General features: G+C 34.5%; 8 protein-coding genes and 1 long non-coding RNA gene across 10 annotated transcripts; 4 read left to right on the forward strand and 5 right to left on the reverse strand.

Annotated features, from left to right (window-relative positions):
* Positions 1-3151: 3151 nt before the first annotated feature.
* On the forward strand, positions 3152-6036 carry LOC117905016 (BTB/POZ and TAZ domain-containing protein 1-like). Of its 2 annotated transcripts, none has more exons than XM_034817871.1 (5): positions 3152-3443; positions 3597-3730; positions 4127-4430; positions 4530-4846; positions 5541-6036. In XM_034817871.1, exons 1-5 carry the CDS (start codon positions 3174-3176, stop codon positions 5719-5721), a joined length of 1206 nt encoding a protein of 401 aa, XP_034673762.1. In that variant the 5' UTR covers positions 3152-3173; the 3' UTR covers positions 5722-6036. The 2 variants fall into 2 exon arrangements, with proteins under 2 accessions (XP_034673762.1, XP_034673763.1); XM_034817872.1 differs by lacking the exon at positions 5541-6036 and adding an exon at positions 4983-5428.
* Positions 6037-10879: 4843 nt separating this feature from the next.
* On the forward strand, positions 10880-12512 carry LOC117904914 (peptide methionine sulfoxide reductase-like). The gene is made up of 2 exons (XM_034817736.1): positions 10880-11364; positions 11971-12512. Exons 1-2 carry the CDS (start codon positions 11047-11049, stop codon positions 12223-12225), a joined length of 573 nt encoding a protein of 190 aa, XP_034673627.1. The 5' UTR covers positions 10880-11046; the 3' UTR covers positions 12226-12512.
* A 526-nt stretch (positions 12513-13038) lies between these two features.
* On the reverse strand, positions 13039-15015 carry LOC117904913 (vignain-like). The gene is made up of 4 exons (XM_034817735.1): positions 14358-15015; positions 14009-14244; positions 13763-13903; positions 13039-13505 (listed from the first exon to the last, which is right to left on the reverse strand). Exons 1-4 carry the CDS (start codon positions 14944-14946, stop codon positions 13242-13244), a joined length of 1230 nt encoding a protein of 409 aa, XP_034673626.1. The 5' UTR covers positions 14947-15015; the 3' UTR covers positions 13039-13241.
* Positions 15016-16610: 1595 nt separating this feature from the next.
* Positions 16611-18280, reverse strand: LOC117904240. The gene is made up of 2 exons (XR_004649564.1): positions 18200-18280; positions 16611-16859 (listed from the first exon to the last, which is right to left on the reverse strand). It is a non-coding gene; the product is annotated as an uncharacterized LOC117904240 (long non-coding RNA).
* LOC117904239 (putative multidrug resistance protein) lies at positions 17562-25334 on the forward strand. Its single transcript, XM_034816757.1, has 7 exons — positions 17562-18405; positions 18700-18754; positions 19674-19858; positions 19967-20424; positions 22032-22572; positions 22733-24612; positions 24722-25334. The coding sequence occupies exons 1-7, from the start codon at positions 18100-18102 to the stop codon at positions 25143-25145; spliced, it is 3849 nt and encodes a 1282-aa protein (XP_034672648.1). The 5' UTR covers positions 17562-18099; the 3' UTR covers positions 25146-25334.
* Positions 25335-27572: 2238 nt separating this feature from the next.
* LOC117934380 (autophagy-related protein 16) lies at positions 27573-32783 on the reverse strand. The gene is made up of 5 exons (XM_034856031.1): positions 32707-32783; positions 32273-32399; positions 30179-30360; positions 29893-30088; positions 27573-28970 (listed from the first exon to the last, which is right to left on the reverse strand). Coding segments are annotated over exons 1-5 (1530 nt in total). The 5' UTR covers positions 32709-32783; the 3' UTR covers positions 27573-27947.
* A 4980-nt stretch (positions 32784-37763) lies between these two features.
* LOC117904656 (autophagy-related protein 16-like) lies at positions 37764-40518 on the reverse strand. The gene is made up of 2 exons (XM_034817373.1): positions 39854-40518; positions 37764-39753 (listed from the first exon to the last, which is right to left on the reverse strand). The coding sequence occupies exon 2, from the start codon at positions 39680-39682 to the stop codon at positions 38648-38650; it is 1035 nt and encodes a 344-aa protein (XP_034673264.1). The 5' UTR covers positions 39683-39753; positions 39854-40518; the 3' UTR covers positions 37764-38647.
* Positions 40519-40678: 160 nt separating this feature from the next.
* Positions 40679-46956, reverse strand: LOC117904655 (alpha/beta hydrolase domain-containing protein 17C). Its single transcript, XM_034817371.1, has 5 exons — positions 46499-46956; positions 43713-43749; positions 43360-43596; positions 43202-43249; positions 40679-41513 (listed from the first exon to the last, which is right to left on the reverse strand). Exons 1-5 carry the CDS (start codon positions 46798-46800, stop codon positions 40974-40976), a joined length of 1164 nt encoding a protein of 387 aa, XP_034673262.1. The 5' UTR covers positions 46801-46956; the 3' UTR covers positions 40679-40973.
* Positions 46957-53128: 6172 nt separating this feature from the next.
* On the forward strand, positions 53129-54537 carry LOC117904391 (protein JINGUBANG-like). The gene has a single exon (XM_034816977.1). It carries the CDS (start codon positions 53219-53221, stop codon positions 54419-54421), a length of 1203 nt encoding a protein of 400 aa, XP_034672868.1. The 5' UTR covers positions 53129-53218; the 3' UTR covers positions 54422-54537.
* The last annotated feature ends 16120 nt before the right edge of the window (positions 54538-70657 follow it).

The following is a 70657-nucleotide window of genomic DNA, read 5'->3' on the forward strand; positions in this document are numbered from 1 at the left end:
TTTGAAAAATCATCTTTTTAAAGAAAATTTGTAAGAGACCTTTTTTTTTTTTTCCAAAAATAAATTTGTAAATGGTCTTTTCTTAAATAAAATTGAATTGGCATCTTCCTTTTTTAACTTTGTTTATATATTTTTTTTCAAGTCCTAATGTTATAAACTTTTTTTTAAAAATCAAACAAAGATAAGATTTTTTTTTAATAAAATCAAATAATAAATATTTTTTGGTAAATAAAAGAGAGGATTGAAACTTTTTTTAAAATAATTTTTTAGAAAATCATTTTCTTATTAATATTTTTTTTTGTATTAATAAAATTGGATTGAATTTTAATGGTTTTGAAAATAAAGAAATATCTTTTGTAGATAAATTTGTAAAAAAATAATTCTTTTTTTCTAAATAATTTGTAAAAATCCCTTTTTCTTAAATAAAAGCTAAAATGAAATAATTAAATAAAATTACAAAAATTCATTCTTTTATGTAAATAAAAATTAGTTTCTTATAAACTCCTTTTTTTATTATTCTTGATAAACTCTTTTAAGAGAAAGAGGTATAAATAAATTTCTTGAGAATAATAATTGAATACAAATAAGACTGAATCAAATCAATTCTTAAAAATAAATTTAAACTTTTTTTCAAATAAACTTGTTTAAATAATTAATTCAAAATTCTTTTTAATGTGAACAAACCTTTTTTGAAATTTCTTGAAAATATGTTTGATCTTTGAAATCATTAAACCTCTCTTTCAATTTATTTAATAAATCAATATGCATAATTTTCATGTCATTTATCTTGTACATTCTTATAATTTGATTTCATGATTATTTTTGTGTATATTAATTTATGTATTTAATCTTGTTATTAATGATTAATTAATTAATTATCATAATTCCTTTTATTCGTTTGATAGAAACTGTAGGTATAGGACTTAGAGGTGCTACCATTATTGTACCGTAACTTGACCTTTGGACTTAAACTCGAGTTTTCGAGGATAAATTTTTCCAAAATAAGGAATTATTTTGTTTTCCCTTAAAAAAAATAAAAAAATAAGTGAGGACTCTAAATTTTTTACAAAAAAAAAATATTTTTTATAAATAGAATGCCCAGTCGAGTGGGGATGAATGTCAAGAATTCAGGTCTACAAATTTATATTCATAATTAGATGGAAGCATAAGGGATGTTATTAAAAAATCAACTAGGCCAAATTTGAATGGCATGAGGGTTAGGGAAAGACTATGCGGTGTTATATCCTAGTTTTATACTCACTTTTGATAACTCATGCTGCACACTTAGCTTTTGAATATAAGTGTGAGGAAACAACTAATATTAGAGCTTTTGAAATATTTTCAAGAGGAGTAGTAGAGATGTTTGGTTCAATGTAACTAAGTGGGTTTGGGTCATATCGAGATATTTTTAGATGAGTTATGTTGGTTCATGTGATTTTCTATTTTTTTTCTTGACGATCACACTATTCATTAATCATGACAAAGATATTAATTTATTAGAGAGAGTTGCGTATTTACCATCCTACATCCTACCTACTAGGCTACTATGGATGAATTAGAGATAATGGACTTCGAGAGTCGCCCAAAATGGATAAAACCATCAATTAGGTAGTCTCTTCCGTAAAAGGACCATGAGATGCTCATCCTATTTGAAGGGAGACTTGTACGTGTTGATTCTCTCGGTTTTGTATCTTATAGGATTCCTTTTAGCTATGGATACATGTAATTAGCTGACATTTTGTATTTGTTTTTTGTTAAATAAAAAAAGTTAAAATATTTAAATTTTTTTATTCAGTTAAAAGTAACATATTGATATCATTTAATATAACTAAAATAAACCTATTGATAACAAGTTCATTTTAGTTATATCGGATGATATCAACAAATTATTTTTAATTGAATAAAAAAAATTAAATATTTTAATTTTTTTTATTAAATTAAAAAATAAATACCATCTCAAAAGTGATGGGTAAAGAGTGCGACAAAATGACATTTGTTTTCATTTTTATCTTATTAAAATAATAAAAAATAAACACACTGAAAAAGCTACCTTTGGATAAGCTTCTTTGAAGAAAGGGGACCACTTCCAAGACTCCACTTGTCAGGAAAATACTATCAACTGCAAGTTGAATTAAAAATTAATCAGAAAAATCCACTAACCTTTTTCATATCCCAACCAACTTCACTTCTTTAATCAAACTCAGCACACTCACCCCTACTTTCTCGCGTTTTCTCGTAGTTTCTAGCGGCGCACCACCGGAGCCTTGATTACGCCAAAACGGTCGTAGGCCCATATTCTTTTTTTTTTTCTCATACGTGTCAACCAGTCATCGATCAATCCAGCTTCGTTTAGCGGTGATTCGCTTTATGCCACATGGGACACTGGATGTCGCCATGTCACTAAACAAAGGAACAAGTAGGGATGAAACGGATCAGAACGAGTGACCCGTCAGACCTGGTGAACCGGCGCTTCTTGGCCCCAAGAGCCGTTTATTTCAACTCGGCCTTGCCCCCAGCTGACGAGGTGGCTTATCCTTTCCACCTCACCTTTTAAACTCATCCACCTCCCCCTAAAATGGACACCCAATAAACATGGGTTAAATTTGGATTCCTAGTTGCTGCACAACTCATTTTTGTGTTACCCACGCGCCCGTAAGCTACCCTGAAAAGCTTTTTTCACTTGATGTGGACTGTAATTCTAAAGAAATTAAAAGTATTTTTGAATGCTTGAAAATACCTTTTTTCATTTGGTTGGTTACACTTTTTACTTTTAATTTATTTTTAAAAATTAATAATTGATGTGTTGATTAGATTTGAAATCATTTTTTAATAATTAAAAAATAAATAAATAAAATTTATAAAAAAAAATTGTAGATAATTGAGAAATCGATCTTATTTACTTTTTCTGATCTTTTTATATTATTATTTTTATTTTTAATATTTTTCTTTTATTTGAAAAATATTTTGAAATCACAATGTGAAACATGCTAGACATTAGTGTTGCTTTTCATTTCATCCATGTGCATAATTAAAATAAGGAAGATTGTGTAAGAGGTTTGAAAAAGGAAATGGTCAAACTAATGTAGTTAAATAAATAAGCTCCAACTTTAGATATCTAGCCGTGAAAATATCGGGCAGTGTGGTTCACGCACCTGGTAGAGCACTTGGGGGATATGAGAAGCGCTTCGCATTTCTGTCGTCGCGCCTATAAAATCGGGAGCAACCTCATTCCTCTCGCACGTTCTGGAACGACACGTTTCTCTGTGAGGAAAGAAATTAGCACCACCACCACAGCATCGCCGCCGTTTAACTTTTCCGGTAACATGTACGAACATATGGAACTCGCCTCTGACTGCGATCAAATCTCCGGTGAAATTCGTGAGCCGGACGTTTATATCGTCACGTCTGGCGGACTTCGCATTCCGGCTAACGCTTCCGTCTTGGTAACGTTCAATCGGATTTTGCCTTTTTTCTTCTTCTTTCTTGAACTTAGGGTGTTTTTTTTTTTTTTTTTTTCTGAATCTTTTCGATGAGTTTTGATTGTTTTTCTTATATTTGTTGTTTTGGTATTGGTTTTTTTTTCTTTGGAATTGAAGGCTTCGGTTTCACCGGTGCTGGAGAATATTCTGGATCGGCCACGGAAGTATCGGCGATCGGAGAAGATCATTCCGATCCTCGGCGTTCCCTGCGACGCCGTTTTGGCTTTCGTTCGGTTCCTCTATTCGTCGAGGTCAGTTGCCATCCGCACTCCATTTTTGATTTCTGACTTGCTGAAATCTTGGCCGCCAATTCGATGGCTTCCGTTTTCCGCCTCCACTGGTCCAACGGTTGTCTCTTTTGCCCGATCTGAGCGGTGGACCAGAATTAGATATTCTTCACTTGCGTTCTTCATACACTTTTGGGAAAAGAAAAAGGTTATTCAATATTAATTAAAAATAAAAAGCGTCCAAGGATGCTAGCCGTCCGCCTAGAATCTATCACACGTGGCGCATCGAGAGCCCCACGGTTCAGTGGTCGGTTTTCGGTTTTCATAAATTAGACTATTTGCCCTGTATTAGTGGAAAGATTTGGATCGGGATTAGCTTAATCAAGGTGTTAATTGATTAAAAAAACCCCTGGTCTGCAGGTGTACAGACGATGAAATGGAGACGTATGGAATTCATCTGCTGGCTCTGTCGCATGTGTTTTTGGTGCCACAGCTGAAGCAGAGATGCACCAAAGGATTGGCTAAGCGGCTGACAAACGACAATGTGGTGGACGTGCTTCAGCTCGCGAGGCTCTGCGATGCCCCAGATCTCTACATTAAGTGCATGAGGTTGATCTCAGATCATTTCAAGACAGTGGAGAAGACTGAGGGTTGGATGTTTTTGCAAGATCACGACCCCCATCTCGAGCTCGAGATTATGCAGTTCATGGAAGAATCTGAATCGGTAAGGCCACCGCAACAGAGTCCTTTTATCCCTCTATTTGGATTCCCTTAAAAATATGGGAAAATATTCACTTTTGCTTTAATAATCAACGTAAAACAGAGGAAGAAGCGAAGTAGGCGGCGTAGGGAGGAAAGGTGTTTGTATATGCAGCTGAGCGAGGCGATGGAATGTTTGGAGCATATATGCACAGAAGGGTGCACGAGCGTTGGGCCCTACCATCTGGAGCCTACAACTAAGAAGGTGCCATGTGGGAAGTTTTCAACGTGTCATGGTCTGCAGATGCTAATTAAACACTTCGGGACCTGCAAGAAGAGGGTCAATGGAGGTTGCTCTCGGTGCAAGCGTATGTGGCAGCTCCTCCGCCTTCACTCCTCCATCTGTGACCAAACCGATTTGTGCAGAGTTCCTCTTTGCAGGTAAAAACAGTGGTCCATAGCTTCATTTCATTTTATTTCATTTTCTTACTCCATAAAGGACACTGTTCCCTACATCTTTAAGTCATGCTTCATTGGTTCTCAATTCTCATCCATTCGATTGGACCCACGCTCGCAGCCCCCATAGACAAGACTGGCAGAAAGAGTCAATATCACAATTCATATATCAGCCAAAATCAGGTCATTCACATCAATAGGTGATTACAAATTTGAATCGACTAAGGCTTACGATGATATAATGAATCCAACCCATTGAATGACCCTCTTTAACTTGTGGCTCAAATGAGAGAATCCATCCTTTAATGCATCTCATATTGGTTTGAAAAAGATTTATGAGTTTGTTTTATAGTCCAAGTGTTTGGTAGTTTGTCATTTTAACCATCATCTCATATACTTCAGAACTATCATGAAAAAAAAATCTCATCGATATTATCTTGATAAGAAATATCCTCTGAGAGAGTCATGGTTGCTTGTGGCCTACCGTGAAAAAGATGATGTTACAAGTTCTCACCTCTAACTCGTGTATTTATAAATATCAAGAGAATGGGTCCCAAGTTCCATCAACCTATGGCCTTTTCTAAGATACCATTTTCCTCCATATTGCATCTTACCCACCCTTTTCTTATTTATGAATATGCCTTCGAATTGATCATTTTGGTTTTTGTGGGTTTGACAGGCAATTCAAATTGAAAGCACAACAAGTGAAAAAGGGTGAGGATGCAAGGTGGAAGCTACTTGTAAGGAAGGTGGTGTCAGCCAAAGCCATGTCTTCCTTGTCCTTGCCTAAGAGGAAAAGGGAAGAGGAGCCAAGACAGACCCTGGATCACCGCCATGGACATGGAAGCTTTAGACTGTGAGGAGTAATTGTTAGTAGACATGCGGTTCTTGCTTATTCATCAAAGAATTGCGTTGGGTTATTGGTTGTTTGTAAATGAAGTGAAGTGTCCTTTGGCTTTTTCTCTTCTGGTTGTCTAGTGTGGGACCCCTGTTTTAAAGGTTGGTGAGTGAAAGAGTAAGGAAGTAGGGTAAGTCAGTCGAGTCGTTGTCTGTCAACCTACAACTTTCCTTTTTGTGGGAATGCAAGTTACTTAGTTCATTTTGTAATTGCCTCTCTCATTCCTACAATTCGTCACTTCTTAATCAAAATACTAGTCAGACTATAAGCTTTGAAACTGAGTATTCGCAAGATTTTGAACACTGCATGTGTTTTTCATTATTAGCATTCTATAAACACATACAAAAATGGTCACGAAATAGATTGTAGCTTAAGCTTCTTTTGATAGTGACTTGTTTACTATTAATTTTTGACTAAGGAAATGAGGAGCAATGTTATACTTTTGTATTCAAGTTACTTTACTTTTCCTTTGATTGCAAGAAAGAAAAAAAATATTTAAATAAATAAATAAATATATAAAAATAATTTATGCAGGTTAAAATTTTTTTCATTTTTCTTCTAGTTTTTTCCCTCTATTTTCTTTAATGAATCAAGTATCGAGGGTCCCTTGATTATGATTTGATTTTGTTATAGCTTGACCATTCCCAAAGGACGTTGTCACATGTCCCATTCTCTTGGCTGGCTATGAATACTTGACACGCCTTCTATCAAGAAAATATGAGTTAACCTCCTTATTTGGTGAATGCCAAGTTGAATTTAAACAAAAAAAAAAAAAAAAATTGTTTTTCTTGGAGATCTTGCCACACGAACTCTTAATTATTCTTTAGAGGTTCACCCAGATCTTAATTAATTAATTAAACTGAGGTTAAGTATACGGCAAATGAATTATGTGAACAACCCCTGAATCAGCCTTTCCCCCAAGAAAACATCAATTAAAGTCATTGCAGTTGCTGCATGTTTCTGTTTTGGAGGAAAAAGGCAGTGCTCTGTTTCCAAAGTGGAGAGAGCAGTGATGGTGGTGGGGGACAATGGAGGCCTTCATTCTCCTACTTTGATCCAGAGGTGGTGGGATTTCAAAGAGTGCATTTGGCTTTCAAAATACCACATATTCTTTTAGTCCAAAGGGTCAGAAATGTTCCCGGAAAGAGGCATGCAACATCATGCCTTCAGCTTCTTCCTGGCGGAAAGGGCCCCTTTTTTAAAAGGCAACCTGCACCTGCATATCCCCCACTGGTAATTCAAAAGAGATCCTATGATTTTGTGCCCTTACCTTCCCACTAGAAGAGACTATGATGATTGCCTTAGCACTGGGGCTGTGTTTTTGTGTCTTGAAAAGGTTTATGGTAATGATACTATACCATGAAATTTAATTTAATTTTATACTAAATAAAAGGTTAGATGTTGAATTTGTAGATGTTATTTGTATTGATCCATTAACCCATTAAAACTTAGAATTCACTCTCATAACATATCAATTTTATGTAGATATTATCATATTTGCGATATATATAAATTGGGTTTCGGCTCTCATACTATCTTGATCCATTTTGAATCCATTGATTTTCACAAATTTAAAATTGGGTAACCGGTCACTGAATCGAATAAGTTACTGATTCATGATTTAATAGTCAAGCCGATGATTGAATCGCGGTTGAACCAAAGATGACATAAATATAATTTATATATTATATAAATTTAAAAATATATAATTAAATTTTTTAATAATATTTTATTTTTTATATTTGATATATCAAATTATATCATGAATATAAATATAAATGTATTAAATTTAATTAATAAAACATGTATAATATTTAAGTTTGAAGATATATTTGAGATGAAAAATAATTATAATATTTAATTTTATTTATATGTTTAGATATTTTATTATTTTAAAATTTTAAAAATTATTATATTAATTAATTTATACTATTTTCATATTGAATAGTTATTATAAAAATAAATGTCAATGTAAATAATTGCACAATATTTAATGGTTTGAGATGATAACAATTTGAAAAACACATTAGTATTTTTATATGTGTTTATTGTACAAAAAGTGATGCATAGCTCGGTTGAGCCTATCCCCCATGCAAAGCAAAAGTCTCTTTAATTTCTAATAAATTCTTGATCCTATATGGAAAGATGGTGAAATATTAGTGATATACAAATATCTAGTTAAACATACCAATTGAAAAGTTGGATTACAGTGTCTCACATCATCCGAAAAGTGAATGTAGAGAAGGGTTTACCTTTTCTTGATGACATAAACCTACAATATCCTTAAATAGGACAATATCTAGTAGAGAGTGAGTCTCACTTTCCTTAAGAAATAGATCAGTTTTGAATGTCAATTCATATGATTTCATACTAGTCCAAAGCAAAAGCCACCCAATTTAGTGCATCAAATTGGAATTATCACTGATCCAACCAGTCAATCCGATCCGTTTTTGAAAACATTGTTTTATGAGTGTGCATTGATGGTGTTCCATTGACGGGTGGGGTTGGGGATCTAATTGAGTCACCGCTCACTTCAATGTTGATGGTGGTAAAACTATGACCATGATTAAAAAAGATTGGGGGTGGGCATGCTGGGGATCTTTATGACAGGGAAATTGTTGAAGTTGTGAAAAGCATAGACGTGTCATGGGCAGGTAGCTCCACCATGGGTCCTTCTTTCAAGTGGCTTCTCCATTAGCTCCCCATTTTGAAAGAATTTAGTATAGCCGATGGATAATACCACTCCAATTCAATGGTTCGCGACTCGTGACTCGTACAAATAGACAACAGCTTTCGTAAGCCCAACCCAGACCATGGGCCTTAGGTCGGGCTTGGCAGCCTGGAGCCCATACGAAGTCCAAGCCTAGAGGGCCAGGGCCAGCTCATCCCCCTTGATTACATTACATGCCTAATAAGTAATATAACTTATAAATAACAACCCATCCTCGTCTTCAACACTTAAACAAACGACGCCGTTTTCATTTACTAGAAACACTATTTTCTCCAAAAAGTACGTTCATAGCGGGATTAATTGGTTAGCCTAAATTTAGAATTGATTAGTTATCTCAAATTGAACATATGTATAATTAAAATTGAATAATGAACTTATGTCAAAGTCAAGAAAATTTCTCTCTTTCTCTCTACAGAAAGAACTCTAAGTTTTACAAAGAGTAGAATTTTATTGTAAATATAACTTACGTCAAAATCAAGAAAATCTCTCTCTTTATAGAAAGAACTCTAAGTTTTACAAAGAGTAGAATTTTATGGTAAAAATACATTTTTACTTTTTATTTTGATGAGCAGTAGATGACATTTGGTTCGCGGAATTAAATTTTTTGCAATATCTTAATTCTAGATGATCGTTGTATTTTGGAAATGATGTATTTTCTCTTAGGAGAACGCATCTATATACCTCGATAAAGCTTTTCATAATCCTTACCATTTTCTTATTGATATACTTTTTGATTTATTATTATCATGTCGCAATTTTTAAGAATTTGAGTATATCCTAATAACTTTTCTTTTGTTGAATCCTAATTTGATATCATCATCTTCAACATTTTAAGAGAAAATACATGGTTTTCTTTAAACTTAAGTTCCTTATGAATATGACTTCTATAGAAATTGGATCTTGTAGTCTAAAGAAGTTCTCTTGGCCAAAATTTTAAGAGTTTGGCAACAACAAATGAAATTTTGGCGGTCAATTTTAGATCTTATTCCAAAGTTTGAAATTAATGCTAAGACAAAATGTGAAGTTTGTATACACAACCTAGAAAAACCATTTAAGTTGTTGAAAGAGAAATTAAATTATTAGAGTTAATTCACCGTGACACATGTGATTCGAACAATATTATTACCCATTATAAGATATTTTATTACATTTATTGATGATTATTCTAAATATTGTTATATTTATCTTATTAACTCTAATAATGAATTATATGATAAATTCAAAATATATAAACTTTGGTTGAAAATCAATTAAAAAATAAAATTAAAACTTAAAGGTTAGATGGAGGGGTCAATATATATCAAAAGAAATGTATGATTTTTGTGATCAACATGGGATTATTTATCAAATAACTACACCTTATTCACCTCAATGTAATGAAGTTACAGAGAAAAAAAAAAACAGAATCTTGTTAGATATGGTAAATGTTATATTGACTAGTTCAAGTTTACCAAATAATTTATGGGGTGAAGCCTTATACTTTGTTTGTCACATTCTTAATAGAATTCCTTATAAATGTTAAAAAAAATACCATATGAAATTTGGAAAAATTGGATACCTAATTTAAAATATTTAAATGTGTGGGAGGTAATAAAAGGAGAAAATTAGGTTCAAAAACTATAGATTGCGTATTTATTGGATATTCGTTAAATTATGAAGAATAAATTCTGACTCCGTTGTAAAAACTACTTCAATTTTAAACTTCGGGAATCAAGAAAATTTTGAACTTACAAGATGTAAAAGGGATAATTGAAAAGAATTTTCGATACTAACTTTTTGACATACTTAGTTGAAGATGATCCTAAGAGGTGTAATGAAGCAAAGCAATGAATTTCTTAGATACTTTAAAATACAATAAAACACCTACACTTATTACATAGTAATTTGGCTATTTTACTATACTAAATTTTAATTTATGTGGGGTTGTTATATTTATATTAAAATTTATAGTTATTATATTTATGTTATTTTAATTTTATACGTTATTATTTTAATTTTTATTATTAATTCTTAATTATTGTGAACGTTGTAGTGAGTGAGTTATTTTAAAAGAAAATGGAGTTTTGGTGTAACTGAACCACGTTATTCATTTTTCTTCTAGTTTTATTATATTAAATAAATTAAAGAGTTATAAAAAGAGATAACTTTGAATTTTATGTGATAATACATCTTTAATTTTTATTTTTATTTTGATGAGCAATGCATGGTTCATGAAATTAAAATTTTTATTATTATCTTGGAAGAAGAACGTTGATTAAGTTGGTGCTAAGAGGAGCATATTTTTAGGCTTTTCCTTTTTTCGCATGCCTCGATTTCTTTTGCGGAATCCTAATTTGATATTATTTCTGACGTGTGAGGAGGCATTTGAATCCACCAATCTCTATCTCCATGTTGGGAAAGAAAAACAAGATATTAGAACCCACCAATCTCCATCTCCGTGGAAAGAAACAAGATCTCTGTGTCTGGACTGGATTATAGCTAAGATTCATTCACTTTCAATGTTGTGGCTTCTCTATAAGAGCCCCCACAGCTTTTTCTAATATTTTCTCACTATCAATGGCGGCCAACAGCACTAACCCGGCTCTGGAACCGGATCCGGATCGCCCAGACCACCCGGGTCTGGAGTTGGCTCAATTCGGAGCAGGGTGCTTCTGGGGGGTGGAGCTTGCGTTTCAGCGCCTTGTTGGGGTGGTGAAGACGGAGGTGGGGTTCTCTCAGGGCCACGTCCCTGACCCAACCTATAAGCTCGTCTGCACCGGAACCACCAACCATGTGGAGGTGGTTCGGGTCCAGTTCGACCCCGATGTGTGCCCCTACTCCAACCTCCTCTCTCTCTTCTGGTCTCGGCACGATCCCACCAGCCTCAATCGCCAGGTACCCTCCTTTTCCTCCTTCAGCTTTTTGGTACATTCCTAATTTTCTCGTTTTCCACCCTCCTTTTTGCCTTTGTTTTTTTTCCCTGTGCAATATGCATAAAAGGGTGTTTGTATTTTCTTGATTAAAGAAAAGGGTTTGGTTTTAACTGTTTGGTTGTTGGAAAATGTGTTGAGAATTTAAGATTGATGAGCGAGAGATCTCTGTTGATTGCAGTTTTGCCAACATATTGGGTTCCAATGGATTTTGAGTTTTAGGATCATGCTTTCTTGAGTTAAAGACTCTTGCCATTATGCCTGGTACTAGATGACTCTGTTTAAAGAGTTGCTATGGTAAATATGCATTTTGATTGATTTTCTGTTGAAAGTTGCTTCCCAAATAACCTCAGAACACTTCCCTTTGGATCAAAAGGCTTCGGACTTAATTCACGCTGGCCAAAGTGTTCCTGAGATTTCAGGTTTTTAGTAGGGTATGGCTCTATAATTAAGAATGTTTTTGGTCTCATTTCTGGTCGTCCCCAGTCCCCAAGCAACCGGAACAAAATATATGTCATGATGGACAAGGGACTAAGGGACCTTTGAATTGTTTATGGTGCATTTGTGTCAGGGTGCTGATGTGGGCACACAGTACCGATCGGGGATATACTACTACAATGAGGCCCAGGCTCGTTTAGCTCGTGAATCATTGGAAGCTAAGCAGAAGGAGTTGAATGATAGGAACATTGTCACTGAAATTCTTCCAGCAAAGAGGTTTTACAGAGCAGAGGAGTACCATCAGCAATATCTGGAGAAGGGTGGAGGTAAAGGCTTACGCCAGTCTGCTGAAAAGGGCTGCACTGACCCCATCAGATGCTATGGTTGATGAATTATATAGAATTTTATGTTTGGAACTTCCACCTCTGTTTGGGGTTCTTGCTTCTTAGTTCCGAATCAATAATTACAAACTACTCTAGTCTAGTTGTTAAATCTTAAGGGAGCCTATGGTTGGAGCACGTTCTAGAAACAATCTGATTTGTCATATGGATGAAGCTTCCACTATGTTTGGGCTTCTTGCTTGGTACTTCAGAATTAATAATTAAGAACTACTCCATCCCAGATTGTCTTTGAAACATTTTAGTAATAAAATGCTTCTATGATATGTTGAGCTTTTGTCTGATCGATCATTACATTTGAGCAAGAATATAATAGCCAATGGGTAGTTGTTGAAATCATATACCCTTTATAGCATATATTCATGATACCGCACTGAAAATCCATTTCATGCTCTCTATTTCTGGGGTTGTGTTGACAACAACTGGAAAGGGGCAATTTAACATAGTGGGCAATGTTCTTTGTGTTTGTGATCATTTGATGTTTACTTTAGGACTTACTGGTATGATAACTTCCAAAACTTCTCATGGCTATGAATATTAGAACTGCAGGGAAGAATGGTGCGATTTTTGTTTGTGGTAATTAGATATCAGTATCTACCAACCTTGCAAATGATCAATGGTATGTTCTTACAAAATTCAAGCAGCACCTCATGCTTCCAGGAATCATATAACATCTTGCAAGCTGTTAAACTGAAGCATGAGCTAGAAACTCATATGGAAGACTAGTTAAAGTATAATTATGTAGTAGTTAGTCGATTCTTCCTTAGGCCAATACACAACCTTTCATGTTGCTAAAACATACGTAAAACAAAAGAGTAAAATCGGGTACTTTATTTCATTCTGATACGTGAAACACATCTTAGCAGATACATTAAAATAACGATGCTATTATAAATCTGTCAGACAAAGTTTATTTGGTCATGTTACCATGAGGACTGCTGCATGCAACTCTAACACAAAATATCTGCTAAGGCTGAAAAAAGCTATAGTTCACTGTGAATGTCGCTTAGAGCTCATCCTTGAGAGAGGATGGAGCTCCCACAGGGTTTGTTGAGGAGTTCTTGATGGGATATGAAGCTTCCACTGCTATACCGCAGAGTCCTTCCTTAGCAGAGATGCCTCGCTTCATCCTGATATAACCGTTCTCTCCCCAATCAGTTCCCCATGAGTTCTTCACAATCCAGTATTTGGTCCCATCAAGAGTTGTTCCATAGCCCACAATTGCCACCCCATGATCTAGGTCTGTACCACATCTTCCTGCAAACACCCCCTGTATATAAGAACACCAAATTCAGGGACAATCCCAGTTGTTATATTGAGTGTTAGGTTTTCAAACATGAGAAAATGATTCTGAGGAACAAGTCAAGCTAAACTGAGATTCTACTAAACATATGTAGATTTTTGTTTATGATTACAGTTTTATTTTGTTGTTTTCCACAATCATTGGAAGCCATGTAGATAGGTTTGGAATCAGCATGCTAGGTTTTTCATGCAGATTGTAGATGAGTCAGGATGACAGGAGTATACCTCAGAGTAGAACTGGAAGGCAGAACCCCCAGCATCTATGGCAACGGATATCGGTTGGTTTGCAGCTGCTTTTAGCAAAGCGTCCTCATTGTTAGGAGGTACGGTTTCATGGCCATCAATAGACACTACTGGCGAATTCACCTGGAAAACCATTGAATTTCATCCTCATAATCTTCACTTCATATTCACTGAACATTATTAGAAGACACCTAATTTAAATGAAACCAAACGTTGCTAACTATGTACCTTTGACACATCACAACTTCCATCTTCAGCTGTGTAAGGGTAGTTCTGCTCTGTTGTTATACCCCCTTTTTCTTTGATGAATTCAAAGGCATATTCCATTAGGCCTCCATTGCATCCCTGGTTTTCTGAAGTGTCACAGTCCACCAACTCTTGCTCAGACAAAGAAACTAGTTTGTTTGTTTTAATATGGTTGATTCCTTCAACTGCCACAACCGTTGAAAAGGCCCAGCAACTACCTGTAACACCATCAACAACAGTTAGACTCAGAACAGCCACACACAAGCACGAAAAAAACTTTGTATCTGCATAACACTTGATAATGATCAGTCAAATTGGCAAAATCTCTTACCACATTGGCCTTGATCCTTGATGGGTGTGACAGCGCCTTTCTTCCTCCAATCAACAGATGGTGGGACACTCTTTACCTTCTCATACATGAAGCTCCCAGCTGCATGTTGGCTCCCTCGGAACATCCTGTGGTGGTTCACCTTTGAGCCGGCATAAGTGCTTCTGAACTCATGGTTAGTCATGTCTGCGAACTTGTTGAGTTTCAACTTGTAAGGCTCATCATTCTTGTTGAACTCATGGACAAAATTCACATTCTCCTTGAACACATTAAAGCGCTTGTGCTTCTCATCCAGACTCCTAGACACAGTGTGATGGCTCCTCCACCTCTCATACAAATTCCACAAACTTTCTTCAGTCTCCAACTCCTTCTGATGGAAATCAAAACTCTCAACAATCCCAACAACCAAAACCAATGAGAGAGCAACCACGAAAAACCGCTTCATTTTCTGATACTTGGATGGCAACTGAGAGACTCTGAACCAGGTATATATAGAAGAATGAAAGAATAACCAAATGGAAGATAAGAGATGGGAGTGCAGGAACAAAACAAGTGATAATAAATGAAGAAGTTGAAGGTTCCTTATGGGCATCAACTATATCAACAATAATGAAGGATGTGAAGATGGGGTTGTGAGGAATATGGAGAACAAGGAAGCTAGCTGGTGATTGAATTGATTTAACCATACAAGCAATCCTTTATATAAGGTTGATTCAGTTAACTCTTTCAAACCTTTTACACCAAAAAAGAAGGGGGGAAGTTCTTTTAGCAGTTAACCTGGAAAGCTAGGAGTGTTTTGTGCAGTTTAGGAAGATTGCATGCCAAACACGTTATTAAGAATCTTAGAGAGAGAGAGAGTAGGGAAGAAGGTGACGAGCAATGCTACGTAGTAAGAGGCTTGGAGCCACGATTTCCTGCAAGTGGAATATGAAGTCATCGTAACTACTTTGTCTTTTACCTAAAGCCAAATATGCTTCGACGCCAAGCAAAAAAGCCCATAATAATGAAATGGGTGAAATTTGTGGGCAATCTTCTTTCCAACACATCTTAAGTTCCTACTTAGACATATGGGCAACTCCTATGTTTTTCGCTTTCTAATCACTATGTTGGTTTTGGGTTAATTTTGGGTTTGATTTCATTCCTTGCATAATTTGCATTGGGGTATGTAGGGCTAAATGCTCAATTTTGAAAGTGTTTTCGAAAATAAGTTTTTGAAAACTGTTTTTTTTATGTTTATACAATAAAAATTTGTTTAAAAACTTAAAATGTTCTTAACATGTTTTATATGATTTTATGTATGTTTTAAAAATAATTTTAATTATAATATTTTATTTTTATTCTGTCTCTACATTTATATAATTATTTTTTAAAATAATAAAAAATATTATTTAAAAACATTGTACCTTTTTTTATTATTATTTTTTTAAAAAAAAAACAGTTATCTGTTTGGGCCTAGCTTTTGTCGAATTATTTGTTCTCCCATGAAATGGACGCGTGACTTATTTGGTTGGGAACCAACTTGGATGCTTGCACTCTATTGTGTGGCTGGAAGCTCTTGCTGAGGCGTCTCATGGTCTCAATTCTATAACTGACACCTCCCCCAAGCTGGTGATGCCTTGTTGCCTTATCATTGGGAGTTATCCAAAGGACAGCATGGACCAGACCTACCTGCTTTAACCCAAATCTGTATTACTTGTTGATGTGGGGTGTGGGGTGTGGGGGTGATTTTCCCAAATATCTGGTCCTGGGTTGAAGCGAAAATGTTGTTCTAATTGCCTAGATTCTTGGCTTCCTAATTCGAAAATGCCGTGTCCTAGACATTACAGGTTCTGTTGGGGTGGAAGTTAAAGGCTTTTGCTTAATAGGAAATGGATCTGTTGCTTTCTCAACTCTACTGGAAAGTGATTTTGTTTTTCTCACTTATTAAACTGCTACTGAATTACGTGACACCCACCCCTACTAACCACTTCGTCATTTACCAATTGTGGCTCTCTCTAGCCAAGCTTTTCATCCTCTTTTTGAAGGAAAAACTGAATTACATGTCACAGACATTATGGCTTGGCTACATCGCAGGTTTGGTTGGTTTCGAGGAAATTCAGCCTATCCCGAATTAATAAACGTTCAACCCAAATTCAATTCAACCCGAGCTTTAATTTGAGGTGTTCAGCCTAATACGACTTTTTCAAGTTTGAGTCAAGCTCGAGTTGTAAGGTTGAGTTAGACTATTTCATTTTTTTTTTCCTTTTAAAATAATAATAACACTTATGTATAGTAATATAAATTATAAAAATGCTAAACCAGTTTTGGATTAAGCTCAAGTTGCTTTTTGTTGGAGCCAACCTCAACTAAATTTTGAAAAAATTAAGCTTAAACTATCTACCAACTGCCCAAATGTCATATCAGATTTAGGTTGGCTAGAGCAACCCGCCAGAGCTGCATATTAGGGATTGGTGTTCCATGAACAAGCCCGACAGCATCAAGGTTTCCTCTGTTTGCTCTGGTCACCTGAGAACAGAGAGAAAGCATAACTAACAATAATAAATCCCACCTGTATGGAACATGATATTAGTGTAGCAGAATGAGGACAGTGAGATTCACATAGAGAGATTTCAGAATTAATTCCAATAGCTACAAAATAGACCTATGTTGATACAAACTGAAATGAGATAGTCTTAGAGATTTTCTAGAAGTTCTTGTGCTCAGGGTTTTGGAAGAGCTCAACTATCTCACAACCCCATTCACAGTTAAAGATTTCTACCTTCTTTGTTCTAAGCTTGGGAGGGTTTTCTCAAGATTTGCTACTAGTTTGAGACCTCGTGACCACTAAGACCAAAAGTATTTTCTTATCAGTAGCTGGAAAAGCAGAGCAGGCCACGGTTTTGAATCCTAGCGAATCTGTTGGCCTAAGAGATTAGAAGAAGAAAAATGATTTATGACGAAATCAAAGAGACTGGAAATTGAGCGAAAACTGGCTGAACTGCGTTGGCAGTCCCGCTCTGGACAAGAAAATGCATACTAAAAGATTTGGAGCAGAGTACATGGATTATTAACTGGGAGGACATGCTGATTCAATTACACACATCAGTGACATTGTTTGACACATTTAGATTGTGTTATTCTCTTTGGCGTTGATGAACAAGGCAACCAGCTCCTGCGCAAATAATGGCAACAGAACTGGCCAAATTTTAGAAGTAAGATTAGACTTCCCAAATATAGTAATAGTTTGATTCTATTAGCATGAAAGTGATCCAATAGTAGCTTCCAAAGGAAAAAAAATGGTTTTGACAAGCTTCCTTTGTCCTCCTGATATAATGCACCACAGTTGAAGCCTGTGATACTGAGTGTATCTCCTACTTGAAATGGGAAAAAAAACACCAAGAGAGACAGGAAACTGTATCTCACCATATAATAAGGCAGAAGTGAGTTGACAGGTAGCCCAGACCTCATGACCAAGTCAATGTTACTACAATAATTTAAGCATTCTAATGATAAAGTCACTTTCAAAGGCAAAATAATATGGCAATCTTGATGCTGATCTGATTTAATACTAAAAGATCACAATAGGATTGTTACATCCCCGGATGCATTAACTGTAAGCCATGACATCAGCTAAAACGATTGTGCCTAGCTCCGGTATAGTAATAGTAAATTGGCTCCAGGGCTATTATGTTGTCCATATAAACATGTAGTATGGATTGTGTACACAATTTTTCATAGTCGAAACTCAGACAGTAATCACTGAAACATGGGAAAACTCGATTTAGAAACACAGAAGGATGATACATTAACAAGCAAACCAGAAGGAAATGAAAAAATAGAGAAGGATGATGGATCATCAACCAAACCTGAAGAAAGTGGGAAACCTGCAACTCCATCTGGGTCATTACGGTCGATTTTGAGATACTCGGACTGGAAGGACATGGTGTTGATGACACTGGGGACGTTTGGCTGTGTTGCAGACGGATTAACCATGTCAGCTATGATGCTGGTTATCAGCAAACTGATGAATGCTTACGCCGTTACATCTCTCTCCCTTGCAGACATAGATAAGGTTGGTTTATAGACAAAAGTTAACGTTCAATTTCTGTTTAAGTATGAAAGTTCCATTTTGTTCATTTTCTGCTTCTAAATATAAGAGAAATTTTGAACCATAGCATATCTAAATTTAGAAGACACCCATGTTTTCTGGAGATGCAGAAACAATCAATGAACTGGGAGGATTCTTAGAATACCACATCCCCTATTAATTAATAGCAATGAGGGTTGACAATCATAACCAACCATCTATTTCTTGCAGTAAGTTCAAGCATATACTGAAGCAGTTGTTATTTTCCCCATTTTGCAGTACGCATTGGCCTTACTCTATGTAGCACTTGTCATAGGTGCGGGTTCATTTCTAGGTATTTGGTCTGAACTTTCATCTCTATACTATCAAGGAGACAACCTTGCTTTTCTTTATATTTCAAACAATATAGTAGATTTAGTAAACAAGATATTTAATCAGAGCCTGCACAGAACAGTGGAGATTGCACTAGCATTTCATCTCATGAATATCGAAAACTGTTTTGTGGAATTGGGTCGACAAACCCCATGAGAACATCAGAAATAATCAAAGCAAGAAATTTATACAGAGCATGAGAATTTATATGGTTTGAAGACAGAAGGCTGCTATCTGGGAAAGCCAGTCAAATGGACTTACGTGCATACCACACCAGAGATATGGTTGTTGCCTTTGTTTTAGTTCTGTGGGTTGGGTGTACATGTTAGGCTGAGTTCCTAGAAAACATATGGAACTCAGGTAAGGCATGCATTGATGTGACTCAATATCATATAGAAGCCTCTAGTGGTCCAACAAAATCTGTGGAGATATCTCTAATATTTTCCTCTTTAGGATGTTCCTTTCATTGATTCCCTAGATTCAGGGTCGACAATCAGACCTTTTATTTTTTTATTTTCACACCCTTTCTAGGAGATCTTCACATCTATGTCATATCCTCAATTCTCTCTTCAACCTTCAATGCAATTATCATTTTGCTCTCGGCTGTCTAATGATTGGAGGTCAAAGGAAGATAGGATTTGAGACATCAAAATTAAAAAGGCATGCACCTGGCTGCTAAACAGAATAACCATCCTCATTTTCAGCACTCAGGACCCATGATTCATCCAATTGATAACAGAGTTTGAACCATGATATATACATGAGTCTGTGTGTGTATGACCTTAAAAATCGCATAATTACCTACTGACTGATGTGTAATATTCCATAACAATCCCACTAAATCTCTCACCTCCTGGCCGTTATGTTTCCGTCTTTAACAGAAGGATTTTGTTGGGCACGCACCGCAGAAAGGCAAACTTCTAGACTGCGCAGGAAATATTTACAAGCAGTTCTGCGGCAAGACGTTGGATTCTTCGAGAGAACTCATGGCGCATCCATGACCTCCCAAGTAGTCTCAAGTATTTCAACAGACATTCTTGTCATACAAGGAGTTCTCAGTGAGAAGGTCACTTGCCTGCTCCACTAAATAGAAAACTTTTAAAACAATTGTACTTTAACTAAGTGCTTAATCTTTCACTATCAGCATACTAACTTATTTTAGCATTCATGACAGCTTCCAAATTTCATCATGAATATAGCAATGTTCATCACATCTCAAATGACTGCTCTGTACCTCTGTTGGAGACTGGCTATTGTTGCCATTCCTGCACTTTCCATGTTGATTATTCCAGGAATAGTATATGGAAAGCTGTTATCAGGGCTTGGAGAGAAGCTACAAGAAGCTTATGCTGTTGCTGGAGGAATTGTGGAGCAGGCAATATCATCAATCAGGACTGTTTATTCTTATGTTGGAGAGGAAAGAACAGTGAAAAGCTATTCAGTTGCACTGGAACCGACTTTAAAGCTTGGGATCAAACAAGGACTGATGAAGGGAATGGCCATTGGCAGCATAGGAGTTACATATGCCGTTTGGGCACTACAGGGGTGGTATGGGAGCATTTTGGTCACTGACAAAGGAGTTAAAGGTGGCAATGTTTTCGCTACAGGAGCGTGCATAATATACGGAGGACTGTAAGTTCAGCATAAGATACTATTTCCTACCCACCTCCCATTCCCCTAAACCCCCTAAAAGAAAATCCTGCACATGCATATAACACTCCCTATAATAAGCAAAAACTTTAATATTTTCTTCATCTGATCTCTTTATGGATAGGGAAAATCACAAGGATTAAATATTTTTGTGCACCAGCCAGGATAGTGAAAATCCTTGTACATTTTGTGCATTGTACCTAAGGTCCAAAATATCAAAGTCTTCATGACAAGAACCACAGAGATGTTATAGAGAAAATAAGAATATCCCAAATAGCAACTTCGATTTAGAAAAATGACATAATCAGTATTGAAGAATTGAAATTTGAAAATAAAACTTTAGAAGTGCTAATAGAAACAGTGTGCACCATTTAAAGTCGAAGTATTGTAAATAAAATGCATAAATGAGAAATAATTGACATATAGGGTATGTATGTTGACAATGATGTAGATACAAACACCATAAGCAACATAAACATTAAAACAATTACAGAAGATCAATTCATGTAGGTAAACTCATAAACATTGAAATATGAAAGATAAAACATAAAAAAAGAGGAAAATGTAGTTTTTGTAGTTTCACAAACGAAACCTGAACTTTGCTACTTCAATCTTCTCTAGGTATTACAGCACAAGCAAGCTTATAACTTACAATTTATACTAGTTAGGATTAGTTGAACTGAAGATGAAATAGAGAGACGAACTGAACACAGAAGAAAATCAAGAAGACAATGAGTTACTTAGTAAACATAGGTGTGACTCAGCAGCAGATTAAATGGGCTTTGCATTACAAGGTTGCAAATGAAAATAGATTCCACAATGGCAAAATGAAACAGAAGAACTAGAAAAAGAATCTTAATATTTTGATAGTTAAGTAGTATAAGCAGAGAGATCTTGAGGTGTCGAAATATCTCTAGCAATATTCATAATATCACACAATCTTCCTCAAGAAGCTGCAACTTTTAAACTGTAACCCTATTATCTCAAGACATGACACTTAAAACCCTGGTCTATATATTGCTGCAAAAAGAAGACAAGACTAATTAAAATAGAAATGTCTTATACTGTTAAAACATGAAATTTCCCTCCAAAGTGGTATGGCTTCAACAGTGATTCATTTCAGGTGTCTTTGAAAGCAAGTTGATAGAAGAATGACTTGTAATGCCATTGAAAGGATTTCTGAAGCCTATTTCATGAAAATATTCTCTAGATCACTCTTGGTAACCACACTGACTAAGCGGAACAAGCCAATCATTAGGAATACAGGATCTAGTTCATCTGAAAATGGTTCTGTTTTATGATTAAAGGTTACCCAACAGAATAGGTAAGAAGGGAAAATTTTATTTGCAAAGGACAATAATCCTAAATTTAAGGACCTTCTTCAGGAGAAATAGCAAAATGAAAATTTTATGCTTGGAAATGTAAAATTTAGAACATACTCCTCTACACCTCTAATATAAACCTTCTAAATTTCTCCAAAGAGCCAGTGGCAATTGATTTTACAGGTCACTAGAAGCTATAAATCCTTGAATTCCACACTCAATATGCCCTTAGCAATCAATGCTGTTAATTACTTGCTTTTTTTGCAGTGCTCTTGGCAGTTCTTTCATCAATGTGAAGCACTTTACTGAAGCAAATGCAGCAGCTGCACTTATTTTAGAAATGATTGAGCGTGTACCAAGCATAGATTCTGCAGATCAACAAGGCAAAACCATCACCGAAGTCAAAGGTGAATTGGTGTTTGAGGAAATTGATTTTGCATATCCATCACGGCCAGGAAACTTAGTATTAAGAAAATTCAATCTTAAAGCGGTTGCTTGCCAGACTGTTGGATTGGTGGGTAGCAGTGGTTCAGGTAAATCTACTGTGATTAATTTGCTCCAAAGATTCTATGATCCTCTTGGGGGAGAGATACTGTTGGATGGGATTGGCATAAAAAGCCTTCAGCTAAAATGGTTACGAAGCCAGATGGGTCTAGTTGCCCAAGAGCCTATACTTTTTGCAACCACAGTCAAAGAGAATATTCTATTTGGAAAAGAGGAGGCCTCACAGGAGGAGATAGTTCAAGCAGCTAAAGCTGCCAATGCACATAACTTCATTTCACAACTACCCAATGGATATGACACCCTGGTAAGTATTAAACAATATCTGCTTTGGTATTTTGTTCCAATATTGGTTGTTGTTGCTGATCTACCTAATAATGACAATCTATCATTTTCTTTTCTGCCATGTAGTTCTATGACTGACTAAAAAGAGCAAGATACTAATGCGTATGATTAATGTTTATCAGGTAGGACAATTGGGTATTCAGATGTCTGAAGGGCAGAAACAAAGGATTTCCATTGCAAGGGCATTGCTAAGAGATCCAAGAATCCTGCTGCTTGATGAAGCCACTAGTGCGTTGGATTCCCAGTCTGAAAAGGCTGTCCAGGATGCTTTCAATCAGGCATCATTAGGAAGAACCACTATAATTGTTGCACATCGCCTGTCTGCACTGCGTAATGCTGACTTGATTGCTGTTATTCAATCTGGAGAAGTAGTGGAAGCTGGTTCCCATGACCAACTTATACAAAACAGGCACGGCCCATACTCAGCAATGGTGCAGCTGCAGAAAACATTCATGAAAGATGAAATCATATCAGAGCCTAAAGGAAATGAAAGTCACAATTCCACCTCCACCACTGAAGAAGCTGCCCCCACTGCAGAAATAGCAAACAAATTGAGTCCTCGGTTACCTAGTCATCAGACAAACAGCAACCAACAGTCAGAAGATCATTACAGCCCCCCATCTATCTGGCAACTGATGTGGATGACAACACCAGAGTGGAAGCCAACCCTAGTCGGTTGCATTGGTGCTCTTAGCTTTGGATTAGTTCAGCCAATGAGCTCTTTCTGCATGGGTGCACTTCTAGCTGTTTACTTCATCAATGACCATGATGAGATTAGATCACAAACAAAAATGTACTGTTTTGCCTTCTTAGCCTTTGCTATCTTTGCTTTCATCACCAATGTCATTCAGCATTACCACTTTGGTGTTATGGGAGAGAACCTGACAAGAAGGGTCAGGGAGGCAAGCCTCACAAAGATCTTGACATTTGAGATCGAATGGTTTGATCAAGAACACAACAGCACTGGGGCTCTCTGTTCGAGATTATCTGTGGATTCGACCATGGCAAGAACTCTTGTTGCTGACCGGTTGTCACTGTTGACTCAAGCCATCTCTGCTGCAGCTTTAGCAGTTATTTTGGGTATGGTTTTAGCTTGGAAACTTGCCATTGTAGTTACCGCTTTACAACCATTCGTCATAGGTGCTTTTTATACTAAAGCAGTAATGATGAGGAGTATGTCCAAGAAAATCTTGAAAGCGCAGAATAAGAGCAGTGAATTAGCAAGTGAGGCTGTTGGGAACCACAGAATCATTACTGCATTCTATTCTCAGGAAAAGGTTTTGTCACTTTTTGAGGTTACACAGAAAGATCCCAAGAATGAGAGCCTTAAACAATCTTGGTATGCTGGGCTTGGGCTATTTACCTCACAGATCCTCTCTTCTGGTAGTGCAGGACTAATTTTCTGGTATGGAGGGAGGCTGCTATACCATAAAGAAATTTCATATAAGCACCTGTTTCAGACATTTTTCATCCTGGTGGCAACAGGGAGACTTATTGCAGAAACGGGGAGCATGACTGCTGATTTATCAAAGGGCACAAATGCATTAAAGTCAGTTTTTATGACTCTAGAAAGAAAGAGCAAAATGGACCCAGATGAAATCAAAGGGATAAAACCAGAAAAGCTTATTGGAGATATCGAATTTAAAGAGGTGGATTTCTTTTATCCAACAAGACCAAAACAGATGATATTGATGGGTGTAAGCCTAAAGGTTGATGCTGGAAAAGTAGTGGCATTAGTCGGCCAAAGTGGATCTGGAAAATCTACTGTCATCAGAATGATTGAGAGATTCTATGACCCATCAAAAGGATCCATTGAAGTTGATGGAATTGACATCAAACACTACAATCTAAGAGCTTTAAGGTTACATATTGCATTGGTAAGTCAGGAGCCCACTCTATTTGCAGGAACTATCCAGGAAAACATTGCATATGCGAAAGAGAATGCAAGTGAAGCTGAGATTATTGAAGCGGCCACTGTAGCAAATGCCCATGAATTTATAAGGTTTGTTATTGCCAAGATCTTTATTTATGTTTTATTCATTTAGCTATTTATGTTTTTCAGAGCACAATCGCTTTCTAAATTCTGTGTCAAATGTGTCTTCAATGAACAGTTCCATGAAGGATGGTTATGCAACCTATTGTGGGGAAAGAGGTGTGCAACTATCAGGAGGGCAAAAGCAGAGATTAGCTCTTGCTCGAGCAATCTTGAAAAATCCTGCAATATTGCTTTTAGATGAGGCAACGAGTGCATTGGATGTCAAATTGGAGAGCCTTGTTCAAGATGCACTGGAGAAGACCATGGTTGGTCGGACATGCCTGGTTGTAGCTCATCGACTGTCCACAATTCAAAAATCAGATAAAATATCAGTGATTGATGATGGGAAGATTGTGGAAGAGGGGTCGCATGGTGAGCTACTTGCTAAGGGAGAAAAAGGTGCATATTTTTCACTTGTAAAACTCCAACAGCATGCCACCATGGAGAAGAGAGAGCTCAATTTAATTGGTAGGAACATCGAGCCATCCAAGGATGAATGACTCCATAACCACAAGCTAAGAATTGCTTTTCACAAATTTCAAGCAGGTAAGCTCGATTACTTAATTAAGATCAAGACAAAATTAGGTCAAGTACATGGGATATTAGCTCTTCTAGTTGCACAATATAGATTTTTTGTTGGACTCCCTTTCGATAGTTTTCATCAATGTGATCTACATCTTTTTGCTGCATTGTCTTCATTTGCCGTTGGCTTGTACCAAAGCTTAAGGGTATTCTATTCAACTAAACTGAACTCGAGATAACCTCATGCCAACATTCCATAGATTTTTCTGATTCATGAAATCTCAAAGTTCTTAAAAATGAAAGCTGATGAAGCACAAATAGTGTCTTTTATGTTAAAAAAAATTACTTTCTGCATCATCCTATAGAGCTAAAGTAGCAAGCTGCTCGAGTTTTGAACCCCATCTCATGCCTTCACCTTTCAAGAAAGGTGCACAAGGTACCATCTCAAGTCCTCTCATGCAATAGAACCGCAATGGTACTAAAGCTGACAAGCTGCACATTCTACACATAAGGTGCAGCACATGGAGTACAATAACAAATACATCAGAATTCAGATTGAGGGGATACGCTGGAGGGAATGCAAAGCTGTGCACGAACATTCCTTAAAAGGATGAAAATAAATGCCAAGGTTAACAAAAGATCTTTCTGCAACCATCTGTAACCATCTACAACCATTTCAACTCCCAAACTGGATTTGGACTGATTACCAGACCTTACATGGAAAACCACCAATCAACTTTGACAACATCTTGCCTCTTCCTAAATCTACATTTTCCCAAAAGTTGTGCTTGTAGAAGTCAAATTTTCAATGTTGAGTATGTACTGTAGTCATGGAGAGGAAAGGAAAGAATACTAGGTAAGAGTAAAGCAATGAGTTGTAGAATGTTGCATGAGATTCATTTTCTTTCAGATGTAGGAGGATCAGGAGGAAATTTGGGGGATAAAATAGGACAGGTTTTCTCCATCACCAAATGACCTTAATCGTTCAGTTTTATGTTGAATGTTTTTCAGGTTTAAGTCACCCTACTGGGTTTGGAGAACTGACAAGGTTTGAAAGTTAAAGTCTTAAACCACAAACAATCATTAAAGAAGATAGAATATATTGGTCAACAAAGATTATTAATCTATTCAAAGGCATATATAACTTTGGACCAATCAGCAATTAAAATAGTCATAGTAAACTCAGCATGCATGAAAATAAAGTATTTTCTGTAATAATCATTTCAATATGTTCATCCAATAATCCCTAATTTCAACCACAGCAGCTAAATAATGGAGAAAGTAGATAGGCATTAAACTAACAGGCAATGAATGAATTGGCTCCAGTTCAATATCAGATTCAAAGGAATTCTGCAACAAAGATGAGAAAATATGAATTATTGGAAGCAAAGACAGATGAGTTAGCCTTCGGATACTATTGACAAGCATTCCAGAGTGGATGTTCCACTCATAACAATCTTATGGTAACTACTTAATAAGACCAATTGCAAGTCAATCTTACAATGATCCTGATTCTGACATAGTATTATTGAACATTTATGCCATAGGCTATCAAAAAAATTATAGAACACTTATGCAATATTAGCAATATTGAAATCTATGGTCAAACAGCAGAAGTAGATTACAAGCCCTTGGATTCAAGATTATTGCATAGGGAGCCAACTTGTTAGTCATACAGAAAATCTGGTTGCCTAATAGTTTTGGAACTCAAGCAGAAGGGGAAAAAATTAATTGGAAAATAAAAAAACCATTTCTCGCAAAAGAGATGACATCGTCTGCTTTAAGCTATTTCTGCAGATAGCAATATTCTTGATAAAGAAGCACAAAGAAATCCCAAACTTTCATGAAGAACAATTACATTCTTGTAAGAGTGCTCATTAAGAACTTTCTAATAATGACTGATTACCTGAAGTTCATCTTTTTTTCTTGCCAATTGCACCCATGGAATTGGTTTTTTCTAATAATGACTGATTACCCTGTTCTTACCATATTGTATATGATGTGATGGGAAACAGTTTAAGAATAAAATGTTAGCATTAACATGGAATGGTAATAACAAATGGAAATAGAGGGGCATTAAATAAATATGAGAGCAGTAACATCACACATTGCATCAATTGGTCAGATTACCTAGTTTTGAGGTCCTATAGTCAGAAATTTTATCTATACCCTAAAGAAAATGAATCTGAAATTAATGTAGTTAAGATGAACTAAAAAAGCAAAGTAGTCTAAATAAAAAAAATTAAAGAACAGACATAAAATCAATATATAAACTCTTTAACAGCTCCTATAAGAAGAAGCTGGACAAAGTTCAAAATTCAAGAAACTCCCACATCTTCAAGAGTGAAAACAACCTGTCAAAAAAAATTATCAGTCACGGAAATATAAATTGAACATTGCATGCATTTCTACCAACCGAGAACCAAACAAGTTCCCTTTATTTATTTAAAAAATAATGAAATACTCCACTGATGCACTGTCACAACAATTCCTTTTAGTAACCCTCATTTTCTTCAACAATATTGACCCTTTTCTGGTCATGGTACACCTGGACTTTAGATGTTCATTATTGGCATCTCCTGACCTAGAAACCTATACAACTAGAAGCCCACAAACATCTGGATTCCAAGCAGTGGAAGGACATTATCATTGTGTAGTGTGATTTGGGGTCAAGCAACCTGAAATGGCTTATAAGGTTTTGGTATCTCACACAAAGCCAGCAAAGAGATTGAGAGAGACAGAATCTTCTGTCACAGTTACAACTGTCAAAGTGAGACCGATCATGTCCATGTATAAACAATTCCACTCTTATCAGAGGAGGCTAGAGGTTTTCCAAGTCCACTCCATGAACAACTTAGAACTGAAGCAGTGTGTTCCTTTAGAGTACTCACTATTTCTGCTGTTAGTATTGACCAAATATGCACAGATCCATCAGTGGATCCAGCAGCAACATAGTTGTCATCTGCACTTATACAGGATCGGCTCCAATTAGATGCCACCCTGTTTCCATTCGCTCTTAATGTGCCACAAACTTCCAGAGACCGCATATCAAATAAATTATGCAAGTTGTCTCTCCCACTTGTTAATACCACACTCCCATTTCGAGACAAAGAGATAGATGTAATAGCAAGTGAATGAGCAGCAACTTCACTAAGTAGTTTTCCTGTCTGAATATCCCACAATCGAAGATTTCCATCAACATGACCTGAACAAATGGTTTGTCCATCTGTGCTGAAGCAAAGTGCATTGCAGTTGCTGTGGAAAATGATAGTGTTGATACAATAACCTTTCTGCAAATCCCAAACTTTTATAGTACGGTCATAAGCTGCACTTGCAACATGACGACTTGAAATTTTGCTCACATCTACAGAACAAACTTTATCCATGTGGCCTGTAAGAGTGTGACGGATCCGACCTGAGTTCACATCCCATACACACAAGTTATTTGAGCTGCTTGCAGCAATTATGGATCTGTTATCATGTGTAATAGCAAGATCAAGAACAGAGCCCACACAACCATAAAGAGTGCGAGTTAATGATCCAGTGTTTGTATCCCACATTTTGACTGCCCGGTCATGTCCCCCACTAATCAAATTGCCAGAGTTGTACTCAAACAATATAGCTGCACAGCCACCCTCATGGGCATGGATCCTGTGCTTACATGTATTCGGAACAGTTGATTCCCCATAGTACTGGGCACCTTCTTCACTTTGGCGTACCACACCATCCACTTGCTGCCGAGCAAGTTGTGCTATACCACTGGCCTTGAGCTGATCTTTAATATCTTGATAAAGAGCATTAGCCTAAAATAATTAAAATATAGTTAGACAACCCATCAGATGGAAAGAGACTAAAAATATATGAACATTCTTTCAAAAGCAAGCAAACTTGATCAACTGAAAGAGGATTAAACACTTAAATCTCTCCCTACACTAAAATGTATAAGAATGGTTTATGGAGTATTTGTTATTTCTTTTCTTTTTTCTTCCTTTTTCATTTTCTTTTCTTTGAAAAAAAAAAAAATCCATTGGATCTCCACCAATATTGTATACAGCCAATGTTATTGTTAGATAGTTGGATTAAAACGTTTTAGTACAACTATGAAGCAGCCAATGTCATTTTTCATCCAGGAAGTGTTTCCAGAGAAAAGCCACATCAAACCAGGCCTAAATCATATAAACCAGGTAAATAGATATCTTATCAGTTGTTTTATGTTGGATTAAAATGTTTTAGTATGACTATGAAGCAGTTTCATCAAGTAGTGCTTCCAGCAAAAAGCTGCATCAAACCAGGTCTAAATCATATAAACCACGTGAATTGATATCCTATCAGTTGGACAGTGAAAAATTGGTGAAAGAAGACTTTTCTTTTCAATTTTCAGATAAAAAATTCAGTCCAAAAGTTAAAAGGTAAGGGAAGGAGGTTTTTCTCTTTCAGATGATTAAAAAGTGAACAAAATCAGGAGAGTATCATCTAATCAATACAAATCTGAAAGCAGAGTGAAAATCCCCATTCAAAATACATCTGACAACAATGATGTATTGCCCAGTAATTATAATAATAGCCAACCAATCATCAGTAAAATCAAGCACAGAATGGTAACAAAGTTTTTCTTCCCTCATCATGCCATTTCTCTGGGTCACTCCCTAGTGATACCAATTTGTACTAGTATCATCTAGACCTAATTCTGTGTTTGATCCCAACCATAACAATAACATAAAATACCTCATTCAGGTGTTCAGCCTCCTGCATCTTTTGCAACATCCAGCGATCGATCAACGTCTTATTTTCAGCCTCTATATTCTTAGCTTTCACAGTCATCTCTTGTAGCTGTGCTTTAAGCTCCTGATTCTCACTCATAACTAATTCTAAAGCTTTAGTCTTTTCTTCTACAATAACTTTTAGTTGCAAGCATTCATCCCTGGAGCATTTAATTGAGTTAGGCGATTCATACTACTTGAAATTTCAAAGACACCTTCTACATGACTAAAGCATAAGAATAAAAGATAACCTTGTTTTAGTAAGCTCATTTTGTATAACATTGATTATTGCTTCTTTCTCTTGAACCAAGGCTTTTGAAGCTCTGCATTCAGCCACTTCCACCACAAGCTGTTCTGATAATCTAGCTTGAGCTCTGTAACATTGCTGTAGTTCCACTTCAAGATTTTCTGCTTTATCTTTCCATTCAGATCCCTTCAAGGACATCAACCAGCCAATCTCAATCAGACTAATTATAAGTAATTCAAGATAAAGTCAAAAGGAATTAAAACCAAGAATCCAAAACTAAGAAATATTGTTAAAATTCAGCAGCATCAGAACAATCCATCAAGAGAAACCATGCCAAATAAACACATTGTAGAACTTTTGTGCCACAACTTTATCAGATGGAAAAAAGATACACTGCACCAAATCCAGACAATCAGATCAAATAGAGAAAATAATCCCTGAGGTAGGAAAAAGATGGTCAACTAGTTCAAGCAACAATTATGTCACCGGATAGGCTTGTTATGTTTACTAGATCTGAGAATTAACATAGTCTTCCAAGTATTCAGAGAGGCATATTGGGGTACTCTGGGTTATGATGCTCTGGGTGACATACTATGGTATGTTACATGGACTTATGCATGCATGTAGATTGCAGATATGCCTTACAACTCCTAAGATTGTGCCACAATTTCAGGTAAACATGGAGCTTCAAGGCTGGTAATAAGCACATCGCTAAAGGCAATTTGCTCTCTAACATTGAGGCATACACCCAAAATCATGGTTCTGATAGTCATTTGATTGAAATTCCAAATATGTTCTAACTTCCAATGATAATGACATCTAGTTGATGTGCTACAGGAGTGTCCATAGGAAAATGCCATCATTGGGCCTTGATATATTTCATCTATAAAGCACTCTTGATAAGTCTGCATATAGTGCAGTTTTAGTTAGGTAGCACATGTAACGCACACAGGTAAGTCGGGGCATGTAGGAAACTCTAAATGGGAAAAGCCATCACATATGCCCTGGATAAAGTAACTTCCTTAGGTGCCTTAGGCAAGGAGGCTACCATCTGGACATGTCATGTACAGAACCAAGTGGGCCCATCTCAAATTCCCTTGTTACATGTACTAAGGTTTAGGTTTATTTTTACGATACATAATCTTTCTACCTTAACCCATGTAACTTATCCATTGTTGCATTTTGTTTGGTAATGGCCAATTGTAATTCTGAGTTGGCAAATTATTAGGCCATGTGCTACAATACCATCAACTTATTAACACCGTGGATGAAGGTCTATGTAATATTGCCATCTGCATAATAGCTGCATAAGAATTGAGACAATTTTTTTGGGGGGGGAGAACTTCTATGTAATCAGTGATGTGCTTAATAGTGCAACTGCAAGCTACCAGCTAACTGTATAATCCATACCCATCTTGTGACACCCATCATGGGCACTTAAAAATTCTGAAGAATCAACATAAGATGGCAGGCAATTTTTTTCCTGGCTAGTGTTTGATCAGTCCTTTAGTTGAAATGTGCCAGTTTGGAGCATAGATCTTATCCACAGGATGTAAAACAATTTGGAAGGAGTACAACCTTCCGTATCATACAGCTGCCTTCTTCAAAGCTTAAGGACATCCTATTAACAGTTTTACCGGTGTCAAGTTTGGGAGATGGATGAATGTATGTCCACGACTTTTTAAATGGTTTGCAATTGATACATTTAAGAAAGATGAATTACATTTTTTTTTCTAACAGAAAAAGGTGATAATAAATACCTCTCAAATTAAGAGAATTTCTACAAGTGGGACATGTAGTATATATAATGTTATGGAGTTACATAAGTTGAAAATTAAAGATTTGCATCCCTAACCTGAGTAATTGGGATAAGGTTTTATTTTACTTGAGCATAATTTTCTATTGTTCATGTGTGCATAAGGATTGCCCCTTCCTTTAATTTTCTACTGTTCACAACTCAATCCATACAGTGATACAATCTGACTACCCTAGATTGCACTACAAATACAATGTTCAATTTCAACTTAGTAGCACTGACAATAGAGGAAAGTAACCAGTTGATTAATCACTATAGTAAATATGCACACACACAGAGAACCTGATAAATAAAAGGTTTGGAAAGAGCTACGATAGCCGGAGCATGAGCGCCTTCCTCTAGCAAATGCCGCTTCCGCAGAGCCTTTAGAGCGTGTTTAATAGCATCAACCGCTACCTCATCCTGTGACCTGAAGAATTCAACATCATCAAGCAAACAACGACTCCATCGTATATCTAATGCTCAGTTTGGTCGCCAAGAAACCACCGGCAAAAAGAAAAATAAATAAAAATAAAAATTTTGGATCACATCCCGGTAAAACGGACACAAGTACAAATACTTCACCCAAATCACTTAAGATTTTTCAATCCGTACACAAAAGAAACATATGAATCCAACAATTCTTTCTCTTTTCCTCTATTTTCCATTCCTTTTCTTTTCCTCTGTTTTCTCGGCAACCAAACAAGAGATACCAAATCTGAAATAGTTGTACTTACATATTTCGATCGAAATAGATTGTGTTGAGAAAGGAATAGTTTCGTTCACAAGCAGATTCGAGGGTGCGGAGAGGGCTTTTAAAGAAGTCCGGAAAATTAATAATATTATAATCATAATTATTAATAATAATAGATTTATTTTATAAACAAAAATGATCACGTCACAGGGCTGTCAACCAAATATTTAAACTGCCCACAGATACTAAGACACGTCGATTTGATGCATCCGCTGCGAAAGGAATATGCTACACAGGAGGAAAATGTCTTGAGTTCATGGACTGCTTACTAATTTTCAAATTTATTTAAAATTTGGAAATAAAATAGAATTCCACTTGATGAATCTTTAAAAGAGGCATGTGTTACAACAAACAAACTTAACTAAACGAATTCAATCCGTTCAATCAAACAATTCTCATTGATTTGACAATTCATATATGTAAGGGTGCTTTTAGGGTTTTTCCTTTTTTCTTTTTTTCTTTCCAAGCTTTAGATCCAATAAAATTTAAGCAGATGTCGATTTCCCATTTTAAACTCTTTGTTTAGAAAGGTTGAAATTATACCTTTATTTTTTAAAATTTTTGTTATTAAATTTGAAAATAAATAAATAAAAATAGGTTATAAATTAGGGTATAACCTTGGAAAGGAATATAAGGTTTTTATGAGGTTGATCTTGAGCTATCATCCAAGGACAAAGACGATCATTTTGTTGAAATCCCATAAAGATTCTAAAAAAGAAAGAAAATAACTTTGATATAGTAAATAAATAAATAAATGTATAGTAACTTAATATATAATATTAATATAGTAACTAAATATATTATTAACGTCTAACATCTTCTCACAAAGCTCATAATGCGATTGCAAGAAGTATCGATAGTTTGTCAACCAAAAACCGAAATTGTGGAAGTGGGTGTGACTTGGTAAACAATTTTGCAATTATATTGTTGAGAAAATCTTTTAGTAACCAGTTAAGTTTTGTACCATTTAATTGAAGTACCAAATGTCAAGTATTAATTTTATGCAAAGCATAAATTTCCTCAATTATAGCTTGGAAGACATTGAGAAGAACATGGGAGAGGAGAATCCACAATCTTAGAAGGTGTTTGAGTAGCTATAAGGAAAGGAAGGAGCATGATAATAAAAAACCAAAGTATCAATATCTACAGAAAAACTATTTGTATCATTTAAGAAAGGATTAATATGAATAAGTTCAAATTTAAAGACATTATGAGACTCAACAAGAATAGAAAAAGTTTATACTCAAGGAAGAAAAAATAGTTAGAATAGAAAGGTATATGCTCCAAGAGAAAAAGTAATAGAAGACATAAAACTAAAATTATCAAAGAATGAGAAAAGAAGAAGAAGAAATAGTAAAAATAAAATAAAAAACACAAAATTAAAACCATAAAAATAATATAAGTGACATAACATAGGAAATTATTAGGATTTTCAAATATATAATTTTAGATAAATAGTTAATAGTAATAGATGATTTTTTTTTTCTTTTAATGTTATGTTAGAAGAAGAGTGGCTTCTTTGGGATTAATTTTCTAATGTTTTTGAGTGCTTATCTAATGAAAGGGAAATTAGTGTAGATTTTGTAAAAGGAAATAATTTTCTTTTTATATTATATTTTGAAATGTCTAAAAATATTATTTTTATTTCTATGCATAAATCAAATATATGTTTTTTCATGGAAAAAATGTTTGAGCATTTTCTTTGTTTATGAAAAATGAAAATTATGTAGATATGATATTTTGTTTTATAAGTTTGAATTAATAAAATAAAGTGTTTGACTCTAGTTTGTATGATCCTAGTCAACGGGTTATAATTGTTAACATTTTCAATTCTAATCAACGGATTATAATAGTTGATATTATATGACCCTAGTCAACGGGATATAATAGTTGATTTTATGACCTTAGTCAACAGATTATAATTGTTGACATTTGGTTTTGTTCACCTTAAATTGAATAAATTTGAAACTAGTCACTTATTTGTGAAGTCTCATATGTGGTTTTGTTCACCTTAAATTGAACAAATTTGAAACTAGTCACTTATTTGTGAAGTTTCACCTAATTGGACACCATTTGTTATTCAATAACCAGAGTAAAGATATTTTTAATGTATTTTATTTGGTTTTAATGTGAAATTGTTTTGAAATGGATATGAGAAAGTTTTATTGAAAATGTTTGATTCATGAAACTATATTGATGTTTCTTATTGGGCTTTAAGCTCAAACCCTTCATTGATAATTTTTCAGGTACTCTCAGTTCGGACAATGAGTGATGGCTAAACTAGGGAATTTTTCTTTGTTAGAATTTTGGTTCAAACTTTATTTTGGACATTGTTTAGATATTAAAATTTAATTCCCATTTGAATTATTTTAGTTTGGAGTTATTTGGACAATAACACTTTGATTGATGTGTTAGTTTTTAAAGTTGATATCTGAAGATTTTAGAATGCATTTATTTTACTACTCTGAACAAGGATTTGGTAATTTGTAATTTCCAGTTACAATATGAATGTTTATATCGTTTCCACTTTGAGCATTCGGGCTTGAGGTGTGAAATGACCATCATACCCTTGGAGTGGGTTTTGGGGCGTGACAAAATAAGAGAAACAAAAATTGGATTCATATCCAACAAAGAGAGATAAAATTTAGATTCATATTCAACAAATAGAGACAAAGAATTTAGATTAATATCTAACAAATAAATAAAGAATTCAATTGCATATACAATCTTTCCAAATATTCCCAGATCTCCTTGGTAGTTTCATACAATCTTTCTAAATATTCACAAATCTCCTTTGGTTGTTTCATACTTCGCCAATTGTATGTCTATCGAATTATCAACAGAGTTGTCGATCCCAATAATAATTTTTAAATTGCTTACTTCGCATATATCTAATTGTTCTTCATATTTTTCATCATTTTCATTCATAGGTTTGCGTATAGTGCTAATAATATAACCTTACATCTTTTTGCCCCTCAAAATTTTTTTTATCACATAACCCCAACACGAATGATTTGTTTTTCATCCAATCTCACACTAATAGTTTGAACAGAATCATTTGGGTCATGATGAATAACCACCAAATAAAAGAAAGCAAATACGAACGGAAGGAAATGAATATGAATTCAAATACTAGGTTCAAACAGGAGAAGAACGATGCAACCACCCATTACAATATCCTACGATCAAATACGACGAAAAAAGGATTCCATAATCAAACACATACGAAAATTAGTGTATGAAATTAAACTCTCTTCCATGATATCACAAATCAAAAGTCTCATTAAAAATCAATTTTATATTGATACCATATTAAAATCCAAAAAAAAATTCGAAGAGAGAAAAAGAAAGAAAAGGAAATCTAGGATTTCTTATTATAAATTCTCTTGAAAATATGTACAACATCATTAGAATTTTGATAAACTTAATAAAAGAAAATAAAGACTAATTTACCCTTACTTCTAAAAAGAAAGAAAATGATTCTAATATAGTAACTAAATATATAATTCTAATATAGTAACTAAATATATTAATAACTTCTAACACATTTAAGATTTATTTTTAGTGCATAAAGTCTCAAATTTAAGATCCTTCCTAGCATATATTTCCAAGAAACAAAGTGTGATGGGCTGAATACTCAAGAACGCTCACTCATAAACTTGTTAATGTTACAAATAACATAAAGAAATATAATCAACACTTATTAGAAAAAGTAACCTCAAAGATTAGGGATAAAAAACTGATAGTGATGACCATGGAATAAACTTCTTTACCTTAAGTTGGATTAAAAACTTAAAATGTCTATGTCATCATCATCTTAAAATAAGGTATTTTTGTGGTATCACCATGAATCTTGCCACGCAAAGTAACTCCTAATACATCGACAACTCCCATAATATAAAATGAGTTCAATGTCCATTTATGAAATCCTTAGAAAAAGAGGATGAATCAAAATATATTTGTTACACCAGAATTAGGCATAAAGAACAACCAAATTGACCTAATAGATAAATTAAAATACCTAAACAAAAATAGCAATTGAAACAAAGAGTGTGATTGCATTACAAGGTCCTAATGAAACAAATTGAACAAGTTTAAATTAATGCAACACAATATTTAATAATTTGAAAATACCATAAAGAGTAACAAAAGTCTACAAACCATCTATTTAATACCAACAACTAAAATTTCCTAGTTAAAAAACCGAGAAAATAAAAAATTGCAACCTTCCAACTAGGACCTAGTAAATTTATAGACAATCATAAAGTTACAAGGGTAGACATGTAAATCAACCTCTTAAAGTGATATAAGCATAAGGAAAGAGCAATAGATAGGACCACCTACAAAAATGAAATGGTCCCTCCACAACCAAAAATCCATAATATCAAATAAATCAATTTCGCCTTTAATGAATTTGTCAAGGGTTGTAGTCATAGTAATCCACTTATTCAATTATTTTAACCATTTTTTAACACCTCATAACAATTTTAGGACATTTAAGGATTCGATCGTTTACATATAATTTCATTTCTCATACATTCCCTTCCTAATTGGTTTCAAAGATAAAAAAAAAAAAAAAAAAAAAAATTATTGATCCATAAATCGACCTAGGTAAATACATGAACTCAATTTGATTATTCTTATTCTTAAGAAGCATGGAATTGTGAGTTTATTTTCTTATTTTATACTTTTATACTTTACTACAAAATTGGTTTTAATTTTAAATTTTCTTACTTGATATTTTTAATTTTGGCTTTTTGAGTAAGTTTTAAATTAAAGACCATAAAAATAAATAAATAAATAAAGCCTATTCTTGTTATCTTAAAGTCAATTCACGTTTTGAATTTTGCTATTGAGTCCTAATTGGTTTTTATTTTTTATTTTTATTATTTATTTATTTTTTGACAACCTAGGATTCTATGGTATTTGAGGAGGTATCATATCTCCAAAGTATCAAATTGAACTAGTAGTCTTTTCACCCAGCCCAAAGGGAAGAGTAGGTTTTTTTTTTTTTCTCAGTGGAGAAGATGGATCCTTGGTTTCATCTTGAATTCCTTCCATGCTGCTGTTGCCACTTGCCTTTCGGTCTAAGAATCAAATCAAAGGATATTGAAGAAGAAGAAGAAGAAATGGTAAACTTGGTCCCCAAGCAAATAAGCCAGCTATCCACTCTTCCACCATTGGTTTGAATAATTATTGTGTACACCCGCAACACGTTGTTGACCAAGCTTCCCAAGTTGCTTCTTCATTGAATGTGGGGCCAGTTTGGAGGTCAGCTTCTGGCACCAACTTAAGCTTTCTGGAGTACCCTGCATCATGGGTCCTAATAGGGCATGTACCCTCGAAATTTGACCACTAAAGATCATCTTGAGCATCATTCAGAGAGAAGAAAAGTTCTTTCTGTTAACCCGCTGTTGATAAATCCATTTGACAATCTGGAATTCAAATGCAGGAAAACAGGAGTGATTTAGAGATGCAAAATGACTTGCACCAAGGATGATGTCAAATACATCATTTGATTTGTGAAAAGATCATGCTGATATGCTAAGGCAGCTGAAGTTGAGGGGAAGCGTCCATGGGAATGGCCACTGCTTTGAGCTTTGAAGTTCCAGGTAGTGCAGCTGTGAGATATCAGAATCAACCATTATCAGAGGAAAATTGAAATATACACAAAATGCTATCATGGGCATGAAGAACATTCCTCATGTCCCCATGCTCTCATGGCTAAATGGCACTACTCAAGATAAGTGGCAGTTCTGGGATGACATTTTGCTGGAATTCAGAAGAAATAATTTTGAAGGAATTGCAGTCTGATCTTAATTTATCCGGGTTCAAAGCATAAAAGCAATAACCATTAATTCAATTCTTTGTATTTTTTTTTTCCTTTCAGTTTTTTTGTTCTGAATGCTTTCCAAAATCTCATCTCAAGACCAAATACAAATAGTTCCATCACTATCAGTAGAGGCCAGGGGCATCCCCATACCGCTCCATGAACAAGCGAGAACAGGAGCAGTATGCCCCTTCAGAGCATTCACCATTCTTCCCATCTGCATAGACCACACATAGACTGATCCATCAGCTGAGCCCACAACTGCATAATTATCATCAGAACTGACACACACCCGGCTCCAATTAGAAGCCACTCTGCTGCACCTGGTTCTGAATTTACTGCAGATTTGCATTGTCCTGGTATCAATCAAATTGTGCCAATTATCCCTTCCACTGCTCAGTATGAGACTCCCATTTTGAAGTGGGCAGATTGAAGTCACAGACTGTGTATGAGCCTCAACTTCACTGCTATGATTCATCCAAAATCTATTGACTTTGCTGAATATGACCTTTCCATTGGCATGGCCTGAACAAATTGTGGTTTCATCCGAGGAAAAGCTTATAGCATTGCAAGCACTGGAGATATATCGAGAACAGACAGGATAGTCTTGCTGCAAGTCCCATACTTTTATCATTTGATCACTCCCAGCACTAACTATATAGCGGCTAAGGACCTTGCCCACATCCACAGCACAAACCTTTTGGCTGTGGCCTGTGAGGGTCTGGCGAATTTTACTAGTATTCAATTCCCATACACACAATTTTTGGGATGTGAGAGCTGCAGCAAGGAAGCTGTTGTCAGAGCTGATGGCAAGATCATAAACTGAGCCTTGGAACCCTTGAAGAAGGCTGGTAAGTGCCCCAGTGCTTGTGTCCCATATCTTTACCGTGTTGTCCTTTCCCCCACTGATCAAATTTTGAGAATTAAATGGGAATAAAATGGAGCTGCAGCCACCTTCATGGGCATGGATCTTGTATTTGAGTGCAGTGGGAACTAAGGATCCAGAGAAGTTCACAGCATTTTCTTTGCTTGCACTGGCTTCATCATCGGTCTTTATCTTTTTTCTTGGTGGAGAATATGGATCCTTGACGTCATCTTGAATTCCTTCCATGTTGCTGTTGTCAGTCATTTCTCCGACTCGTTGTCCTTGAGCTTGTTGAGATTGATGACCAACTTTTTAAGATATAATTAAGACTAGAGCTGCAAAATGTAGAATGGTTGAAAACATCAAAATGCCATCATCTCAATGCGAAAACTGCATTAGTATTGATATTCTCGTAAAGGTGAAAATGCAACAAACCCTTTTGAGTAAACGCAGAACAGAGGAAGGGAAAGAGCTCCAACCCTGATGGGCAAAGCAGAAGTTTCAGAGAAGATATAGAATTGGTGGGCTTGGACCCCAAGCAAACAGACGATTTTAAACTATAATACATATGAGCTGCAAGTAAAGGCAGCTATGCACTCTCCTAGTATTGGTTTTAATAATGATGGCACACATCGCAAACATCCAACACCTTGTTGACCAAGCTTTCCAACTTGCTTCTCCATTGAACATGAGCTAGTTTGGAGGTCAACTTCTATCCTCCCAGCAGTACCCTGCATCTCAGGCCTTACAGATCATCTTCAGCAAAATTCCGGAGAGGAAACCCAGTTAAAGGCTGGAACTGAAATGCAAGATGAACAGAAATTCCGAGAATAATTTACCAATGCAAAGTGACTCAAACTCAGCTTTCCAGACAGAACCCATTTTTTATCGTTACCTGATATCCTCCCCTGCTTCAATCTTCTTGGGTTTTGATGAATGTAACAGTTTTCTTATATTGAAAGATCACCTGCCAAAGTTTAGTGTGATGCTCAGGTTGCAGAAGTTTTGGAGTTCCAGGTAGTTTGGTCGTGAGATAAGAACCATTGGGGGAAATGTAGAAGAGGGTCCCATAAGAAAAAAAAATCCCAAAATGGAACCATTCTAGACATGGGTGAAGATTTTTCAGTGGCCAAATAAGTGATTGTGCCACATGCTTCTATGACCATTATAGTACATGCTGATTCACCAAATATGGACAGCTGCAAATGAGAAGCAAACACGGTGTCTTTGGATAAATGGGAAAAAATTAAACACTTCAAATACAAAAACATCCCTGAACCCGAAGAATGACACTACTTCTAAAAGGGTTACAATGAAAGACAGAGGTTAGGGCAATTCCATTGAACTACAATCATATGGATAATGAATCCGTTTATATCAAACTCTGCATTCCATGACAGTCATTCTGGAACCAGCCAGAGCAAAAATACACACAAACCTGAAACCATAAGTTAAACAAACAAACAAAAAAAAAAAAAGCCATGTAATTTCTTCTTTCTTCATTCTGTTTTTTCTTTTTTTAATTTCCCCTCCCACAGAATAAACTCAATGCTCTTTATCCGGCACGTATTCTGTCCAACCAATCCACACTCTTCCGTGCTCTTTCCAACTGTTGGTTGATGCTTCTCCGAGACTTATCATTGTATTCCACGCTTCTCCGAGATCTCTCTACCTGATCAAGAGAGGTTCTTAACTTCTCAAGCTTGTCAACATCATTAGACTTGTAGTCATAGAGTTTCAGTTTTTCAGGCCTGTCAGTGCTCCGCCTTGGTTTGTCTCTCCTATCAGTGCTCTTCCTTGGAGCCTGATCCGTGCTCTTCCTTGGAGCCTGATCTGTGCTCTTCCTTGGAGCCTCATAACAATCAGTACTCTTCCTGGAATATTCTGGCCGGTCTACACTTCTCCTTGCACTGCTCCTCCGGGAAGGTGATTTTTCCACTGTGGATATGAACTTCTTGAGATGTTTAATGTATTCTGGATACAGCTCCAGATCACAATGATTCCCCCCTTTTAACCATAAGGGTTCATACTTCTCTTTGCAGAGTTCCCAAAGCTGCTTGCCATGAGAGCAGTCAACAACTTCATCAGCTGTGCCCTGCACAACAATATGCAAAATGAAAAAGTTAATACTCAATAAAGATCCAAGAGAATGCAATGACTCAGTCTAGTCTAGATGAAAAAATGTCAAACAGAGACATGATATCCTTTAAACATGTAGTAGTTCAGAGGTTCTCTTAGAAAATAGATTTTGGTGTTTCAACTTTCCATGGCAATATGAAAACAAATAGTACATGTTTCAGGAGGTTCTAATCAAATGAAATAGAAATATACTGAAGAAGAGGGACTAGGAGTTTCTAAACCCATGTAGGACCTTCTCTAACACACCACCTCTGAAAGCAAGAGGGTTGTAGGTTTCCCATGCCATTCCATTGCCTAATGATAAATCAGTTCTACTCAGTATATAATGGGGTTTAAATAAGAACAACAAAGCCAACATTGTTGAATGCACTGAAAAAAAGAAACTAGTTATTAATAAAATGGATAAAAAATGGTGGACATGTTAACTTGCAAAAATGGATATTTTTAGGGTTAATATTTTGAATATCAAATATGTATACCAGGATACATCTATGGCCATAACAAAAACAAACAACAAAATTATTGTCAATGGTCATGATGCAAAACAAGAGAATTATCAATCGTGGGACAAGAAAACCGACATCTGTAATCCATTAAACCCTTAGCCAAAAGACCAATGCGAAAATAAAACAAAGAGGCAGTTGAAAATGTTGAATCCTACATCAGCTAGGACTGATAGACCTCATCCAATGTGTAACATCAGCAACAGGAAGTTTGGAAATATGGTGTAACATGAAATAAACAGTTCGCACCATCATATTTTATCAGTTTAGTTTTTGGTCATGTTAAAAGGACAAGCATTTCCTACTGACGTGGACTGTAACACTACTGCTGAAATGCAAGCCAGATGCAGCCTGCTCGCCTTTCATCTTGTTTATTACTATCAAGACTGATTTAACTTTCTAAGGAACTTCCTTCCAGCAAGCTTCTAGTATTAAGTCAGGAAAAAAAAAAAAAACATTTTAAGTTTGCTTACATTCAATAGATAACTCTTCCCTTTATTTTCATGCAAATTCTCTCTATTCAGTCCATTCATGTGATTTAGACTTAGTTTTGGTAGATTTCTAGGAAATTTTGTCAAATTTTCACTAACTACTATCCCTGTTGTTTTTAAGTCCATTTCATCACAGGTATATGATCATTAAGAGGGATTTAAACCCCCATCTCAGGTTTTTTTATTTTTTCTCTTTATCATATGAATTTTGGTAATGAAGCCCTTGAACTAGACACCACAAATTCGAGCCTCTCTAATGTAGGGTAGAGGGCAGGCCAATATCATCCCAGGTTAGCTTTGCTAACAGTTGGAGTAATTGCCTCACTGCTGGGATGGATTCCCCTTCCCGAGAGAGAGAGAGAAGCAAAAGGAATTTGGCAAGGAGACCATTTTTTTATGAGTTTATTCTGAAGGATGAATTGTACCTTTATATATGGTGACAACTGAATCAGAAATTTCATTTCTCATGTTGATCAACTGCCTCCAATAGTTTGCATAGATTATCATCGCATGATAAAGCATTAAATTAAGCCATGCATGAAATCAATTCAGGAAATCATAGCGTCGTACATTTATCTTGAAACTTGTGAGAAAGCTTCAATTACTTTGTGCAGTTACCAAAATGAAATTATCAGAATCTTGATACTTACATGAATCACTAGTACAGGGCACTGCACCAATGGGATTTTGTCAACATTCTGCACAATATCAATGCAAAATTATGGTCAGATGAGAAGAACATGATGGAAAGTCTATTTAGATATGATGAGTAATAAGCAGCAAATAGATTTGAAAACAAGTATTTGACCTTGTAGATATCAAACCAATATGTACGTTTCACAGGATACATGACTCGTAAGCCTGAGAGTATTGGACTATGCAAAACAACAGCTCTTAGTCGAGGCAAACGAGCTGCAAGATCCAAAGTAGGCCCACTTCCAACAGACTGACCATAAAGGATGATGTCTTCCTGCTTCGCACCAAAGCTTTCTTCCAGACATTTATATGCAGCTTCAATATCTGCATAAGTATTATGCTCACTTGGCTGCAAACAAGTACACATCACACTTTAGAAAGAGTTTTTTGGGTACCAACATCATTAAATGCTTTTGTGTAATGGGAAGGAAATGACCATAGATTAAATTCAAAAACCAGCTTTACCTTTCCTGAAGACTGCCCATAGCCAGAATAATCATACCTGCATAATTAAAAAATGCATTCAGAAAATTTTACATCCCAAATCAACTAACCAACCAGTTCCATCATACAACCTCCAGAATTTCATATGTAAAAAGGCAACATGCAAAAACATGGTTTTAATGTAAGGCAACCAGTTAGAAATCGGCAGATGTTGCAATTCCCAAGGAATGACATAGTGTGACCCCAGTGAACTTACTTTAAAAACTGATGTTGCAATCCCTAGCATTAGAAGGATTTTTTTTCCCCTCCACATGTAAGGATGAAGTTACACTTCTACACAATTTGTTTCTCATAAGGAAAAAAATAGCTTTACTTCATGAACAATATATCCTTCTGTAGGGAATGGGAATAGGGAGGGAGCATGGAGAACATTAATACAGAATTTATAAGTTAAAATGCCATGAGTTTTTAAACACAGTTAATTTGAAACAAAAGTACGATAAAAATAACTAAAAACAAATCAATACTCTTATTCACATTCCACTAGAAGTAAAAATAGGAAACGCTAGTATTCTTTAAACAATGTACGAAAAAATAAACGAGAAGTCTGTAATATATTTCCTATAAAAAAATTAGAAAAGACTTATAATTACTAGCAAAAGTAATCAGCATCTATGAAAATTTGTTTTTCTATTCCAAACACAAATTCTAAAATTAAATAATTTTTTCATGCTTTGAGCTAGCATATTATAAATCCAAAACATAGCACATCTTGCCTTTTGATTCTCTACTTCTCTTGGTTTTAACTTTCACTGGGAGATCCAAGAATTCTGTTATTATTTTTCCATTTCAAACTAAAGCTACAATGGAAACATAGACAGTATTAAGGGTGCCACAATAAATCCATCTTACTTGGGAGGGACCATTTAATTAATTCTTTGAAATTAATTCAAATAAAGAAAGAAACTTTTAGGGAAAAATAAAACCTCTGCTAAATATATTGACAGCTTTACCAGCTGTTACCTGTAGGAGTGTTTCCCCCTGCTGCTGAAAATCCATCTTCAATAATAAATCAGTTGGCATTTCCAAAAATTAAAATTTAAAAAAAAAAATTGGGGGAACACCCTGCTGGTTCCACTTGTTATACACTCTAGGTGTACTTCCCATACATTTAATGCATACAATATGGATCCTTGTTAATGAGCATAAATGAAGAATTAATTCATATTTACATGTGCAGAGGAAAAAAAATTCATTGCCTCTCTATTACAAGTCTCTAGAGTCAGCATGCATCCAAACTTTCCTGTCTTACTTGGTCCTATATAATCAACCAATGCCTCTGTCATTTTGAGTTATTAAGCACAATTTCATTTAAACTGGAGGTCTATATGATCAGTAATCCTACCAAGATCTATTTTGTTCTTAAAAGTCGAGATCATGTTTCAAAATATAAAAGTAAAATGACAGGGGCCATGCAAAGGAGCTCTTCTACATCCAATCTACTATAAAAATCCCATTCAATGCAGATACAAAATTGTAGAACTGCATATCATTATAGCTCACAACTGCTTAGGGGCCTACACAAATTCTTTTTCACAATTTTGGTGCATCTAAAGCCTCTTAAATAATTACCCATCATGCCTTTTCACACATCCTCTACCCTGGTTCTTTTTTGCCTTCACCTTGATAGAAGATAAAGACCATTTACATCAATCTTTTGAAACATTACTAATCTGATGATAAATTTAGCACATTTCACACACAATGGATGCAATACTTATTCTTCTACAACATGTACCACATACCAGATTATTATCAACAATAGTAAAAACTTACTTTTCTAAGAAATCCCACAGCAGAAAAATGACAATAAACAAAGGTAAAATCACATTAATCTCTGAGATGCCAGAGTTATCTTCAACCACTGCCATTTGATATTTTGTTATCCTTCGGTGAGGATCAATTGATTAAACCAAATATACAAAGTGGATCGAGCAAAATTCATAAGAAACTCAGTCCTCCACAATCAAACCACAGATTTCCCAATACGGCCTGGTATCTTAGCCATAACATCACCCATTGAGATGCTAAAGAAACAGATCAACATGCAGAAACCAAACACCACTTTAATTTAATTCATTGATTTAAATTAATGTCAACAATTTTAGACTTTTCAGATCTCAAACTTGCATATAATAAATTTTAGGTCAACTTCTTTTGATGAAAATCATTCTTTTGTAACCAACACTAACACCAGAACCGACCAAAATCCCATTTTTCAGCGAAAACTTAAACACCCAACCCAATATCCCTTTCTTGTGATTAAAAAAACAGGGGTAGGGGGGGAGAAAATGGAATCCACAACAGGAAAAATCTTTGTTTCCATGAAGGGAATATTTTCCACAAAAAAATAAAATGCCTTTTAAAATTCCATACTTATCTCCAGGGTATTTAAACTGTGAAGCATAATGAAATCCATCATGTATCTTCAATTAGCCTCAGTTATAACCAAAACACATTAGCTAGAAAAAATTTCCACCTGAACAAACAGAACTAAGGAAATTAACCATAAATTCCAGCCCATCACTGCCTCTACTCCACCAAAAAAGGAAAGAAAGAAAGAAGCTCAAAATCACAGTAAAGAGTAAGCAAAAAAATCAATTTCTAACCAAACAACCAACAGAAACACATCAACTCACTACAAAATCTAGTCAATCCACCCAAGCAACAGACAAAATCTCCAAATCCAAAAAGAACCCATCAAAAAATTTCAAATTCCAGAAAAGGACAAGGCAAAAACGCAGTACCCCATGAGATTAACCCGCAAGTGAATGCTCAACTCGATGAAGAGCTCGTACATCTGGCCGATATCTGCCGCATTCCCATGGGAATAGAGCAGCGTAGAGGTGGCCATGGGGTACCGCACATAGAGGGCCACGATCTCGGTGCCGCGGCGCGTCGGAAGCTTCAAAATGTCGACGTTTTCGCGGTGGGGGAAGTGGTTGAAGAGCAAGAGGCCGGTGGCATCGTCCGTAATTAGCTTGTAGGATGGAGGGTTTGGTGGGAAGAAAGCCAACTTGGCAGCCATGGATGAAGTCACACCCCCCATCTCTCTCTCTCCCTCTCCCCCTCTCTCCCTCTCTTCCTCTACCTTCTCTCTCTAGAAATCAGAGTTGTCTGCTCTCTCTCTCTCTAGAAATGGACATTCCTTTCTTCTTTTTGTGCTCTTCTTTCGACACACACTCCCTCTCTCTACTGTATCCAGAGAGAGAGAGAGAGAGAGGGGGAAAAGCAATTATTTTCCATTTTTTTTATTTCGTATTTTTTGTGGAGTAAATGAGGGCGATATTCTCACCCGCAATTCATGAATTTTCCCTGTCCTACCGCCACGTGTTGGTTCCCTATTTTTTTGGAGTTTCTTCTTTACTTTTCAGTCCACATGTATTAATTTCTTTCCAAACCCACGGCATTATAGTTGAGAAGCATAATTTGGACTACCAACCCCATATTAAATCCTTCCCTTCTTCCCATTAATCACCGACTCTGTCTCATATAAATTTTCTGACCCTAATATGAATGAGTCAAACCACTACTTATATTTTTTTTTTTATAATTAATTTTTGCTAAAAATGAGGTTTAAATTGTTCCTGTACCATTTTTCCACGCCAGTCTTTTCCATACCATGCCCACATGTCTCCTACAATTTCTTAATTCTTTGAAGCTGGATCTCCAGCTTGTCCCATTTTTGCTACACGTGTCCCCATAACACAAAAAGACAAAAATCTAAAATCAGCGCCTATTTCGCTGCAGTTTTTTAAAACTGTTTTTCAAAATTATTTTATTATACAACGAAACTTAAAATACTTTTTTATTTATTTTTAATATTTTAAAAATAATTTTTATGTTTAATATTTTATTTTTAATTATTTTACATATTTATATAATTATATTTTTTGAAAATGGTTTTTGATTATAAAATATAATTTTTTTATTCTGAAGAATAAAAAACAATTATTAAATATATTCTAAAATTATTATTTTAAATACTATTATTTTATGATTTTAAAATCAAAAAATACTTTCAAATGAAGCTTATAATTTTAAATAATAATAATAATAATAATATTTTTAATGTAATTGAGGAAGGTGGGGAATTGAGTTGAGCACAGAGAGCTAGATTTGTGAACCAGATGTGATTGGTGAAAAGGCCTAAGGCTTCTAATCCATGAGAATGAGAAGAGGATGTTGGTGTAGATGATGACAATTTTCTCGAGAAAGTGACAATACCCACATGTCTCCTTCCATGCTTTACTCTTTAATTAATAGTGAGTGAATAGAGAAATGGGTTCCTCAAAGTTTACGGCATGCCTTATATTTATTAAGACAATGATGCCTAATATTTTTGGGACCATCTCCCCCTTTATACTATGGTTTTGTCTTAATACTCCATCATTTCCCTTTTTCCCATTTAAAATTTTATTTTATTTTATTTTTCTCTTAAATATCTAACTTCTTTTTCTTTTCTTTTTTTTTTTCAAATTTAAAAAAAGTTATTAGAAATTTAATTTATTTAATTATAAGAAAAATTGTTTTTTATATTTAAATTTTGTAATAGAATTTTATTCTTAAAATTAATTAAGACATTTTTTTTAAAGATTATTCATGTTTTGAAAACAATTTTTTTTTAAATCAAACACACTTTAATTTTTCTTGTTAGCTCATTTATTTTTATTTGGGATGGGATAAAAGTTTAGTGGCCTTAATGGCATAGTTGGCATTTAAAATAACTAATAAATTTTTGGTTGGGGTAGCCAAAAGAGTCTAAAGGAGTTCACATTTTTATGATTTTTTTTTATAAAAAAAATTATTTATGAATTTTTAAAAATAATTTAGAATTTATAATTATTAAAAAAATAATTCTATATTTATAACAATCTATGGAATAGTAATCAAAAGATGTTTCCTAAAAAGGTAACTTCAATAAAAAGAGAATACAAAGATATTCATTTAACATTATCAAACTTATTCAATATTATTGAACCTCCATCAAAGTCTATAAATAAATGTGATTGAGATACAAGGCTTTTAACACCATCTGATTTATGGTTTATTTTTAATACTAATCGAAAAATACTTTTTAGATGCTATCATACATAATATTATTACTCCTTTAATGTAATTATGATAAAAATAAATTCAATATAAATTTTGTATTTTGAATTAAAAAGAGAACTTCAAAATTTAGTAGTCAAAGAGAGGTTCTCTCTTAAAAAGATAATTTTTATTTGATATTGACATCTTAAAAATTATCTTAGGCTTAAAAATAATTTTTTAATAACCATATTTCAAAAAAAATATATATATATATATATACTTTTTCAAAATCTCTCAAAGCTCCAAAGTCCAAACCCATGATATAAAAGTGAGATTTGAGTGTTTTGGGCTTACATGGCACATGTGCCCTGGTATAATGATGAGACAAGTGGGGGAGCCTCTAAAGTAGAAAGCCCATGGACCAATGGTGGGCCTTCTCTCTTTCTGCTTTTAATTTTATTTATTTATTTATTTATTTATTTATTTATTTATTATTATTTACACTAAGAATGTGTGCAACTTCTGCTTTCTCACAAAATTTTGGAAGAACAATGTAAATGATAATGAAAAGTGCTAATTGGGAGTACTTAAACTTGTTTACAAGAGGTTTTTTAAACTTCAAATATAATATTTGATAGTTAAATTAATGTTTAAAAATATCTTAATACTTTCTAATGTAATTTATCTAAATTTTATGCTTTTACTTTTTTTTTTTTTTTTTTTTATGTTGAAGTTAAAAAGTAATAAGATGTATATTTTCTTTGTACTCAAATATGTGAGTTATGGAGCAAAATAGCCCTTTTATAAAATATATATATATAAGGTTTAATTTCTTTGCGAAACTTATTTTCAAATTAGTTCATTTATTGTCGCATAGGACTCATGTTATAAATTTTTTTTTTCTTTCAAAATTTAAGTTAAAGCTTCAAACAATTGAAACTTCAATTTTTTTTTTAACTAAAGTCATAATTGATAATTGAGACTTCATTTTTTAACTGAATTTTCAATTGTTAATTAAGACTTCATTTTTTTTATTGAAAAGGGAATGAGATAGAGAGAAGAGGGGAAAGGTGGGGGAAAGTAAAGTAAATTAAAAGAATAAAAAAATAATTCTTTGGCCGTTGTGGATCCAAAGGGGCTACTTTGCATATAAGTTTAGGATATGTATACATAAAAGGCTAGTTTATCCCAAATTTCCAAATATCTTACCTTACTTGTTATAAAAATAATTTTAATTAATCATTTTAATTCTTTTATTAGTAATTGTGGAAATTAAAAGTTATTTTGAATAAAAAATAAAATAAAATAAAACCCTTATAAAACTATTATGAAACTTATATATTTTTAATAAACGGTATTAAAACTTTATCTTTGGTTATAAAAAAATGTTAAGGAAAGAAAAAAAATATTAAAATTATTTTATCAAATTTATTTTTATTATGAAAAATATGAAAAAAAATTAAATATAATTTAATCTAATTGAAAATTTATATATTTTTAAATTATTTAATTTTAATATAAAAGTGTTCTTTCCATTGATGGCAATGGCTCGTGTGGAGTAGTGCTCTTATAAATCATATTTTACGCGCAACCTTTTGATCCTACTTCAATAAGTTCGTTCTTGCATCTTATTTTGCCTTCATCCTTTGCATCATTTGAAGGAATTCTTATTTCGAGTTGTACTATACCTACCAAAGGTGTGTACCTAAGGCAAAGTTCTAGCTATTGAGTCGTATAGGTAACTCGTTGGTTCCCTTTTGCACCTAGTTTAATGCCTAAGAAAGGTGAATCTACTTTAAAGATAGTGATTGTCATGTCTCAACCTAATTCGATGAGTGTCCTCTTTCAAAATTTTATTTTTTCTATTTGTTTGTTCTAGGCTTGGTGGATTCTTGCTTTGTCCCACTTTTCGAGTTCATTTTTCCTAACAATTTTTCTTAATATATTTTAAAATCCAAACAAAACCTAAAAAATAATATAAAAAAAATAAAAAATCCAAGCTTAAAACTGTTTTTAGTGAAATTAAAATTAAATACCTTTTGTAGAACTTTCAAAAGCATTTAAATGATCATTTTTGTACCATGGAAAATCAAATATAATGATTTTTTTTTCATAAAGGGAAATCATGTGGATAGCAAATCAAACAACAAATCTCAAGTGTCCTTGGAGACCTTGGTTCATTACATTAGCCAAGGACATTAGCATTTTAGTGCACCAATGTGGATAGCAAATCAAACAACAAATCTCAAGTCTCCTTAGAGACCTTGGTTCATTACATTAGCCAAGGGCATTAGCATTTTAGTGCACCAGGATCCAATTGAGAGACATTTAAAAATTTATGTCTTTAATTTCTTGTTTCTTTACACGAAAAATGAAGAAAAATAAATAAATTTTTAAAAATTTATCAAGACTACGCTTGATTCCTAAAAAATCTGAGAAAAAAGTTGTAAGAAGATTTGAAGGAAAATAAAAAATATATTCAAAGATAATAAATTTTTGTTTTATGTCATTTCAAACTCATTTCATTTATTTTATTTTTTTATACCAAGCTTTAAAACCAAACTCTCATGTTTTATAAAGCAAAAGCATGGAAACTTGAAATGTTGTAAACCAATTTCTATATTTTTAAAAATAAATTTTATTTGTAATGTTTATTTTTAATTAATCTTTGTTTTTATATAATTATTTTTAAAAATAATCTTTTAAAAAAGAAATAAAAATAAGTAAAATATGTTATTTGAAAACCCTTTGTGTTTGTTTTGGAACTATTTTTTAAAATAGTTTTCTATTCTTGAGACCAAAAAATACAAAAAAACATGTTTAACAAAAAAAGAACTGTTTTTTATTTTCTATTATTAAGAATAGAAAACATCTTTTAATTAGTTTATGATGTTTTCACTTGTTTTTCTAAGGGTTATTTTAAGAAATAATTATATAAATATGTAAAATAATTGAAATAAAATACTAGATGTAAAAATTATTTTTAAAAAATATTTAAGTTTTCAAATAGACTTTTGTTTTACAAAGATTAAAAAACTGTTCTCAAAAATTACTTTTCAAAATTATTTTTGAAAGTAATTACCAAATATGTCCATATTTTTTTTATGTTTTTTTTTATATCACATGATTTATTTATTTATTTAAAAAAAAACTTTTTATGATCCAAAAATTAAAACCCCAAGGAAATCAATTTTCAGCATTAGTTAACAAGGGGCAGAAGAAGAAAAGTTTAGCATTTTGTAGTGAATTTGCTGACCTAAAACAAGATTGAAAACCCCAACCAAAATTATTGCCCAAGAAGTGGAAGCAAAGGCAACTTTAATTTAATTTAATTTAATGCAAATCAGCTTATTATATAGTGGCACATCACATGATTTGTAATCATAAGGGGCCAAGTGAATCTGAAATTACTAGTCAAAAAACATGTGCCTTCTACACTTAAAAAATGGCCTACCTTTTCCACAAATGTCTCTAACCAGAGTTTCTCTATAAAAGGGGTTACCCATAGGGTGACACGTCTCCACATTAATGGAACCTAATCACATGTGAGGGAACACCTTTAGATCCTTCTTTATTAATTAAATCCATTGTATTTACTATTTTTTCACTTTATCTTGTTTATTACCCCAAATATATCATACCATGATATTTGTGTCTCCTTTTCTAAACTGGGGTCCTTTTTTTTTTTAATTTTATATTTTATGGGGGAGGTAGGTGTAGGGAGAGAAATGAATTGGGCTTATTCAAGTTCAATAATGGCCCATTATGAAATGGTTGGTGGGTCGAGATAGTGACATGTTTAAAATTTATTTTATGATTAAAATTAAATATAGAATTATTTTAAAAATATGTTTAATAGTGATTTTAAGAAATATTTATTATTTTTTATGTTTAATAATGGTTTTATGAATAATTTGTAACCATCAATCAGACAATCTGATACATACAAAGGGATTTAAATTTTTCCTCATAGAAAAAAGAGAAATTTCTTTGATATAAATGTTTTTTATTTAATTTTTATCCGTAAAATAAAAAGTTACATGTTACCCCCGAACCATTTGCTAACTTCATAACCGTTAATTATGTTTGGTTAACAAAAAAAAATTTAAGGGAAAATGAGAAATAATAAAAGTAAAAAAAAAAAAAATTAGAACATTTCAATTTTATTTGACTTGTTTTAAAATTTTATATAAAAACTAATTTACTTAGATTTGATTTTTTGTATTAAAATAAAAAATAAGAAAATATTTTGGCCCATTTACATTTGGAGAGTTAAGTGTGTAACCAAACAAGGGCTTTCAAGAAATTTATAACTATCACCAAACAGGCCAATTTCAAACTTCCATAGAAGCTGCCCTGTATTATAAATTATCTACAATTCCATTCATATTTCTCATGCAAACAGCCCCTGGTTCTCTCTATCTGCCAGAGCTATGGAGGACCCATCATTGCTCGCAACTGCCGATTCTACTTCACCGGAGCAGATACTCCCCACTTCCGACATAAGTATTAACTCTGAAACCCCTTCTACCTCCACACTCTCACAGGAAACTACAAGCTTCACTGCTAGTCTACAAAGTCGCTCTCCCGAATCCCAAAACGTAGTCGTTTCTCACCTCTGCGTCTCCTCCCTCGGAACCTTGACTCCTCATATCAGCTGCCTCGCCGTCCATGAAAAGTTCCTCTATGCTGCCTCCGGCGAAGATATCCACGTCTACGATTTAACTACCCACACCCACATCGACACCTTCAGAAACAACAAGCCCACTTCTGGTTCAGTCAAGTCCATCGCATTTCAAGAAGGAAAGATCTTCACCGCTCATCAGGATTCCAAGATTAGAGTGTGGCGGATCACGGCCTCCAAACGCCACCGCCTTGTCTCTACTCTCCCCACCGTTAAAGACTTCTTGCGCCGCTCCATCCTCCCAAAGAACTACGTCCGGGTCCGGCGGCACAAGAAGCGGCTCTGGATCGAGCACAACGACGCCGTTTCGGGCCTGGCCATGGCCGAGGGTTTCATGTACTCAGCTTCGTGGGACAAGAGCTTCAAGATATGGAGAACATCGGACCTCCGCTGCGTCGAGTCTGTCAAAGCCCACGACGACGCTGTCAACGCCGTCGCCGTCTCCGCCTCTGGCACCGTCTATACTGCCTCCGCAGACGGGTGCATCAGGGTTTGGGAAAGAGCCGGAGAAGAGAGAACCCACACGCTGATAACCACCCTAGAGAAGCACAAGTCTACGGTGAATGCGCTCGCATTGAGCGGAGATGGATCCTCACTGTTCTCCGGCGGTTGTGAGAGTTGGATCTTGGTCTGGGAGAGGGAAGAGAGCGCCAATCACATGGCCGCGACACAAGCCCTGGTGGGCCACACTGGACCCGTACTATGCTTAATCACCGTCAACAACATGATAATCAGTGGGTCCTCTGATCGGACTGTCAGGATTTGGCGCCCTGGGGTGGATGGAAGATATCACTGTACACTAATGTTGGAGGGACATGTAAAGCCGGTGAAGTCGTTGGTGGCAGTTTCCAGTGGCACCTCGTACGACGTCGTATCGATTTGTAGCGGAAGCCTAGATGGCGAGATTAAGGTTTGGGAGGTCTCAGCTGCTGCGTTTAATGCTAAAAGCTGACACCAAAAAATAAAAAATTTGCCATCGTGGCGAGATGTTATTGGGTGACAGCCATTATTGGGCTTTGTGTTGTATAGATAATGATACCCTTAAAAAAACAGATTTCATCTGAATAATGAGATAGTCACGTGGAGCATGTGATCGAGGTTGTCTCACGTCGGGAGTGGTTGACACTTGGAATAGAGTGAAGCATCCACGTGGCAATCCGCATTGGAAGAAAAACATACCTTTGAAGTAATTAATTAAGATTATAGTGGGAAATCATTGGTAAAATAAAGGAGGATTTTCTCTAATAATTTAAAGGTTCCACTTTGTGTTGTTCCAAAGGAAGTTTGCTTGTGTCATTGCTCACGTAGTTTTTGAGTTTCAAGTATGAGAATTTGTGAGTTTTGGACCAAAATAGCCTTGGGAAATTTTTTAAAATTTATATTCAAAATGATCATTTTGTTACCACTTAGGAGTTATATCAATAAAAAAAAATAAATAAAAATTAAAAATTAAAATTAAAATCTCAATTGCCAATTGAAATTTCAATTAAAAAATCAAGTTTCATTTGTTAATAACGACTTTATTTTTTAACTTAAAACCTTAATTATCAATTGAGACTTTAATTAAAAAATGAAGTATCGATTATCAACTTTGACTTCATTTTTGTGGGAGGATGATATGACAATTATGTGATTGGAAAGAGGTCACATTGAATATAAGGTTTAAAATGTATATTTTTATGGTCTAACAGACCATTTTAATTCAAAATTCAGAATTTACATCATAATCTATAAAGATTTTCAACCAATTTTTAGGTTTACCTATTGGATTAATGGATTTTAATATATTTAACATCTTAATAATTATCTTTTTTTTTGCATTTTTAATCATGTTTAATTACAATTTTTACATCACGATAGTCGTATTTTTTATATCATTTATCAAATTTTCTTTTACATATTTATCATGTATTTGATCATATTTTTATACTCAAATCATACTTTTATTTTACGTATTTAAATTAAATAACATTTTTAATAAGAGTCCCCTTGGTATATGCTTTTGTTATGAAAACATTAGTTTTAATTAATTACAAACATATGACTAATGATGGTGTATATATTTATTAAAAAAAATTAAAATTAGAATATAAGAGGACTTGGAATTATTTTTCATATGATTAGGTGCAAATGAAATCACAAGTGATGTAATTGAGATCATACCGAACATCTCGATACTTAACTAATCGGTTTGTGTTCATGGATTATTTTAATAATTATATTGATTACTAGTTAGTTTAATTAATTAAGACTCTAATTATGCATGTACACCATGTGCAAAGTGGGGAGTGAGGATTAAAGTATCAAGGGCCAACTGCATATTGTATATTTTAATGGAATGAGAATCCATTAATTCAAATTCAAATGCTAGTTAATTGTTAGCATAATTTTCTATCATTTAATTAATTGAGTTTAATTTTTTTTATTAGAAACTAATTTAACTTATTGATCATTGTACAAATATTCTTTTTGGGTGAGCCAAAGATGCTTTGTTTAATCATTGTATAGGATGAGCAAAAGATGCCATATTTATTTAATCATTATATTAAACAACAAGAAGCAAGCATTGGAAGATGAATTATTTGTGGCTATTAACTTATATGATCTTTATTGGACTAACTCATCAAGAGTCTTGAAGCCTAAATGTTGGTTTGTTCTTTGTGGGTGTTTCTAAGCCTAAGTATAAATAGTATTTGAGGTTTCTTTTGGAGACACTGAAAAAATAAAATTGGTAAACCATGAAAGAGAGAAAAATAAGGAAAATAATGGTTGTTTCGTTGGGTATTGTTTTAGGGCTTTGATTTTAGTCCAAAGCATATATACTTTAAAGGTATATAAATGCATATTTATATGGTGCTTAAAGCTCAAACCATCCAACTTAGCTTCAATTTATACCGGTATTCTAGTTGTGGATCTAACGTATATTTTAAGCTAAAATGCAAAATTGAAGAGTTAAAAAGTGATTCAATGAAGGTAATTTCATCAACTAAGGTAGATGAGGGCTTAATCTTGTTTCAAAGAGAGGTTTGAGGTTTATTGAGGATGATAAGAATAGAGGTGAAGGCATAGAACAAGGAACAAGCAAGAGAGATGAGCAAAGCATGCTATGGAGGGCATGAAGAAATGTTCAATCATGTTTGGAGGTATATTAAAGGCCAAGACAAGCCAAGGAAGGGAAGAAAGATGCAAAATGAACTTTGGAAGGTAGAAATTCTCACATCAAAGCACAAATTCGAAATGACTTACTCATTTCGAATTTAGCAAGTTAGGGGAAAGAAAAATAGAAGCTCAATTCAAAATAGTCATGCCTGTTTTGAATTCATTGGGGTTGAGTTCCAAATAAACTTTACCAATTCGGGATGATTTCAAATTCACTTTAAAATTTCAAATTTAAGGGTTATTATGTGGAAATCAAGCTTTTTCCATTTTGAAATGATCTTATACATCAACTATTCAATTTGAAATGCCTTTAGATGATTTGGAACTTGTAATTTCATGAGTTTTTGAGACAATTATGATGTAATTTTGATCAAAGTATCCAATTAGAGTGTGCCACGTGTTAGGATTTTGCTTTTACTATATAAACTCAATTAGTTTTAAGATTTAAATTAGAGTTCATAAGGCTAGATTATGAAACTCATGTTTTTAATTCTTTCTTCAATAAAGTTTTACTTTTCTCTTCTTTTCTATTTTATTGGAGAGTCCTCTATCATTTTTGGCTAATTTGATATGATTTGAAGATGTTAACACGAAGGTGAAAACTCCTCAAGATCTATTTCAGTAATGTGTGAATGGTTTGATTGTATTTTTATATTTGAATATGTAGGAAGAGATTTCTTTCTCCAAGTTTCATATAGATAAGGTACAAAGGATGTTTATTGAAGTACTAGTGATTATTAGGAATACTTTGATCACTAGTTAACTTGATTTAATATTTTGTTATTGAATCTAACAACCAAATCTATAAGATGGATATGGGTTGTGTTGGTTCTGAGCCAACTGGAGTTAGATCCATCTAAGTTAATAGAGGTTAGACAACATTCCTCCTTGCGTTGTGCCTCTCAAAGCTTCTACCAAGCAGTGTTGAGACTGGATGAGCTTCCTACCTGCACAAAGGATGTCCGAACAGGTGGTTCGGGCATGCCCCTTCGAAGCTTAAGTCAAACAGAGATAGTTTGAACTCCTCAAGGGAGAGAGTGAATATGCCAGTCTATGTGTGCGCGTGCGTACCTTGTTTGTATTTTTGGAGGGTTTTTATAGTGTTTGAAGAGAATGCCACTGTAGTATTGACTAAGCACTTTGACCTTCTCTATAATGATGATTGTCTTGTAGGTGGTAGGGCAATCATCATAGTTTTGGGCGGCCAATAGGTGTTGCTAACTGATGTGCCATGATGTTTGATCGTTTAGCCACCTATCCCATCAACTTGTTGATGGTTTGGGGTTATGTGTAGCAATTAATTGACATGGACTTGAGGGTTAGAAGAGATCCCATCAGCCATTCCCATGTCAGGCATGGATGATTACGCATGCTAGTGGGTTTGGGAATCTTGACCGGACGATCCTGACTGTTTTAAGAGTTTGGTCTCCTTATGTTGCCTAGTCCTGTGGGAAAAGGGCTTCATTATGTCGGATGCTAGATGGAACTGGTAGCAGTCTGGATGAAATGATACAGATGGACTACACACCGGTGACAACCAGTCACGATATCCAGATTGAAAAAGGGACACGTGGAGGGCGTTTCCCACAATAGGACACGTGGAGGGGGTCCCCACATGTTGTGAATGCTTAAAATTGAATACTAAATTAACCAATATAATTAATAGGTTTAAGAGATCTAATTTCTAAAGTTAAAAACTATGTTTTATATGAGAATTAGTATTAAGATTCAATTTGATCTTAGATAGGTTTTGATTATAGACCTTAGATTTTTTAATAATTTCTCTTGTTAAGGATCAAACATTGGATTGTAAAACTTTTTGAAGGTTTTCTATTTTTCTTTTTAGTTTATTTCATTATATATTTTAGAAAATGTTTATTCATCTTTTTAATTTTATTTATTTTACATTAGAGTTTTCTTTAATTTAAGCAAATAATTATTATTTTTAACTTGAATATTTAAACACATTAATGCTGATCTTAAAGGACGACATCTCGGAGACTACCAACCATGATAATCCTAATTTCTAGTGTTTCATAGGCAAAGTTATTATATATTTAGACTTTAATATTTTATCACAATAAAGATTTATGGTCATGATGAGCCTTGTAAATCAAGGTTTGAATGTAAAACTTTTGTGGCCAATTCTTCCAACTTTGCATATGGAGGTTATTTTTTTCAATATTTTGTGAAATCTCTTATGGTATTATCTCTCCATGTTTTTCTCGTTTTTTTTTTTTTTTTAGTTTTGAGATGATGAATTTCCATCTCAAGTATTGATGTATTTCTATCAGTCTCCATTGTGTGGAAACTAGTAAAGATTTATATTCCATTTTTTTTTTATTAAAATGGAAGAAATCTTCTTTATGATTTTTTTTTTTTTTTTAACTTTCTTTAGGAGGGTTTTCCATATTATATTTGATTTTATCTCACTTAGATATTATCAATTCTTGTTATCATTTCTTACTAGGTTCTCATTGTTGTGGAAGACTCTTGAACCACTATAGGTGAAATTTGGTTGTTTTGCTCATCATAATCACTATTCCCATCTCATGGAAATATTCTTCAACAATCATAATTTGATTCCTATAAAAGGTATCAAAGCTTGATTGTAGTGGGGATATCTGGTGTAACGGTCCATTCTCAACTACGTAGATATTGTCCACTCTACGCTTAATGGGTCCTTATAACTTTAAAATGTGTCTACATAGTTAATAAGAGCTCATACATGTATAACTCTAGGAACTTTTTACCCACTCTAAGCCTAATAGGTCCTTATAACTTTAAAATGTGTCTACATAGTTAAGAATAACTCATACATGTATAACTCTATGAACTTTTTACCATATTCGATGTAGGATATTAGAATCACCCCTTTGGCAAACACAACATCCTCATTATGTCCCATAGGATTATGTGAGGCCAAATAGACAGACACCCCTTACGAGACCAAAAAAACTTAGGTCCACATTGGCATTGAGGATTAGGTTAGATATCATTTGTAACAATTTGCTTCCAATTGTATAGATATTTTATGTTTTAAGCCTAATAGGCTATCACAACTTTAAAACGTGTTTATAAAATTAAGAAGAGTATATACTTATATTGGTTAAGAACCTTTTCCTTTATCTGATGTGGGGTATTACAATTTCATTTTTATCTATCATTTTTCCATGCATTACACTTTATGAGAATTTTTATCCGCATATTTTACATTGTATATGATTTGGGTGCATTAGGAGTTGCATGAAAGATCAAATTCATGGGTTTTTTTTACAAATAGATGACTTGTTCACAACCGATTCATGGGTTTAGGCAACCCATTAGAGGATGTAGTGTTCCACCTCCTAATTGGAGGGATGAGTTTCCCATGGTGAGTACATTGGTGTATGTGGTTACACATTGGACAGGACCTATAGTGGGTCATGATTGAAGGCTATCAAGTAGTCATGTCATGATCTCACCAAGCTGTTTTATTATGTTGTTTTTTAACCTTGAAAGAATATTGAACTTGTGCTAAAGTTACTAGTGACTTTGATCTACAAGTGAAATTGTAAGCTGATCATATATTTTCTATGGATCGGGTTATTGTTGATGAAAACCAATAGCAATAGGTATTCTCAATAGATGCACCATGATATCTAATGGGATTGAGACAGAGTGTCCCATTGGGTGATCCTAATGAGGTGTGTTCATGAAAACTATGGTCATAGTAGTTTCTTAAGTGGAATTTGACATAGACTATTTGAAAGTTAAGACATGTTAGTTGAACACACAATAGGAGGATCTATCTTTGCTAAAAATAATAGGGAAACGTGTGTTTCCATATGATGACATGAAAATATTTTTTAAAAAATGGGAATCCATATATGTGTATTTCTATGTTTACAATGTAATTGTAAAATGTTTGGAACTTCATGCACTTTTAGCTTATTTGTATTTGGATTCTAAAAATGTCATCTACCTTACCAGTTACGTTTCCCATATGTGAATAAAGAAAAGAGAAAAAACACTCCCAAAAATCTAACGAAAACTTAACCTCTCATCTTCTTCATCTCATTCTCAAAATCTTAACATCTCTTGAAGCCCTAACTTTTCCACTTCCTAAAAAAAAAATCCCAAAATCTTACAAATCCATAAAATCTCCCTTTTGTTCTGTCATTCTCAAATCCACCAAAAGTAACTTATCTCCCTTCTACTCATTCTCAAACCCACATACTACCATTAATCAACCATTTTTGGAGCTCATAGTCATCACCACATTCACTCTGCCATCAATCAACCATTTTTGGGTCTAGTTCATCTCTCTACCATATCGAACAACCATCTTTGACTAGTTTGGTATACCCACACTCCTTTCATGTGTTTATTTTTTTGAGTTTATCCATAATTGATTCATATTTGGAGATTATTTTTTGCAAATATTCATGTAGCCTTGTGTGGACCCCGCATTTCGGCTCAATGCGTTTCCCACTCGAATGGCGAGCTCGATTTCTTATTTGTGAAAAATGATTTTTATTGATTAAGGAAACTGACTTGGAGTCGCCACTTATTTTTGTTTTATTTTTAAAGGGTAAACAAAATAAGAAAGAAAAACCCTAAGTGTGACTCCTTATTTAGAAAAGGTGGCCTGTGAAAAACCGGATCGGGTTCGGGGGTCAGGTTACTTATCGGGAAGGTACGGTAGAGATCGTAGCACCCCTCTAAGTCCCTAAAAACGGGTCTCTACTAATAAGATAAAGCTGACGTGGCAATTGACGAGTAAATCAATGAATATCCCGAATGATCATGCACACATAAGAGTCGAGACATGCATAGACAACGATTAGAAGGAAAATGGGTACATACCTGGGCAACAAACCGTCATGCGCTATCAATAGAGAGGGTTAGTACACCATATAGAGCACAAAACATATCACATGCATCACTAAACAGAGATTAAAATTGTTCGAAGGAAAACTGGATTTTTGAAATTCATTTAAGAAATCAGAATCTTAGAAATTATTTGAAAATTGGATTCTTAGGAATTAAATGTAAGAATGAGAACTTTTAAAAATTAAATTTGAAAGGAAATTGGGATTTTGAAGAATTATTTGAAAGTTCGGGATTTTTAAGAAAAAATATAAGTTACGAAAATCGGGATTATGGGAGTTAAATTTTGAAAGGGATCAGAATCGTAAGCTATTTGAGGCGTAGAAATTATGAAAGTTGATGTATAAAATTTGGAAATCTTAGAAATCATTCGAAAGCAGAACTTATAGAAATAATGAATAAAATAATAGTGATAATGATAATAATAAGTAGCGGGACAAATACGGGGATTGGATCATGGGAAACTGAAAGTTGGTTTCGGAGATAGGACACTTGGAATTTTAGATAGCTAAATTTAGAAATCGGAATTTTGAAGAATTAGATTTTGACGATTGAGATTTTTAGGAGAAATAAATGGGTAAGCATGGAATAATGTTATTAATTAATTAAAACGATATTTGGACGGATGAATAGTGAATAGTGGGATTCTCGAAAATTAGGTTTGAAAGTCGAATCTTTGAATAACTGGACTCTATTTGGAATTTTCAGAAGAAGGAGATAAGTAAACGTGGAATTTATAACAGTGATAACAAAGATGATATTTGGGTGAATAAGAATGAATGGTGGAATTTTTGAGTCTAAAGGTTAATCTTGGAAATCCGGTTTTGAAGAATTGAACTTTAATGATTGAAATAAGTAAATAAATAAACACGGAATAATGATACTAAAAATGTTTAGACGAATAATAATAATAAATAAATAAATAAATAAATAAATAAAAGAATAGTGGAATTTTTCTAATTGAGAATTTTGAATTAGGGCGTTGGATTTTTAAAAGGATATGACTCTGAGTAAATAGATAGGTATGGGATTATAATACTAATTAACGAGAATAATATTTGGGTGAATAAAGATGGATAATAGAATTTTTGGGACTGAAGTTTTAATTAAGACATGGGGTTTTCGAAAGATTGGATTTTGAATAGACATAGAATAATGATACTAATTGATGATGACAAAATTTAGGTGAACTGTAGAATTTTTAGGTTTTGAGAAATTGAGTTAAGACAAGATTTTTGAAGATCTAGGTTTTAAATAAATGGACGAATATGAGATAATAATCCTAATTGATGAAAATAAGATTTAAACGAATTACTAAGAAACCAAATTAAGACAGAGGATTTTTGAAGGAGTAGATTTTTAAATAATTAAATAAACCCGGGGTAATAATTCGATTTATGAAAATATGATTTAAACAAGTATTTGAAGAATTAAATTACTAAATAAATATGGGATGATGATTCTAATTGACGAAAACAAGGATTAAACGAATTATTGAAAAATTAAGTTAAGGCACGGGATTTTCGAAGGATTAGACCTTTAAATAAATAGGTAAATAGGGGAGAATAATTCTAACGGAAATAAGATTTAAGCGAATTGTGGAATTTTTAGAATCGAAAAATTAAGTTAGGGAGTTGAATCTTTGTGGGCTTAGACTTTAAACAAGTAAATGAACATAGGATATTAAGTCAAATCCAAGAAAATAACATATAGACAAATAGTAGAATTTTAGGATTGAAAATTAAATTATGACATTGGAACTTTTAAAAGGATTGAATTTTGGATAAATAAACTGATACAGGATGATAATACTAATTAACTAAAATGATCATTTAAAACGGGATAAAAAGAATAGTGGAATTTTTAGGAGTTTGAAAATTAAGCTAGGACATTGGATTTCGGAAGGGTTGGATTTTAATTTTGTATATAAATATGGGATACTAACTCTAATGGGTGATAACGAGATTTGAACTAATTATTGAAGAATTAAATTAAGACACATGATTCCTTTGAAAGCTTTAGACTTTAAATAGCTAGACATATATGGTGATAATTCTTAATTGATGAAAATGGGATTTAAATAGATTATTAAAAGATTAGATTAGGATATGGGATTTTTCAAGGATTAGAATTTAACTTTAATGACTGAAATTCTTTAAGAGATGATAAATAGATGCGTACGAAGTAATGGCAATAATTAACAATCATGATGTTTAAATTAGTGAAATTGAATACTATAAGCTTCAAGATAAAAATATAATTAACAATAATAATGTCTTTTAATTGTCTCGAAGATGAGTTAGCTAAATGGATAAAAATAAGATAACAAATAAAAGGAAAGGACTTGATCAATTAATTAAGGACATTAGAGGTCTTGTTTTCTTTTAAAAAGGATTATTTAGGAATTGGGTAGCCTAATGGGCTAACTTCAAGTGGGTATGGGCCATGAGAGTGGATAGTACAAGGGGCATGAGGCCCTCATCAATACAAATGGGCCTGGGCTCCAACTTAAGCCCAGGTCCAATGACATCAATGGGCAAAACTCAATGAGCAAAGCCAAGGTTCCATCTTCAGCATAGGCTTGGGCCTGGGCTCCAACTTAAGCCCAAGCCCAAAGCCATCAAAGGCAAAACCAAGCCCGTCATCCACAAGCCCTTCACAGCCCAAGGCAGCCCCATCCGCCTGAGCAACTCCCTCAGGCGAAGTCTCCATCTGCAGCGTCAACGCCAAAGAGAGCCTTCCACCATCGGCGGCGCGAGGAAGAAGGGAGCAGTGGCGGCGCGGCGAAGAGAGGAGCAGCGGCGGCGTGGGGAAGAGAGTGGCAGCGGCGGCGCTTGTGCTGAAGCAAGTGGCAGCGGCGGCGTGGGGAAGAGAGTGGCAGCGGCGGCGCTTGTGCTGAAGCGAGTGGCAGCGGCGGCGTGGGGAAGAGAGTGGCAGCGGCGGCGTGGGGAAGAGAGTGGCAGCGGCGGCGCGGGGAAGAGAGTGGCAGCGGCGGCGTGGGGAAGAGAATGGCAGCGGCGGCGCTTGTGCTGAAGCGAGTGACTGCCCACAGTCCTCTGGACGGAACTCGGTCCCAGAGTGGAGTGACTCGTGGTGAGGGAGCTTGAGGAGGTGGGCATGGAAGGTGGTGGCCATGCATGGCTATGCATGGCCTTGCGAGAGTGAGGGAAAGTTGCTGGTCTTCCTAGGTTCCAGTAACAGAGGAACACAAATGGTAGAGAAGGAGCCAAAGACCCAAAAGAAAGCAAAGGGATTGATAATAAAAGGAGAATAAGGCAAAAAAAAGGGAAAGGAAATTGAGTGTGTCATGCATCCTTTCAGGTGATATCCATGAGCTGGTTCGGGTGAGGGAAACCTCAAGCTAAGTTACAAAATACATGAGAAGTAGAGTCTCATCAACTCCAAGCCAAGCCACAAGGATAACAGCAAGATCAACAACAACAAAGAAAATGATCCACAAAAAAAATCAACGGGATTCAACATATAATCTGACCCAACTGATGAGCTATGCAAAACAAGCTAAAATGAGAAATAATTGAGAAAAATATGAATCAAAGTAAGCGAGAAAATCGCTTCAAACTCACCTGCAGCTGCTCCTTTCTTAATCCCGCCTTCTCACGAGCTTCCCCCTCCAAGACCCTCGAACCAGCAAGTCTCCTCTAAAATCCCATCTCCAGCGAGCTCCCCCTCCTCCTTTTTCTTCCCAGGCTATCTTCTTTGGCAAGCCTCTACCTGCCGCACTGTTCCTTGCCTCAGCAGCATGGCACCCTCACCTACTAGCATGGCCTGCTGCATGCCCATGCAGCTGACTTCCCGGGAGTGGAGAAAAGAGGGCCCCCCACTTCTCTCAAGTGCTGCCCGGTATCCCACCTCAAAGGGGGTCTACACCTTGTCACTTGTACCATGACAATTGCTTACATATTTTCCTACTTACATTTTCCATTGGAATGGTCAAAGCCTTACATTTATTTTCAATTTTTCTAAATAAACATGCTCTAGAGCTATTGTCAATAGTTCATAGAAAAGATCAACTTCAATCCCTTATTTTATGTAAGATTTTGCTATTTGTTTTACTAGTTGATGTTAACTATTCTTTTTCTCCTTTTTATTATTGGTAGTATGACCACTCGTTGGAGTTAGACAAAAAATAGTTTGTGACAATACTAAATTTGTTAGTACAAATATCGTTTTCAACTAACTTTTGATTTAATAACTTATTGTACATCATTTTGTTTTTTTTTTAATTTATTTTTTATATTAGATAAAATTGTTCTCTTGCATTTCTTAGTTTGATGTTACACTTGGATATCACATGAAGATTATCTACCATAGCCTAGTCAAAATATCTAAGATGAAAATTTGTTAATGAATTTCAATATTCATTTGACCTTTTAATAATGAATAAACAATGGAGACAATTTTTTTTTAGCTTGTTGAGTTATTAGATGTTAAGCTTGTTTGGTTGCTATTTTCAAGAACTGTTTTTTGTTCTTGAAAACAAAAAATAGTGAAAACGTGTTTGGGAAAATGGATGATTTTTGTTTTTTGTGTTTTCCGTGTTCTCAAAAGGTTTCTTTTTAGAAAACAAAAAAAGATGTTTTGGTTGTTTTTTTTTATTGTTAAGAGAACATTTGCTCTTCGTGTTTACTTTTCATGTTTTTTGTGTTTCCAAAAATGGCAGCAATGATAACATTTTGGATAGTAGGGGGTGTTGACAATAACCGTGGACTAGAATGGGAGAGGAGAAAAAAAATAAAAAAAGAAGAAATATTTATTTAAATTAGGATGAGAAAAAGAAAAGGATGTTTGGATGGAGAAAATGAGGAAAATGTAGAGAAAAAAAAAATGGATAAATGGTGTGACGGGCTATGGGTATGAAAGAGGAAGGAAAATGGACGACTAAGGGCATCATCGGTAATTGTGGATTGGAATGGGAGAAGAGAAAGAAGAAATATATATATATATATATATATATATATATATATATATATAATTAATTAATTAATTAATTAATTAATTAATTAATTAATTTAGATGAGAAAAAAAAAAGATGTTTAGATGGATGGAAAATAGGGAAACTATAGAAGAAATGAGAGAAAAATGGTGTGATGGGTTGTAAGTATGAAAGATGAAGGAAAATGTTGTAGTTTCCGGAGATGACGACGTTATTGGACGGTAGGGGGTGTTGGCAGTAACTGTGGACTAGAATGAGAGAGGAGAAAGAAGAAAACAAGGAAAGAAATATTTGATTAAATGGGATGAAAAAAAGAAAACGATGTTTGGATGAAGGGAATATGAGGAAAATGTAGAGGAAAGAGAGGGGAAATGGAATGTTTTTTCAAGAAGAAGAAAAAAAAAACTTTCTAACATGTTTTTTACTTAGTATAAAAAACTTTTTTTATTAACTCAATCAAACATTTTTATTTATTTTTAGTTTTTAAGAACAAAAATTGTTTTCAAAATTTAGTTCCCAAACACATTTTTTTTTTCCGAAAACCCCAAAAATTGTTCTTAAAAACAATTTTTCAGAATAGTTTTTAAAAACAACAACCAAACATGCACTAATTTTTCTTCTTGACCTTGTAAAAAATTTTCTTTTCACCTTTCATGATAAAGCTGTTTTCATTTAGGTTTCAAAGTCTGCACTCAAAATGAAAATGTCTTCTAAAGTTTATATATCTTTTAAACTATGAACTATGTACTATTTTGTCACTATTCCTTCAAGTCTTTCTGCAGACCCTCTATTTTTATCCCTTTAGCACATGTCTTTAAGTTTACTTCCAATGCTTCACAGCAGTTTTTTGATGACCCATTACTACTCATGTAGTTTATCTTTTCTGAGCCACTTTGGATACTTTGGTTGAGGGGTTTATTCGGCTCCACATTATGACCTTAGTTGCCCTTCAAGTTTAAATTAGACTTCACTTAGGTGCACTTTAGGTTAGAATTAGTTAGGCTCACCCAGTCTCACCCTAGGGCCGTATAGGTATACTCGACCTATTAGGCACCACCTTAGGCTCATTTAGATACCCTTAGGCCCATATAGGTTCACTTAGGCTCACTTAGGCCCACTTGGACCATTAGACATTCTTAGTGTGACTTGTATGGTTGCATGACTCATTTATCTATTTTACTTATTTATTTATTTATATTTTTTTTATTATTATCAATCATCTTTATTTAATCATTTATTATATTTTTATTTATTTTTATTGTTATCAATCACTTTTATTTATTTAGTTATTTTATTATTTTTTATTTATTTGTTTATTATCGTGTTATTTGTTCATTTATTATTATTATTTTATCATTCTTCTATTTATTTATTTATTTATTCAATTATTTAATTTTATAATTTGAAGTTTTTATAGAAAAATATACCAATGGAGAAGTTTTTGGAAAATGTAGGACTCTTTAGGTGATATGCATGGATTGGTTTTTTGAAATTTAAAAGAGATTTTTCTGGTAGATGAGACAGAGAATTTGGAGAGAGGAAGAGTCTTGGCGTAGAACAATTGCCAATTGTTATAAAAAACACATGTAAATGAGTTTTGGAGGAGGTGAAGAGATAGAAAAAGAGAGGTTTTCAAAAAGAAAGATTTTTTTCAACACACATTGGAAAGAGAGAGGGAGTTCATCTGGGTCATCAGGTTTGGTCAAAGAGAAGAGGAGTTCGTTAGTCTTTGGGGAAACAGAAAAGGACTTTCAGGTATGATCCTTATGGCTACCTATACATTTCTTTTCAACCCTCAAGATTTGTGTATTAATGCTAAAGATCGTTTTTTTTTTTTTTTTAATTCTTGTTATGGTTTGGGTATGGATTACTTGTGGCATGGTCTTCAAACTCTCTCTCTTCTACACCATTCCCTTTCATTCTTTACTGTGTTTGGATGTCGTTTGTTAGGTTACTGGTGAGTTTGAATGTTGATTATCCATCTCTTGCTCGTTTGATTTAGTATGAGGATGATCTGATTTCATTTTAATTGCACTACGTGATTACTACTCAAAAAGTGCTATTTGATAGCTTATAATTAATCCTTTTAAACACTTTTGAGTAGTAGTTAGTGTCTTTTAACCCAATTAGCATGTTAAGGCCCCTTTCAATCAATTCTAATCAAATTGTGTAAGTTTTGGTGTTTTTGTTAGTATTTTGATCACCAAAGCATGATGAGTTTGAGGAGAGTTATATGGAATCCTTGGCAAGCAATGGGAAGCTTAGAGGCATGAAGAACTAAAGCTTTGAAGCACTTTTGCCATAGCAAAGTGGAAATGAAATGAGGGGAAGCAAAGAGAATCCAGCCATGAAGCATACTTGATGACAGTCACTGCAGCTACTTTTGGAGCACTTCCCGAAGTCCATTTTCTACATGCTATATATCATTTCAAAGCTCAGGAAGTCAAGAATCCAATGCTTCAAACTGTGTACGATTTGGAGCTAAAATGAGGAAGTTACAGCCTTTGGAAGACAACTGCTCCAAGCTGAAGGAAGGCTTCAGAAAAGTGCTGCGGAATCAGCCTTTTGTTGCGGAATGGTTTCGCAGCCTTTTTGCACAGTGCTATGGATTTCCCCTGAAGCTTCACGCCGCGATGGAAGCCAAACACCACAAGATGGAAGTCCACTTTGCAAAGGTGTTGAATCAGCTGGTTGCTATGAAGAAATTTCGCAGCTCTTCTTGTGCACCTGTGAAATTTCGCAGACCTCACTTTTCACCTGCGAAGTGGTCCTTGGTGCTTCCCGATATTTGTAACCGACACTTGGAGATATTTTTCATTAGATTTTTGTTGCCCAAATGCCCAAATTCTCCTTGTAAGTCACCAGTGATAGGATTCCTTAGCTTTTAAGTTAGGAATTTGGCAAAAATATCTATGTAACAGCTATCAATGTAATTTTGGTATAAAGAGAGCCCGAGGAGCCTGTTCTGAGGGTGTTGGATGATGAACCTTTTGTAAGTTTCAAAGGAAGAAATACACAGAGCTTTAGCTCTTTTCTACCTTACCTTCTCTCTTTGATTGTGTTTTCATATTTTTAAGTTATGCACTCTCTGAGGAGTTTTCCTCAGAGAATGAGTAACTAAACTTTTTAGTTCCTTGGAGTTAAGGTTGCCGGGAAAGGTTCCAAGTGCATCAATCAGAAGCTTTGTGGTTTCAGCTATGAATGAAGAGTAAGTGTGTCCCGTGAATGGTTTCTAATGTTTTTAGTTAACTTAAAACACCTTGGAGTCACCTGGGCCAACACTTGGTAAGGCAAGTGATCTCTAACCATGGAGATGCACTAGTTTACCCCTTGCGAGCCTCTAGTAGGTGACTTGAAGGTAGGATTTTCTAGAATTGCCAACACTTGGTAAGCTTTTGGACTCTAAGGAGACATCCATTAGTTATCTCTTGCGAGCTTGTGAAGGGAAGTCCAAGGTTAAAGATCTCCTTGAATGGTAAAGGCTAGTGAGAGGCTCAAACCATTACAAGTTGCATCAGTGAGAGAATTAAAGCTGAAATCCAATTGAGGAATGCATTTATGCAGCACCTGTTAGAGAATTGACTTTATGTTAATTCTCTAATGTGAGAAATTGAACCAAGTGACCGGAGCTATGCTTTTGCATGAGGAACCTCCCCTGTATACCTGAATCTCCAAGGAATGCTTTTCTTCTTAAGTAATTTTTCATCACTTGCTGTGTTATTAATCTAAGTCCAAACCTTTTTCAACCAAAGTTTGTGTTTTATTCCTTAAGCTATTCTTGAAATGAAACAACACCAATTCACTTTGAATTGGTATCATTTTCAACTTGAATTGGTATCATTTTCAACTTGAGTACCCTTCCCAGTGGAACGATCTTAGAGCCACTATGCTATAGTAGCTTTGTATTTGCTACCCTAGTTCATGGTGTTATAGGTTATAAATATTGTTGATTACTCTCGCCATCGAGGAGCACCAGCTGGACACGAACCAGCTGAGACACCAATTAGGCATGAATCACCACGCCTTGGAAATCATACCTTTGTTCTTTTGTTTAGATTTTTTTTTCTTTTATTTCCCTCTACCACCCCTTTAAGCACATGGATTACTCGTGAAATGGCATTTGATATGAAAGTTTCTTCTTTTGTTTGTTTGTTGGTTTGTTTGTTTTGTTAATTATAACCTTGATCTTCTCCTTGTTTTCTA

This window comes from Vitis riparia, chromosome 17 (assembly GCF_004353265.1).
Source record: "Vitis riparia cultivar Riparia Gloire de Montpellier isolate 1030 chromosome 17, EGFV_Vit.rip_1.0, whole genome shotgun sequence".
Lineage (NCBI taxonomy): Eukaryota > Viridiplantae > Streptophyta > Magnoliopsida > Vitales > Vitaceae > Vitis > Vitis riparia.

Excerpts from the sequence above, each read along its gene's own strand:
- LOC117904239 (XM_034816757.1), top strand. The coding sequence starts at position 18,100 with ATGGGAAAACTCGATTTAGAAACACAGAAGGATGATACATTAACAAGC. Across the intron at positions 18,406-18,699 it reads CCCTTGCAGACATAGATAAG|TACGCATTGGCCTTACTCTA; the intron begins GTTGGTTTATAG and ends CCCATTTTGCAG. Across the intron at positions 24,613-24,721 it reads AATGCCCATGAATTTATAAG|TTCCATGAAGGATGGTTATG; the intron begins GTTTGTTATTGC and ends TTCAATGAACAG.
- LOC117904655 (XM_034817371.1), bottom strand. The coding sequence starts at position 46,800 with ATGGGGGGTGTGACTTCATCCATGGCTGCCAAGTTGGCTTTCTTCCCA. Across the intron at positions 43,597-43,712 it reads ATGGGCAGTCTTCAGGAAAG|CCAAGTGAGCATAATACTTA; the intron begins GTAAAGCTGGTT and ends ACTTGTTTGCAG. Across the intron at positions 43,250-43,359 it reads ATTGGTTTGATATCTACAAG|AATGTTGACAAAATCCCATT; the intron begins GTCAAATACTTG and ends GATATTGTGCAG.
- LOC117904914 (XM_034817736.1), top strand. The coding sequence starts at position 11,047 with ATGGCGGCCAACAGCACTAACCCGGCTCTGGAACCGGATCCGGATCGC. Across the intron at positions 11,365-11,970 it reads CCACCAGCCTCAATCGCCAG|GGTGCTGATGTGGGCACACA; the intron begins GTACCCTCCTTT and ends CATTTGTGTCAG.
- LOC117904913 (XM_034817735.1), bottom strand. The coding sequence starts at position 14,946 with ATGCCCATAAGGAACCTTCAACTTCTTCATTTATTATCACTTGTTTTG. Across the intron at positions 14,245-14,357 it reads CAAGGATCAAGGCCAATGTG|GTAGTTGCTGGGCCTTTTCA; the intron begins GTAAGAGATTTT and ends ATGGTGTTACAG. Across the intron at positions 13,904-14,008 it reads GAAGTTGTGATGTGTCAAAG|GTGAATTCGCCAGTAGTGTC; the intron begins GTACATAGTTAG and ends ATGGTTTTCCAG.
- LOC117904391 (XM_034816977.1), top strand. The coding sequence starts at position 53,219 with ATGGAGGACCCATCATTGCTCGCAACTGCCGATTCTACTTCACCGGAG.
- LOC117905016 (XM_034817871.1), top strand. The coding sequence starts at position 3,174 with ATGAGAAGCGCTTCGCATTTCTGTCGTCGCGCCTATAAAATCGGGAGC. Across the intron at positions 3,444-3,596 it reads CGGCTAACGCTTCCGTCTTG|GCTTCGGTTTCACCGGTGCT; the intron begins GTAACGTTCAAT and ends TTGGAATTGAAG. Across the intron at positions 4,431-4,529 it reads TCATGGAAGAATCTGAATCG|AGGAAGAAGCGAAGTAGGCG; the intron begins GTAAGGCCACCG and ends AACGTAAAACAG.
- LOC117904656 (XM_034817373.1), bottom strand. The coding sequence starts at position 39,682 with ATGACTGACAACAGCAACATGGAAGGAATTCAAGATGACGTCAAGGAT.
- LOC117934380 (XM_034856031.1), bottom strand. Across the intron at positions 30,361-32,272 it reads CCAAACCTTTTATTTATCAG|GGATCTGAATGGAAAGATAA; the intron begins GTTCTCTGTGTG and ends ATGTCCTTGAAG. Across the intron at positions 30,089-30,178 it reads AATGAGCTTACTAAAACAAG|GGATGAATGCTTGCAACTAA; the intron begins GTTATCTTTTAT and ends TAAATGCTCCAG.